The following is a 71,885-nucleotide window of genomic DNA, read 5'->3' as shown; positions in this document are numbered from 1 at the left end:
ATGTCCTGGTTGCCTGAGAGGCACAGGTAGCAGGGTGACCAAGGTATAGCAATAAGCTGCAGAAAGCAAAAATCCCATGTGTGTAAATCTTGGTGGTTGGAGTCTGACCATACACTACAACGTTTAGAGTCAGTGACAGAAGCGGATCTCTGAAAGTGGGATGTTAATAACGTTACTCACAGCTTGTCCATAACAGCAGTCCTTTGGGGAATACACTATGAGCTGAAGGGATGATCCCGTGCTCCACAGGCAGCTCACAGCCACCTCCTTAGTATATCCACTAATGCTGTTGCAGACAGCATGTTGAGCTGTTCTGTCCATATCATGTGATTCAACAGGTGGATAATGAATTCCACACTAGTATGTGGCTGATACATAATGATTAGCGATCTGTTAGGCCCCTTTCACTCAGGCGGACCGTTCAGATCCGCCTGTCAGTTTTTTTGGCGGATCTGAACATTCCCCCTATGCATCTCTATGGGGCATTGGATGTCAGCGGAGGCATGTCTGCTGACATCCGATCCGATCCGTCAAATCTGGACGGATGGAAACCCTATTTTCCATCCGTCCAGCGGATCGGATTGGATGGGATCGGATGAGAACGGACCGACGGTTCGTTCCCATCCGATTCCCCCATTGGGATGTATGGGGCTCTGACAGCTGTGTCTCTGCACACGGTGCGGCGAACAGCTGTCATTCTCCTGCTCAGCGGGGGATTGGCAGACCGATCCCCCGCTGAGAAAAACTGAGTCCGTCCGACGGACATCCAGTGTGAAAGGGCCCTAAGAATGAAGGTATTCTATGGTGCCTTGTCAAACAGCTTCAAGCAGTGCAAAATATCTTGGTAGTCTGAGAGGCACATATTGCAAGGTGATTAAGGTATGGCAGAAAATTGCAAAAAGCAAAAATCACATATGTGTAAATCCTGGTGGTTGAAGTCTGGCCACACTGATACAATCTAACATTTAGAGTCAGTGATAGAAGCGGATCTCTGAAAGTGGGATGTTAACGGTGTTTTTACTCAGTTTGTCCGCAACAGCAGTCCTTTAGGTAATACAGTATGGGTTGAAGGGATGATCCCGTGCTCCACAGGCGGCTCACAGACACTTTGTCTGTCCACTAGCACTGTTTCAGACAGCATACGACCCGATGAGCTGTTCTGTACATATCATCAGAGATCCTCAGTGGTAATCCCTCCCAGTTGAGTTGGGCTTCTGTGATGGAGTTTGTGAACTCAAGGTATGTATCTTGAGCACATAATGGAAGCCAGGAGCAATATGAGTCAGGGCAGTATTTCCTCTTCTCAAAATCAAAGTGAAGACTGATTAACAGAAAAGAAGATGGCAGGAGCCTCCATAGTACAATCTACATGGGAACAACCATGCAGTATAAAGTTCATGTGTTGCTCAACATCCGACACAAAAATAGGTTCCAGGTTAATCAATTAAAGTTGTGATATCCAGCGTTTTGCATCAGATGTTCAAGGGGTCTGAGTGGGGACCGGGGTGTCCACAAGCCGACGCGTTTCGTCCACTTAATAATGTGAACTTCTTCAGGGCAGCAGGTTAAAAACTGCATACGCCTACAACCAGTGGTGGAAAATACGCCAAATCAACCGATACTGCTGTTTTTCTTCTCCCCCCTTGTTACTTTCATCTGGTTTCACTTTGAAGTTAAATTTCTCCAATGGCAACAAAAAGAAAAATTTCCACATACTCACCCTTCCATATATGCACTTCACTTTCGTTATCCGTTTTTAGATGCGCACCCAAAGGCCCTTTTAAAAACACACATATCCTTTGCATTTTTGCAGCATTTGCCAGACATATCCCATCAACCCCAACGACTCCTTTGTCAGCTGTTTTGTCGTCTGAAGCCTTACCGACCATAGTTACCACATATTCCACCAGCCGTTGACCAGAGGAATTCTATGGTCCGGCACCTGCACCAAGAGGGTGAGCTGAGGCCTCAGATGGAACCCTGACTGCCTGACCACTGACACTGGAGGTAGCAGCTTGTGCTGTGGATCACGCAGTTATCAGAGAGGACCTCCCTAAGACCTACTAACAGGGTGTAAAAAAAAAAGGACTGAGGACCCAAAACTGCCCCCCATAACTCCAGCCAACCCTCAGTGCTCCAATCCCTGCTGAGCTGTCAACTAAGCCCCCGGAGCCCTCTTGAACAGAGAGAGAGTAAGAACAAGAAAGAGGACATGAAACAGACGTCTCCCCTGGCTGCCTCTGTCCCTCAGAACATCCAGCCGCAGATCCAGTTCCCCATGCAGCGTGTGGGAGTTCACCATCTTCAGAGCCACTGAGCACCCCTTCAGACCGGCTCTCTTCACCAAGCCGCACCATCGCTCTCCCCTTAGCAGGCTCCGTGGTGCAGTTGCCGGCTCCAGAGCCCGGCGGGTGCTCGCTGATGATGTCAGCAAGCGCCGCCACACCAGAATCTTGGGTGCTCCCTCTCCTACTCCCAACGCTGGGCTCTGGGAGGGATAGAGGAAGCCTCACTAGCTGAAGCCCGGCTCCTTTCATCCGTGGCGCCTGCTCTGCAATGTCAGGACACAGGGGAAAGTTTCTGCCCACGTCTTCTGTCACTGGGGGCCCCGGCCACTCCAGGAACCTGGCCGACACCAGCCGCTCATCCACACCCATGCCGGGCTGCACTACACACAGGCAGGAACCCCTTATAGCCAGCCACACCATCCACACTGCGAGGTGAGAGGGCAAGGGAGTGGGTGGCAGATGAAAGAACTCCCACCTTGGGTTCACTGTATACGGGGATTCCTCCTGACTCGCACACCAGGGGAAGCAGGTGTGCGCTTGGCTGGTGGGGTCGGAGGGTCTCTTAAAGGGTCTCCCAGAATGGCACCGAACCTGAGATGTCACCACAGGACTGAAGCGCTAAAAAGGCCTAGACCTCTTAGCATGTGGGCAGCTAGAAGAGGGCCAAGGAGAGACCTGCCTGCAATATGTGTGACAGTTTGACTTGTAGCCACCCAGGGCCTCTGGCCACGGCCGCAGCTCTAAGCTGGAACAGCATGTTGTCCAAGTCATCCATCTTTTCTTCTTCCTACAGGTGAAGTCCAGGAACGCAGAAGAAAACTGTCTGATGCTGTGATGAGCTCCGACATGATCCCCCCTCCTCTCTACCCACTACAGGATACACCCTCTGCCTTAAACTCTTCAATCTGGTAAATAGCATGCATCATTCTAAATCACCCCACTAATACTCCGCCTCTCCTGCGGGCCCCAGACATGCCGGCCCTCCTCCTGGTTTCACTATATATATATATATATATATATATATACATAGCAAGGTTTCTAGGCCTGTGGCCTGATGTGGGTCTGCCATTAGTACCGGAATCCTCTCCAGCCCATGTGAGCCGAGTCCCCAGGTGTGAAAATTGAAACAGTGACAACTCCGGCATCTTTCTTTGTGGGTTTTATTATAAATTGAGGGGATGGGAGAAGGGAATGAGTGAGATACTCCTCTTGGCTTAAACTAATTACAATTGGGACTTTGATCCTGGAAAAATGCCAGTTGGCGCTTCCTTGACACCAGCCAGCGCCAGCCAACGCTCACTGACTCTGAGAACACTCTATACAACAGATGAAGTGTTGAATCCCCGACCTATAGTTCAGTAGATCCAAGACTGAGAATTGTAGAACTCCTTACACTGCTTCACTGTGTAAGTCTTTGAATACTTTTCCCCCGCCTTTTCCCCGCACAGCTTGAGGTAGTATTTTGTAGTACTCCAAATAGGTAACACTGTAACTGGCACACGCAATACATTTCAGGGCCCAGACTGCAGGTGCCCCCTTTGCTCCTTGAACTCTTCAGGGTCCACGGACTATGTACCCCCTTTACAACTTCAGGGTCCTCAACCTAGGTACCCCCTTTACAGCTAGCTGACCTTGGATCCCCGAACCTCTTCTGGAGTGGTCCCCTCTGACTCTAGGCAGACCCCCAGGGGCAATCCTCAGTACTCACAACCTGTGTAAGCTTTCCTGGGACTGGACCCCTCTCTCTCTCTCCGCAAGCTCGCGGCACACCGGATCCCCTCAGCTCAACTCAGCACTCTCTGGACTCTCAGGCGACACCCCAAGACATCCACCTTCCTCAGACAGGAGGAGAGACAGCTGCACTCTCCTTCCTGGGACTCTGCTCCCGCCATAGACACCGTGCCACGCACTTCCCCCCAAACTTATACCCACTCCCAGAATCCCTTGCAGCACAATCTGCCTTCTGGGGTACTTACAAGCTGGGAAGTGTCCCCTGATTGGGCTTCCCACACTGCCCTATGAGAAGCCTCTAACAGGAGCCAGTGGGGATACTTCTCCCCTCAGCAGGCACATCTGAAAGTCCTGACGCCCTGGCTAGATAAATCTCAGCCCTGCTGTTAACCACTTAAGCCCCGGAAGATTTTACCCCCTTCCTGAGCAGGGCCTATTTTGCGATTCGGCACTGCGTGACTTTAATGGACAATTGCGCGGTCGTGCGACGATGTACCTAAACAAAATTTACGTCCTTTTTTTCCCACAAACAGAGCTTTCTTTTGGTGGTATTTGATCACCTGTGCGATTTTTTGATCATGCGCTATAAACAAAAAAAAAAGCGACAATTTTGCAAAAATAACAATATTTTTCACATTTTTTATATGAAATTCCCCCCCATAAAAAAAGTAAAAATCAAAATTTTTTAACATTTTAGGCCAATTTGTTTTCTGCTACATATGTTTGGTAAAAAAATCGCAAAAGCGTATTTTGATTGGTTTGCGCAAAAGTTATTGCGTTTACTAACTAAGGGAAAGATTTTTGTCATTTTTTTTTTTTTTTTTTTAACGAGTAATGGCGGCGATCTGCGATTTTTTTTGCGGGACTTCGACATTGCGGCGGACAGATCGGACCCTTGACTGACATTTTTGACACTTTTGGGGGTATCAGTGACATTACTACAGTAATCAGTGCTATACATATGCACTGTTACTGTGAAAATGACACTGGGAGGGAACAGGAAGGGGTTAACTTTATTGGAGAGGGAGGGGTTAAGTGTGTCCCTAGGGGCGTGCTTCTAACTGTGATTGGATGTGGCTGTGTGTGTAACAGCAGAGATCAATGGTCCTACATAGCAGGACCGTATGATCTGTGCTTTTACACAGGGGAGAATGACAGCCGGCTTTTTTTACATTAGCCGCCTGCCTTTCTCCCTCTCCACCCGACGATCGCGAGTGACCGACAGACATCGGGTCCGCCGGTCACACGCGCGAGCTGCATAGGGAACGAGCGGGGGCTGAGCGGTACGTCACTTTGCCTGGGAGGGGCTGACTGCCGCCGTATGTAGTCGGGCGGCGGTCTGCAAGTGGTTAAGCAGACAGGGCCCACTAGGGTTTTACCTAGCACCTATCTGTAGGGTGCTACCTATATATTGCAATGAAATCTGTTTATTACATTTGGGATTCCATTCAAATAGCAAGTCTGGAGGGAACTTTAAGGGCTTTTGAACTAAATTAGTGATGAGAATATAGATTCTGATGAATGATTTTTTGGATTTGCGTATGAATGAAAATTGAGCCCGGTATGGCCAGTTTTCGGCTGCATTTATATGGCCACATGGATGTAGATAGTGTGCTGCGTCCAGGGCCAGTCGGAGGCTCCGTTCACTTAACGTCTCAAAACAGCAATTACATGTGAACAGTAGACTTTTCCTGGAGGGTGTGAAGGTTATCCCAGGTCAAGTAAGGCATACAGTATATTGCAACCAGCATATTGACGGTCTGTCCTTGGCCACACATTGCTATGTGAAATCCTATTCACTTACATTATTAATTGTGAAATAGCGTGTTTGTTTTGTTTAGCAGGGCTCCGTCTGCATAGCTACATTTACCCTGTAGTAACACAGACTTGGCTGCAGTCATTGAGATTAAACCGGGTGAGTTCAGCCTAAACTGGATGTTATTAGCCGCTGGAGTACTCTGGTTACCCAAGGGAAGCAAGATGATCCTGAAAAACCTAAGAGACTGCGGCCCGCATGAACAATAGGTTTGGGTGAGAAATAGCCGTTAGCAATAAACACAAAAAATACTGTATATATATATAAATATATATATATATATATATATATATATATATATATATATATACACACATACATTCACCGGCCACTTTATTAGGTACACCTTGCAAATCCTGGGTTGGACCCCCTTTTGCCTTCAGAACTGCCGCAATTCTTCATGGCATAGATTCAACAAGGTGTTGGAAACATTCCTCAGAGATTTTGCTCCAAAGTGACATTATAGCATCACGCAGTTGCTGCAGATTTGTCGACTGCACATCCATGATGCCAATCTCCCATTCCACCAAATCCCAAAGGTGCTCTATTGGATGAGATCTGGTGAGTGTGGAGGCCATTGGAGTACAGTGACCTCATTGTCATGTTGAAGAAAGCAGTGGTGAGATGATTTGAGCTTTGTGACATGGTGCATTATCCTGCTGGAAGGAGCCATCAGAAGATGGGTACACTGTAGTCATAAAGGGATGGACATGGTCAGCAACAATACTCAGGTAGGCCGTGGCGATGCTCAATTGGTACGAAGAGTCCCAAAGTGTGCCAAGAAAATATCCCCCACACCATTATACCACCACCACCACCAGACTGAACCGTTGATATAAGGCAGGATGGATCCATGCTTTCATGTTTACGCCAAATTCTGAACCTACCATCTGAATGAGGCAGCTGAAATCGAGACTCATCAGACTGTCTAACTTTGATGAGCCTGTGCGAATTGTAACTCTGTTCGTAGTCGACAAGAGTGGCATCTGGGGTAGTCTTTTGCTGCTGTAGCCCATCTGCTTCAAGGTTTGATGTGCTGTGCATTAAGAGATGGTATTCTGCATACCTTGGTTGTAACAAATGGTTATTTGAGTTATTGTTGCCTTTCCATCATTTGGAACCAGGCTGCCCATTCTCCTCTGACCTCTGACCACTCACTGGATATTTTTGAAAATTTAGAAAAAATAACAATATTTTTCACATATTTTTATATGAAATTCCCCCCCAAAAAAATGTAAAAATCTAATTTTTTTTACATTTTTGGCCAATCTGCTACCTATGTTTGGTAAAAAAAAAATCACAATAAGCGTATTTTGATTGGTTTGCGCAAAAGTTATAGCGTTTACTGACTAAGGGAAAGATTTCTGTCATTTTTGGTGTTTTTTTAACGAGTAATGGCGGCGATCTGCGATTTTTTTGCAGGACTGCGACATTGCGGCGGACAGATCGGACCCTTGACTGACATTTGTGACACTTTTGGGGGTACCAGTGACATTACTATAGTAATCAGTGCTATACATATGCACTGTTACTGTAAAAATGACACTGGCAGGGAAGGGGTTAATTTTATTGGAGAGGGAGGGGTTAATGTATGCCTGGTGCTTACTAACATGTGTGGGGGGAGGTGACTGAGTGACACAAGGACAGATCGCATGTTCAGCTATGCTAAAGCTTTTTAAATAAGCTTTATTTGCTGATTAATTATCATTGATAGGTTAAATATTTAGCCGCTCGGGCCATTTGTGTGGTTGTCTCCCCCCTGCGGGTGATCTGGTGTGGTGGACTGTTCCCTATAGGTGCGAATTCCTGGCATCCTTTGCGGCCTCTCTGCTGTGTCCTGCATCCAGGTATGGATGGTTCATCAACTGGAGAAATGAAAGCTGCATTAGTGTATCCAAATTTGATTATAATCACGTTTATATGTGTTGTATATATATATATATTCACAAAAATGTTTTTGTATCCGTCTATCTAGTTGGAGAGCTTCATCTGTGCTTATTCTGAGGAAGCCATTTTGGCGAAAACGGTCAATTAAAGCGCGGTTATTCACTGTTTTTATAAATTGATGTTTTTTATTGAATGTTTTTTGCAAGAAATAAAATTTTGGATATTTTATATTACATACAACGTTTTCATTCTTTCAATGTTTTCCATGAAGGTATTGGTATAACTATGCCCCTCAAAAGTCCCTGGTTTCCCAGTTCTGTCCTATAAATCTCATATTTGGGATGTTGGTGCTTTCTTGAAATATAAGGTTCCACCCACCCTATATATAAGTTTTACCTGAGCAATGTAGTTTCAATGTAGTTTCTAGTTTCTCCTCAACAAAGGATTTTGTATGAAGTATTAAATAAATTTCAGTTAGCATGTTCAATACTTTTTCCATGTGTTATTACACAACTTAATTTCTGAACTTATTTGTTTTGGTTTCTTTGTAAGTATGGATTGCACGGGTTGTTACCAACATGTGGTAAACATGTCATGTCAATAGAACCTTTAGAAATATATTTACCTAGAAATATGGTGACCTGTTCAATAATTAATTTATCTGATATATACAGTATCTCACAAAAGTGAGTACACCCCTCACATTTTTGTAAATATTTTATTATATCTTTTCATGTGACAACACTGAAGAAATTACACTTTGCTACAATGTAAAGTAGTGATTGTACAGCTTGTATAACAGTGTAAATTTGCTGTCCCCTCAATATAACTCAGCACACAGCCATTAATGTCTAAACCGCTGGCAACAAAATGAGAATACCCCTAAATTAAAATGTACAAAGTGGGCCAAATTAGCCATTTTCCCTCCCTGGTGTCATGTGACTCGTTAGTGTTACAACATCTCAGGTGTGAATGGGGAGCAGGTGTGTTAAATTTGGTGTTATCGCTCTCATACTGGTCACTGGAAGTTCAACATGGCACCTTATGGCATAGAACTCTCTCAGGATCTGAAAAAAGAATTGTTGCTCTACATAAAGATGGCCTGGGCTATAAGAAGATCGCCAGGACCCTCAAACTGAGCTGCAGCACAGTGGCCAAGACCATACAGAGGTTTAACAGGACAGGTTCCACTCAGAACAGACCTCGCCATGGTCGACCAAAGAAGTTGAATACACATGCTCAGTGTCGTATCGAGGTTGTCTTTGGGAAATAGACAAATTAGTTCTGCTAGCATTGCTGCAGAGGTAGAAGGGGTGGGGGGGGGGGGGGTCAGCCTGTCAGTGCTCAGACCATACGCCACACACTGCATCAAATTGGTCTGCATGGCTGTCATCCCAGAAGGAAGCCTCTTCTAAAGCTGATGCACAAGAAAGCCCACAAACAGTTTGCTGAAGACAAGCAGACTAAGGACATGGATTACTGGAACCATGTCCTGTGGTCTTATGAGACCAAGATAAACTTATTTGGTTCAGATGGTGTCAAGCGTGTGTGGCGGCAACCAGATGAGGAGTACAAAGACAAGTGTGTCTTGCCTACAGTCAAGCATGGTGGTGGGAGTGTCATGGTCTGGGGCTGCATGAGTGTTGCCGGCACTGGGGAGCTACAGTTCATTGAGGGAACCATGAATGCCAATATGTACTGTGACATACTGAGGCAGAGTATGATCCCCTCCCTTCGGAGACTGGGCCGCAGGGCAGTATTCCAACATAATGACCCAAAACACACGTCCAAGACGACCACTGCCTTGCTAAAGAAGCTGAGGGTAAAGGTGATGGACTGGCCAAGCATGTCTCCAGACCTAAACCTTATTGAGAATCTGTGAAGATTCTCAAACAGAAGGTGGAGGAGCGCAAGGTCTCTAACATCCACCAGCTCTGTGATGTCATCATGGAGGAGTGGAAGAGGACTCCAGTGGCAACCTGTGAAGCTCTGGTGAACTCCATGCCCAAGAGGGTTATGCAGTGCTGAAATATAATGGTGGTCACACAAAATATTGATACTTTGGGCCCAATATGGACATTTTAACTTAGGGGTGTACTAAGGGGGGGCAGGAAATGTACACTGTTATACAAGCTGCACATTCACTACTTTACATTTTAGCAAAGTGTAATTTCCTTAGTATTGTCACATGAAAAGATATAATAAAATATTTACAAAAATGTGAGGGGTGTACTCACTTTTGTGAGATACAGTGTGTCTGTGTATATATATATATATATAGATAGATATACATACCTGAAAAGAGGGCAAGCCAGCGGAGGCAGTGGGATGCTTTTGGGCAATGCTCTGCTGGGAAACATTGGGTCCTGCCATTAATGCAGATGTTACGATGTGGATGACATGTACGTGGTCATAAAGGTATGGCTGATTGGTGTATATGCCCTTATTTTTAATGTAGCAGAAAAAAAAACCCCAGTGGTGATCAAATAACACCAAAAGAAAGCTCTATCTCAAAAATGAAAATTTCATTTGGATGGCATGACATTGTAACTGACATTCAAAGTGTGACAGCAATAAATGAAAGCGAAGGTTTGTGATGACTATGTAAGGGTTAACATGTGGCTCCACCTGCTTTTGTATCTCATGTTTTGTATATATGGAAGCCATTTAGGACCTGAGCACAGCAGTGGCATACTAAGGGGCGTGCTAGGGCCGCCTGACATTTCTTCTTTTGTGTTGCACTTTCTGCTCTTAGCACCACAACCTTTCCAATCTACACACTCCTCCACCACTCCAATTGTCTGCAGCAGGTGTAAGCACCAAGTGGAAGTCCATAGCTTTGGAAGCTGGAGGGAAGAATGGAAGTGTGCCACATGCTCCCCATACTTAGAAGTATGCACTTTGCAAATGGCCGGGTGGCAGGGAAAGGAGGAGGGGGACTGAAGATACCCAGAAGGGGGAGTAGGTACCTGTCAAAAACAGGTACCTGCTCCCCCCCCGAAAGATGCCAAATGTGGAGCGGAGGGGGGAGGAACCAAACAAACCGAGCTTCCCCTTTAGGGTGGAGCTTCACTTTAACCACTTAAGCCCCAGAGGATTTGGCTGCTGAAAGACCAGGGCCTATTTTGCGATTCGGCACTGCGTTATTTTAACCGACAATAGCGCGGACGTGCGATGCTGTACCCAAATTATATTGACGTCTTTTTTTCCCCCACAAACAGGGCTTTCTTTTGGTGGTATTTGATCACCTGTGCGATTTTTATTTTTTTGCGCTATAAACAAAAAAAGAGCGTCAATTTTAAAAAAATAATATTTTTCACATTTTTTTATATGAAATTTCCCCCAAAAAAATGTAAAAATCAAAATGTTTTAACATTTTAGGCCAATGTGTTTTCTGCTACATATTTTTGGTAAAAAAAATTGCAATAAGCGTATTTTGATTGGTTTGCGCAAAAGTTATTGCATTTACTAACTAAGGAAAAGATTTATGTCATTTTTATTGTTTTTTTTTTTAACTAGTAATGGCGGCGATCTGCGATTTTTTTTGCAGCGGACAGATCGGACCCCTGACTAACATTTTTGACACTTTTGGGGGTACCAGTGACATTACTACAGTAATCAGTGCTATACATACGCAATGTTACTGTAAAAATGACACTGGCAGGGAAGTTAACTTTATTAGAGATCCAGGGGTTAAGTGTGTCCCTAGGGGCGTGCTTCTAACTGTCAAGAAGGGGCGTGGCTTTTGATGTAACCACAGAGACATACGATCCTACATAGCAGGATCGTATGATCTCTGCAGTTACACCAGGGAGAATGACAGACGGCTTTGTTTACATTAGCCGCCTGCCTTTATCCCTCTCCAGCTGGAGATAGGAGGTGGCCAGCAGACATCGGAGCTGCCGGTCACTCGCGTGGAGATGGCCGTGAAGGGGCGGGGGCGCGCCTCCGGCAGCACTTGCTCGCCCCCTACAGGCTCCTGGGAGAGCGACGTAGTACTACGTCGATTTGCCCAGGAGGGGCTGACTGCCGCAGTAAATGTACTTGCGGGGGTCGGCAAGCGGTTAAATGATTCAGATCAAACAAATTTTAATATTACACAAAGCTAAACCGAGTAAATACAAAATGCAGTTTTTAAATGATGATTTTATTTATTAAGAGAAAATAAAGCTGTCCAAACCTGCCTGCCCCTATGTGAAAAAGTAATTGCCACGTAAATGTAATCAAGTGTTTGCAATAGCTGGCAATGAGGCTTTCACATTGCTGTGGAGGAATTTTGGCCCACTCATTGCAGAATTGTTTTAATTCAACCACAGAGGGTTTGGGTATGAACGGCCTGTTTTAGGTCATGCCACAGCATCTCAATCAGATTTAAATCGGAACTCAGACTAGCCCACTCCAAAACCTTGATCACCAGCCGGTTCCTGATGAACTGGCCAATATTCACTCAGTGATTGGGCCTTACACCACCTTAGTGCACCACACCCTTCAATTAAAAAATGTAGGGAGCTGGATGAAAAATTGTCGACCAAGCAGCAACTGCATCCAAAAAAATGCAGCCAATGCTCAGGTATTCTGACAGCCGCCAGCAGTGGCTGTCAGAATACATTAGGTGCAGGAGGAGATTCATTTATCTGCACATGTATAGCCAGGATGGAGGAATCTGTTTTTTTTTTTGTGCAGCCCAAAAGGTGTATAGTCAGCTTAAAGTTATTTACATTATCCATCTGATTAGCCCCCTGAGCTTTGTGAAAGATAACAATAGCACCTTAGAAAAAAGCAGGAGATGAAGGTAATAAAATAATGGAATTTAATACCAATGGAATAACAATAAATCATGTTTTTTTTTTATTTCATCATCATAAGATTTAAACCCACAGTGCAATAATTGGCCCTAATTTAAGAATCTGTCAGATGTTGGAACTTCTGTTGCTGCCTTGGCTTTATTCCAGATAAATGGTTCTATTATGTGGCTAAAAGCGTGAGGACACCTGACTGACACATCTTTTTAAGCATGTTAAGCAAGGGTACCTCTTTGAGGGAAAAGACCTTTTCTATTTCAGTGTGAATGTGCCACTTCTGCACAAAGCCAGTTCCATAAAAAAATGGGATTTTTGACTTCACATAAAATCCATTTCTCTGATGTTCACTGACGGACACAGCTCCTGGTATTCATAACCATTGACTGCCCCCTACAGGAGTAGGACACTAGGCAAAAAAAAAATTCTGGCTACATCCATGGGCAGTCCCTCTCTCTGATATAGCCACTCAGTTTTTGTAAAAAGCAGTGTCAAGAGAATAACTCCACAGAGGGGTGGGTGCTGTGTCCGTCAATGAACATCAGAGAAATCGATTTTACGGTAAGTCAAAAATTCAATTTTCTCTTTCATTCATTGACGGATACAACTCCTGGTATTCATAACCATTGGGTCGTCCCCCAAAGCATTGTTAAAAACATGAGAGGTGGGAAAAACCAAAAAATCCCCCAAGGCTAAACATTAGCCAACCAGGCAACGGGCTCAACCAAACAACCGGAGCCCACCTGAAAAAAACAATATGCCCTCAAAGAGGATCAGCTCTTCTTAAACAGCAGCCTGCAAAACCTTGCGGCCAAAGGAAGCATCCGCAGATGCCAACACATCCATTTTATAAAACTTTGTAAAAGTGTGCACCGGCGACCAGGTGGCCGCCTTGCAAACCTGCGTCACTGAGCCTGATGACAGAAGGCCCAGGAGGCACTAAGCGCCCTAGTAGAGTGCGCCTTGACAGGGAAAAGAGGAACCTGACGCCTGATGGAATAGGCCTGAACCACCATCTGTCTGATCCATCTGGAAACTCAGATCCAACTGGAAAAGGTCGCAGAAGAAACGGACAACCCTTTTTAAGGTCCATCCGCGAGCACAAAGAGAGCCTGCCAGGTACACTCTAATTGCCCAGATCCCATCCAAGGAATGTAAGGGAGTTTCCTTCGGATGTTTAGACCTGGGACACAGGGAAGGCAACACAATGTCTTCATTCAAACAAAAGTCAGAGACAACCTTTGGAAGAAAGACAGACAGGGGCGAAGAACCACCTTATCCCTGGGAAACACCAGGTAAGGTGAACGACAGAATAACGCTGCCAGTTCCTACACCCCGCACGCAGAAGTGATAACCACTAAAAAGGCCACCTTCTGGGACAATGTAAGCAAGGGAATCTCCTGAATATTTTCAAAAGGAGGCTTCTGCAGAGCTGAAAGCACCAAATAAATAGACCAGGGAAGCAACCGAGCCCGTACTGGTGGAACCAAATGTCGGACACCCTGAAGAAAGGTACGCACCTGGGAGTGCGTGGTCAAAGGTCGCTGGAGAAAAAACCGCCATAGCCGACACAGATCCGAGCCACTGAGAAAGAGCGAGGAGGAACCCCAAGAAACTCACACCATGCAACGTACGTCTTACATGTACGATGGTAGATCTCCCTAGAAGTAGATTTCATAGCATTCAACAGGGTAGGAATCACCAACTCCAATAAACCCCTATTCCTTCAGCACCTGGCGTTCAACAGCCAGGCCTTCAAAGCCAGCGACTGTAAAGCAGGATGGAAGATCGGTCCTTGGGACAGAAGATCATCCCTGGGAGGAAGCTTCCAAGAAACGTTGGCAACTAGCCGCACCAGATCGGTGTACTAAGCCCTTCCCTTCAGCCTCAATCCTGCATAGAAGTCTGGACAGAAGCTTGAGAGGAGGGAAGGTGTAAATCAGCCGATACTGACCCCACGGAGCCACCAGCGTGTCTGAACTGAACTGGAACGAACCGTTCTGCCCACCTTAGAATTCCGGCTACTTCTAGAGCCGCCAAGACACTACTTGTGCCCCCTTGATGATTGACATAAACCACGGCCGTGGCATTGTCCAATTGAATGTGCACTGGACAACTCTGAAGATGATCCATCCAATGATCCAGACAGAGTCTGAGCGCTCAGAGTTCCAAGACATTGATCGGTAGTCTGGATTCTTCCAGCATTCAGATCCCCTGAGAAGAATGCTTGCCGGACAGGCTGACATCCGTGGTGACCACTGTCCAATAGAAGGGGAGGAAGGATTTTCCCAGCCGAAGCGCCAGAGAATGAAGCCACCACATCAAGGACTCCCTCGTTCCCCGACTCAGCCGGGTCTGTTCCAGAGACTGGGGAGTCTTGTCCCATTTGGTCAGAATTTCCCTTTGCAGGGACCTCATATTGAAACTGCGCAAACAGAATGGTCAGGCCCAGCACCCGCATGCAAGTCCGAAGAGTGGACCATCTGTTGAACAGCAGGAGGCGAATTGCAGCTGACAATTTTTGGAGTTTGTCCAGAGGAAGGAGCACTCTGGCTAAGGCCGAGTCCAGAGTCAGGCTCAGATAGTCCAGCTTCGTGGACGGAACCACAGCAGGCTTCTGCCGAGTTCGTATTGTGATCTCCAGGTTGTCCAACAGAGCAGAGGGAGACTCCGCTCGCAGAAGGAGATCGTTCCAGGTAGCCCAGTACCGCGAAACCCCGTTGGCGTAGCAAGGCTAGCAGCAGGGCTAACACTTTTGTGAAGAACCGAGGAGCAGAGGCGCCACAAACTGATAATGCTCCTCTCCCACAGCAAAGCAGAGAAAATCCTGGTGACCGGCACTTATTGGAATGTGAAGGTAGGCATCATTGTTATCGATAGAGGTGAGGAAATCTCGTGATGCAGGGATGCCACCACCTTTCGAATAGACTCCATTCTGAACTTCTGCACCCGCACAAAGCAGTTTAGCGCCTTGGGGTCCAGGATTGGAAGCACTTTGCTCTCCTTCCTGGGGACTGTGAACAGGTTTGAGTAAAAATCCTGAAAACATTCCGAAGTCGGAACCAGGACGATCACCCCTTGAAGGAACAGGTCTAGTACCGCCCCAAACAGGCCCTGTAAGCGGTCTGGGGACAGACGCAAGTTGGAGGGAAAAAAAATCTTGCCGGGGGACAAGAGGGAAACTCGATCTTGTAGCCAGACAGAATGACTTTGTGGACTCACTTGTCTTGCACTAGGGAAGTCCACAGGTCCGGAAACCAGCGAAGATGTTCCCTCACCCCCGATACGGGTGAGGTTGCACCTTCAGGCTGAAGAAGCCTTATCACGGGTCTGGAGAAGCCCGATCTTGGCTTGCAAGACCAGGGTCCTTGCCCTTAGTAGCCTGTGGAAGAAAAGTACTCTTCCCCCCCTGTGAGACCTCTAATGAGGTCATCCAGCGTAGCTTTTTTGAAGTCTGATCCGCAGACCAGCACTTGAGCCAAAAGACACACCGAAGGACCACTGCCAAAACAGAGCGGCGAGCCATCAGAGGAGCTGCATCCAAAGAGGCATCATAGATCAACTGCAGCCCCTGGACCAGCTGGTCCGCCAGCTCGGCAAAGGCAGGGGGGAGCTGTTCCCCCTCCGGGTCATGGCGTAAGAGCTTAGCCCACTCGGTCAGAGTTTGCGACACTAGAGCAATGGTGAATACTGGCCTCATTACCGAACCAGCCAGAGTATACATATGGCGAGCCACAGCCTCCGCCTTCAGGTCAGCCGGATCCTTAAAGACCGGAGACTCTTCAACCGGAATCATGGTTGCCTTGATTAATCAGAAAAAAAACAAAAAAACAGGAGGGTCCACCACCGGCAGCACAGTCCACTTCTTAAGAAGAGACTCCTCATAGGGGTAACGCCTGCTAAAGCACTTAGGCACCCCACTCTTTAGCGACAATTCTGTCAAAATAGGCAAGTAAAGGAAACACCTTTACCACTCTGGATGGCTTGTGAATGCCAAAAGGTACCTGCATCCTCCATCTTCAGGGTCTCACGCACAGATACAATCAGTGCATCCACCAATGCCTTTTTAGGTCCTCAGTCAGTGCATGGATGGATGGTTAGTAGGGACCCGGGGGCCCCACAGCCTCAGAGAGGGGATCAGGTGGGGAAATGTGCTCAAGACTCCACAAGTCACCAGGGGGACCCCACAGAGACAAGACCCTGCAGCCACCAGGATAATCTGCACTACACGTGTGGCGATCCAGGAGTCAGCAGCAGGGGATGAGGAGGGGCTCCCACCGCCGAAATTGCCACCTACAGTGATCCATTGTCATGGCCGCTGCTATTTTCAATGGCAAACCACAGCAAAATGGCCACCGGAGTACACAAACATGAACTTATAGAACACATGGACTAAAACAAAATGGCGGCCCCTCGAGGCATATAGGGACCCAGGATTTGGCGCCCAGGCCTCTAGGACAGATCCAGGCAGGCTGAGGGGCCCTGGCAGGAGCCCCCACCAGGTACAATCCCCCCCCCCACCCCCGTCGATTGTCCGGTCGCTGGAGGCGCACCCCCCCAGCCCCCATCGCCAGCCAGCCCCCCACCCAGACAGCCCCAGCATATGTGGAAGCGGGGGAAGGGGGGGCAGGACGAGGGGCTCGGCAAGGGGGGGTGCCTGCAGGAAGGAGGGGAACCCGGAGATCCGAACGTCCCAAGGCAGGGCCCACGTCCACCCAAAAACTGTCCAGGGGGAGAGGGGGGACAGCTACTCCCCATACCAGGAACCAGGTGGGCACCGCTGCAGACAGAACCCCTCTCCATCGAAATGGGGGGCTGTCCGCCAGAGGGAACGCTGCGATTTGGGTCAAGACTTGGTCGTATGCGACCTCATAAAGCATTTAACTCGCAGTCTGGCCCCCGTACAGTGGGGCTATGTCACGGCCGACCTAGCACGGAGCTGAGGTCTACGCAAACCCGCTGGCCAGACTGGGATGACCATTGGATCTAGTTTTTCAGCCCGTCGCCCAGTCTGGCAGTTGACTATAGATCTCACAGGAAAAATCCAGGCGGAAAAAATTCTTAGTGGCTATACCAGAGAGAGGGAGTATACCCCCTGGGACTGCCCATGGGTGTAGCCAGCTTTTTTCTGACTAGTGTCCTAATCCTGTAGGGGGCAGTATAACCCAATGGTTCTGAACACCAGGAGCTGTGTCTGTCAATGAACGAAAGAGTTAATGGTTTGACAAGTCTGATGTGGAGTAACTTGAATGGCCTCTACGGAGCCCTGTCTTTAACATGTGAGCCAACATCTGTACCTGACCTTACAAATGTTCTTTGGCTAAAATTCCCATAGTCACACTTGAAAATCTTGTGGAAAGAGTGGAGGCTGCTATAGTCACAAAGGGCAAGTGTGAGCTCCAAGTTAAAGTGATATTAAAGGTGAACTGAAAAAAATATATATATTTACCTGCTCTGTGCAATGGTACCTCCCCTTCTCGGGTCCCCGTTGGTGCTCCTGGCTCCTCCTCTACTCCGAGTGCCACTTGCTAAGGGGGGACTTGTATGTGCTTGCTCCTGAGCCCCGAATTGTGTGTCCATAAAAACGCCCCCGCTCCCTCCAAACTGGCTGTGATTCAGGCAGGTACCCAGGAGAGCAGTTGCTCTCTTGCACATCGCTGGAGCGTCACCAGGCTAAGGTAAGTATTAGGAGTGCTGCGGGGGGGAGCTGCATACTAAAGGTTTTTTACCTTCATGCCTAGAATGTGTGAAGGTAAAAAACCTTCTGCCCTTAGAACCACTTTAATTCTCATAGTTTTGAAAAAGGATGTCTAATAAGCTCAAACAGGTGTGATGGTAATGTTTTCACAAAAGTTTGGCCTTATAACGTATATCTAATTCCCATAGATACACTTTATAATCTGGTGGAAAGGCTGTTATAGTCACAAAAGTGGGGTAACTCAAAGTGAATGTCTATTGTATTGGAATAGGATGTCTGATTAGCTCATAAAAGTCTGATGGTCAGGTTTCCACAAACATTTGGCCATAAAGGGAATAACGAAATAGAACTCAAGAACAGGTCACTAAAATGCCCTATTGGATGTCCCAACTTCACCATTATCTGCCTGAAGTTCCAATTCTCCTGCTGTATTCTCTGGAAAAACAAGGAGAATTTAACAGGTGCAGCATCTGGGCTGAGCTGGGAACTTAGGTAAGGAGATCTCACTGCTGGAGCCCAAAAGAGAGAAAAGAATACAGCTGATGATTCAGCCTCTCAGTTTTTATCAATAAATGAACGATCACTCTAAGGCCACATTGTAGAACCTGCAATAGGTGACTCAAGGAGAAGACAAAATGTTTCCTTCGGTGACCTCACATTGTCTATTCCCTGTCCAGTGTTTTTTGATTGCTATGAGGCAGAAGATCTCAGAGCTCTAGTGAGGATGCAGGAATACGTTATTGCTCTAAGACCAAGTCTCTGCCTGGTAGCGGCCACTTTTCTCTAACATGATTAGATACTGTTCAGCCTCTTCGGAGGACATGGTTCCTTCCTTCTGGAAGACCTCTTTCAGGGCATCAGTCACTTGTGTTGGCATTGATTTAGCGTTTCTACAAAAGAAAGAAAAAATGATTAGTATAAAACTACCTTAAACATACTGCTTTCCTCCAGTTGTGAATCAATCTATTTGAATAAGTCAAAATATACTATCTTCAATTATTTCAAGTGGAATTCTAGAACTAGAACTAAGAACCAGAACTAAGCTTAACATTTATACAGTGCCTTGAAAAATTATTCATACCCCTTGAAATTTTTCCACATTTTGTCGTTGCAACCAAAAACCTAAATATATTTTATTGGGATTTTATGTGATAGACCTAAATATATTTTATTGGGATTTTATGTGATAGACCTAAATATATTTTATTGGGATTTTATGTAATAGACCAACACAGAGTATAATGATAAATGGTTTACATACTTAGTTTTACAAATAAATATCTGAAAAGTATGGTGTACTTTTGTATTCAGTCAATACTTTGTAGAACCACCTTTTGCTGCAATTACAGCTGCAAGTCTTTTTGGGGATGTCTCTACCAGCTTTGCATATCTAGAGAGTGCCCATTCTTCTTTGCAAAACAGCTCAAGCTCTGTCAGATTGGATGGAGTGTCTCTAAACAGCAATTTTCAAGTCTTGCCACAGAAGTTCAATTGGATTTAGGTCTGGACTTTGAATGGGCCATTCTAAAACATGAACATGCTTTGATCCAAACCATTCCATTGTAGCTCTTGCTGTCTGTTTAGGGTCGTTGTCCTGCCGGAAGGTGAACCTCTGCCTCAGTCTCAAGTCTTTTGCAGACTCTAACAGGTTTTCTTCTAAGATTGACCTGTATTTGGCTCCATCCATCTTCACATCAACTCTGACCAGTTTCCCTGTCCCTGCTGAAGAAAAGCATCTCCACAACATGATGCTGCCACCATCATGTTTTACGGTGTGGGTGGTGCGTTCAGGGTGATGTGCAGTGTTAGTTTTCTGCCACACATTGCGTTTTGCTTTTAGGCAAATAAGTTCCATTTTGGTCTCATCTGACCAGAGCACCTTCTTCCACATGTTTTCTGTGTTCACCACATGGCTTCTCGCAAATTGCAAACAGGACTTCTTATTGCTTTCTTTCAACAATCGCTTTCTTCTTGCCACTCATAAATCCATAAAGGCCAGATTTGTGGAGTGCACGACTAATACACTGCTCAAAAAAATTAAAGGAACACTTTGAAAACGCATCAGATCTCAATGGGGAAAAATCTCATGCTGGATATCTATACTGAAATGGACCGGGTAATGTGTTAGGAAGGAAAGGATTCCACATTGTTTGATGGAAATGAAAATGATCAACCTACAGAGGAAACCTTCTGGCAATGCCACGTATTGATGTGCCATTCTGGAGGAGTTGGACTGCCTGTGCAACCTCTATAGGGTCCAGGTATCGCCTCATGCTACCAGTAGTGACACTGACCCTAGCCAAATGTACGGTTAACAGCAAACACACACACACATCATAGGTTGAACTGGATGGACTGATGTCTTTTTTCAACCTCACTATGTAACTATGTAACAAAATTAGTGAAAAACAGTCAGAAATGATGAGTAGGGAAAAACCTTGTCAGTGGCCTCCACCTGTAAAACCATTCCTGTTTTGGAGGTTGTCTAATTGTTGCCCATCTAGTGCACCTGTTGTTAATTTCATTAATACCAAAGCAGCTAAAACTGATTAACAACCCCCTCTGTTACTTAACTGACCATATCAATATCCCAGGAGTTGAAACTGACTTGATGCTATACTCTGATTAAAAAGTGTTCCTTTAATTTTTTTGAGCAGTGTAGTTGTCCTGTGGACAGATTCTCCCACCTGAGCTGTGGATCTCTTCAGCTCCTCCAGAGTTACCATGGGCCTCTTGACTGCTTCTCTGAATAATGCTCTCCTTGCCCAGCCTGTCAGTTTAGGTGGACGGCCATGTCTTGGTAGGTTTGCAGTTGTGCCATACTCTTTTTCCATTTTGAACAGTGTCCTGTGAGATGTTCAAAGCTTGGGGTATTTTTTTATAACCTAACCGTGCTTTAAACTTCTCCACAACTTTATCTCTGACCTGTCTGGTGTGTTCTTTGGCCTTATGATGCTGTTTGTTCACTAAGGTTCTCTAACAAACCTCTGAGGGCTTCACAGAACAGCTGTATTTATACTGAGATTAAATTACACACAGGTAGAATCTATTTACTACTTAGGTGACTTCTGAAGGCAATTGGTTCCACTAGATTTTAGTTGAGGGTATCAGAGTGATGGGGGGTGAATACAAATGCAGGCCACACTTCAGATATTTATTTGTAAAAAAGTTTTGAAAACCATTTATCATTTTCCCTCCACTTCACAATTATGGGCCACTGTGAATACTTTCCGGGTGCACTGTACATTTATGAGAGATGGTACAAGGTGTTTTTCTAAACAAAGGTATTCGGTTTAGAGATAATTGTGTGACATGAATAAAATTTATATAAAGTTTTTTCATTATTATCTTTTAATAAGGCACGGTTTATGAACAAGCAGTGGGTTGAAGTCCAAAATTTTTTTTTTTTTTTTACCAGGAAAAATATCACACAAAACATAATACATTTCTAAAACAGGCATTCTGCTCAGAACGAACATTTCAGTTTCAGCTGGATCACTGTCAGATTTGTTACATGTCTCAGGTGATGGGGCCTCAATCTTGGAGCTCAAAGTCCTGCCCATCTCCTGGATTCCCACTTATTTTACATTAGAGAGAATATAGCTGGATCTAAAGTAGTGATCGGCTGATATAGTTTTTGTTATTGCCGATACCGATATTTTGGTCATCGCATATCAGTATCGGCCGATATTTTCGTACATTAATTTATTTTTTTTTTTTTATAACAGGTACCCCAAACCCCTCCTCTCCTCCAAGTTTGACTGTTTTGAATGCTGTTATTTTTGTTGAATTTGGCGCCGAGTACCCGGAAGTGATGTCATGACATCACTTCCGGGTTTTTTTACACGGAGACCCGATCAGAGCCGAATGCGGCTTTCATCGGGTCTTCTCTTCGGCGGTCGTGCAAGCTGGTTACCCGGGTTTCCCGGTGGGACAGGAGACCCGGGCGAGCCACACAAGGCGGCAGGAGGGGGGGACGTCCCCTCCCGCTCCTTGTAATGACAGCCGTGCGGCTTCTTAGCCGCATTGGTTTTTATTACAAGACAGCCGACCATCGGCTATGGACGCCGGTACCGGGGGGATGCCTCTACCTGCAGGCATTACTCCGGTACAAGCACTTTCCCGAAATATCGGTCACCTCAGGGGCCGATTCCGATATATCGGCTTTGCCGATAATCGGTCAATCCCTAATCTAAAGTATATAGCCTTTAAAGAGGTTGTAAACCTCTGAATTTTTTTTTTTTTTTTAAAGTACACCTGAAAGACAAACGCATAATGAGCTAGTATGCATCGCATACTAGCTCATTATGAAATACTTACCTTAGAACGAAGCCCCGAAGCGCCGACCGCTCACCTCTCTCATGGGTGACATGTTCTGTCACCCTTCTTCCGGGTTCGCGACATCCGGCCATCTGATTGGCTGGACCCGGGTGACGTCACTCCCGCGCACGCGCGTGGGAGCCGACGGTCACAGCACGGGGCTTTGAAGCAACAGCACCAGCGGCCGTTCCTTCATAGCGCATGCGCCAGTGATGTCACTGGCTGCATTTAAGGTAAATATCTCCTAAACGGTACATGTATAGGAGATATTTACAGTACCTATAGGTAAGCCTGATCATAGGCTTACCTATAGGTACAGGTTGCAGAGGAGGAACTAGGAACACTGGAGCTGCTAAGATATATAAGAATCCAGTCTTGGGAACACTTTTTTTGCCAAGAAAAGGAATATCTATTATGTGAAAGTTTTTGCAGTAAAAAAAAAAAAAAAAATCTTCAAAATGTTTTAAACATAAGCTTAACCACTTGCCGACCGCCGCACGACTATCTACGTCGGCGGTCAGCCCCTCACAGGCAAACTAACGTAGGGCTACGTTGCTTGCTTGTGAGGGTCTAGGGAGCGAGCGCGCGCCCCCGCTCCCGCGTGGTCACGGACCCCCCCGCGCGTGTGACCAGCGGACCCGATGTCCGCCGGTCACTCGGCGGGGGAGAGGGAGAATGTCAGGCAGCTTGTGTAAACAAACTGCCTGTCATTCTCCTCGCTGCAAAGACACTGATAAAACGGATCTGGTATGTAGATCCGTTGATCAGTGTCCTTACAGCTAGAGCCACAGCCAATCACAGTAGAAACCACGCCCCTAGGGACACACACAGCCCCTCCCTTCCAAATAAAGTTAACCCCTTCACTACCAGTGTATTTTTACAGTAACAGTGCATATGTATAGCACTGATTACTGTAGAAATGTCACTGGTAGCCCCAAAAGTGTCAAAAATGTCAGTCAAGGGTCCGATCTGTCCGCCCCAATGTCGCAGTACCGCAAAAAAAATCGCAGATCGCCGCCATTACGCGTTAAAAAAAAAAACAACAAAAATGACAAAAATCTTTCCCTTTGTTAGTAAACGCGATAACTTTTGCGCAAACCAATCAAAATACGCTTTTTGCGATTTTTTTTACCAAACATAGGTAGCATAAAACAAATTGGCCGAAATTTTTTAAAAATTTTGATTTTTACATTTTTTTTTGGGGGAATTTCATATAAAAAAAATGTGAAAAATATTGCTATTTTTGCAAAATTGACGCTCTTTTTTTGTTTATAGCGCGTGATCAAAAAATCGCACAGGTGATCAAATACCACCAAAAGAAAGCTCTGTTTGTGGGAAAAAAAGGACGTCAAATTCGTTTAGGTACAGCGTCGCACGACCGCGCAATTGTGCGTTAAATTCACGCAGTGCCGAATCGCAAAATACCCCCTGGTCGGAATGGGGGTAAAATCTTCCGGGGCTTAAGTGGTTAAAAGAGACTCTCCAAGTAAAAAAAAATGCAGGCAAAAATCCCAAAAAGAATTATGTTTTTCCCTTTACAAAAATGTTTTATTCGCTTGCAATATACCTTTGAACTTGCTAGAAAAATTGACATCTCCAGGCAGAGTACATTTTCCTAGCACAGCCGCTCCCTTCCTTGCCTGGTATAGCCCTCCCATCTTCGGGGAGGGTCTAATTACTCTCTGTGCTGGCCCAGCTTCCTTACCCCTCACCTCCATACCTAAACTTTTATGTAGCTGTCGAAGGAGGAGCAACAGGAAGTAATATTGAATGATACAGAATGTGACAGCTGTGACTCTTCTGGGGTTGATGACAACACCCCCAAGATGGCGGCATCCATCAATAGCCTCAGAGGTTTTAGATATCTACACAAGGGAGGCTTTGAATGCAAATAAAATGCACATTAATTCTTAAAGTGGAAGTCCACCCTAAAACTAAAATCTCTAAATATACTTGCAGGCACAATCTAAAACTAACCTAACTAACCAGGTAAAGCAAAATTTGCTATATTTAGCTTTTCTGAAGCCGATCCGATCTCCAGCAGCGGGAGCTCTATGCAGGACAATGAATAGGAAGTGAGAGTACCCAAAGAGTTACTATGGGGCTTCCGTTGTCGCTGCCTCTTCTGCATATGCCTCCATAGAGAAGCCGCCGCTGACAGCTTAGCGTGGGATTCGATTGGATTGGCTTCAGAAAAGATATGTTTAGCTTTACAGGGTTAGATTGTGCCTGCAAGGAGATTTACAGATTTTAAGTTTTAGACTGGACTTTCACTTTAAGGGAAGAATTTTGTTGACCTAAATAATCTGGTGCCTGGGTTTCTTTAACCACTTAAGCCCCAGAAGATTTTACCCCCTTCCTGACCAGGGGGTATTTTGTGATTCGGCACTGCGTGACTTTAACGGACAATTGCGCGGTCGTGCGATGCTGTACCTAAACGAATTTGACGTCCTTTTTTTCCCACAAACAGAGCTTTCTTTTGGTGGTATTTGATCACCTGTGCGATTTTTTGATCATGCGCTATAATCAAAAAAAGAGCGACAATTTTGCAAAAATAACAATATTTTTCACATTTTTTTATATGACATTCCCCCCCAAAAAATGTAAAAATCAAATTTTTTTAAAATTTTTGGCCAATTTGTTTTATGCTACATATGTTTGGTATTTTGATTGGTTTGCGCAAAAGTTATTGCGTTTACTAAGGGAAAGATTTTTGTCATTTTTTTTTTTTACGAGTAATGGCGGCGATCTGCGATTTTTTTTGCGGGACTGCGACATTGCGGCGGACGGATCGGACCCTTGACTGACATTTTTGACACTTTTGGGGGTACCAGTGACATTACTACAGTAATCAGTGCTATACATATGCACTGTTACTGTAAAAATGACACTGGCAGGGAAGGGGTTAACTTTATTGAAGAGGGAGGGGTTAAGTGTGTCCCGAGGGGCGTGCTTCTAACTGTGCAGGGATGTGGCTGTGTGTGTAACAGCAGAGATCAACGGTCCTACATAGCAGGACCGTTAGATCTGTGCTTTTACACAGGGGAGAATGACAGGCGGCTTTGTTTACATTAGCCGCCTGCCTTTCTCCCTTCACTGCGGACGATCGCGAGTGACTGGCGGACATCTGGTCCGCCGGTCACACGCACGGAGGTGCGCTATTGGCTCCCAGGCTAGTGACGTACCGGTACGTCACTTTGCCTGGCCGGGGCTGACCGCTGCAGTATATGTACTTGCGGCGGTCGGCAACCGGTTAAAGAAAATAAAGGTGAACAAAAGGTGACTCTATTCTTTTAACAATAACTTCTCACCCAGCGAGGTAGAAATAGGCTTGTTTTGTATTGATCAGGTCCCAAACATACACTGCATTTTCCCTTATTCGATGCTGGACATAGACCTTATCCTCCTGTGTAAATAAATTGGGAAACAAATTAATAAAAATGGAGAACACTGGACAAATCTGCACAAGATATAAGCACATTTTCTCTCCCTCCAGTTGTAGTAATAAATATTGCTGACCAAAGAGGAAGAAACCGTATTGAGCACGAACATCTATTCTTTTCAATGCACCAGCAACACATCATCAAAAGAAGCCATAAAGTGCAGCCAAGCAGAAACAGAGCCTGCATAGGTAATAAGCAAAAATGGCTGCCCTCGGGTACAAAAAGTACAGCCAGCTACCCCTAAAGTGCACCTGTGCCCAGACTATACACATTAAACTATTTACATATTGATAAAACGCAGTAAAAAACACTTGCTGCATGTACTGTGAAGTAATTCCTTCCCAGATCCCAAAAGACTTGCAGAAGTCAGATTTCAGTTAATTGCTAACAGTTTACAGCTCCTGCTATGAATTTACATGAGGGCTTGCAGACAGTCAAGTCCCTTCTGCCAGAGAAGTGAAGGGAGAAGAGTATGGTTTCTGTGAAGATGAATGTTTCCAAAATGCATAGACCCAGTTCACATTGGGCAAGTTGAAATCGTGGCAAAATATGCATTTGGGTGCCATTATTCTTACTGGCACCCCAAATGCGGTGCAATTGTCTAACGACAGATTTTGTTGGGCAACAAATGCGCATATGGCAGGCCACTGAAGTGAATAGGCTTCTCTATTCGGGACACGCTGAATTGCATGAAAATCACGGTCTAAGGGCTCTTTCACACGGGCGTTCCGTTCAGATCCGCCTGTCAGTTTTTTAGGTGGATCTGATCGGATGCCCCATTCAGCCCTATGGAGCAGCAGATGTCAGCGGTGACATGTCCGCTGACACCCGCTGCCATCCGCATCCGATCCTGTCCGTGAAATCCGGACGGATGGAAACCCTATTTTCCATCCGTCCTGGGGATCGGATCGGATGGGATCAGATGAGAGTGGACAGGCGGTCCGCTCTCATCCGATTCCCAATAGAGAGCAGCGGGGCTCTGACACCTCCCTCTTCGTACACAGTGCGGAAACAGAGCTGTCATCCGCCGGCTCAGCGGGGATCGGCGGATCGTTCCCCGCTGAGCAGAGCACGGTCCGCAACGGAATGCGGACCGTGTGAAAGGGGCCTTAAAGCCGTAAGTGGGTGCGCTTGTTCTCTCAGCACGATATCTGAATGGGACACAGTCACATAGCTACACAGGTGAACAATGGCTTGTTTTAAAGATGTAAAAGGAAGGGGGGGTGGGTTTGAAGGAAACACAAGGGGTGCCCATCAAAGAGGCTCCATGTTCCTTAATGGAACCTCTTTGATCGGACCCCCACTTGTGTTCCTCTCCTTTTCCATTAGTTAATGGCTCCAGGAACACCACCCACTGGTCTGGTGTGTCAGTAAATGAATTAGAAATGACCTTGAGACCCCGTTCACACAGGGGCGACGCTACTTGCTGGGGCGACCTGTGAAGTTGCGGTGCACAGCGTGCACCGCGACCTCGGCACGACATGCACGGACTTCATATCATTGAAGTCAATGCAGGTCGCCCCAAAGTAGTACAGGACCCTTTTTCTAAGTCAGAGCGACTTGTGTCGCTCCTATTAGAACGGGTCCTGTGCTAATCAATGGCAGGCGACCCACCGCGACTTGTCAGGCGACCAAGTCGCCTGACAAGTCGCGCTAGTGTGAATGGGGACTTCGTGTACCACTGTTTTTTTATTATTTTTTTGTTTTGAGATTTTTGTTTTCAGGAAGTGTAGACACTAACGTCAATAGGAAAAGTAGAGAAATCTCCGCAATGGGACAGCAAGATAAAAAAAAGGCATTTTCATACCAGTCAAAAGGAATTAAAGTCAGACCACTACAGAACATATAGGAAAATAAAAAACAAATACATAAAATACACTAATCCCCTGTGCTACAGTAGAAAATAAATACTACTAAATGCTGCTACTTCAGTATTAAATATACAAATGAAAGGGGAAATCCAACATGCAACACTCAGTCCATGCAATAGAATTCAGTAGCACAATGAGACATACCACTCCCTGAATTAATTGCATAAATCACACAATCTATACAAAAATATAAGTGAGCAATAGTCCATCAATGATGGACTGAGTATTGCATGTTGGATTTCCCCTTTTATCTGTAAAAATAAAAAAAACAAATTCCCAGCGGATAAGAATTTTTGCAGACAATTGGAGAGAGTGAATTAACTGTAATGGTGTAATATTAGTAGTCTTGTTATTTACTATAAAAAATGTACATTTATTACAGACACATTAACACTTGATAAAATTTGTGTTGGAACTACACTGACCTGGTCACGACTGAATGCTGTAAATAGTGTCAGGATCCCTCCCTTCTCCAGCTCTGCCCACTCTTCATGAAAATAGAAATCCTTGTTCTTCCCTCTGCAGCCAAAGAACAGACAGCTGCCTGCAAGAGACCCAAATGATAAACTTATTTTCTCCAGCAGGGGGTGCTGGTGTACCTCTCTTCGGATTGAACAGTCACAGACCTGTCTTATTAAGAGCTGCCCTTTCTTCGATGGCGGCGTGGAAGGGGGCTACTCCGGTTCCAGGTCCCACCATTATCAATGGGGTGTCTGGGTCGCTGGGGAACTTCAAACTACCTTTTTTAACCCAAAGGGGGATCTTTACTCCTGAGCAAGAGAAACAGAACTATGCATAAGAGAACTAAAAATAATTTGCCGATTCAGTCATAACAAATCATAACATAAAACTCAGACATAAAACAAATAAACTGGAGTACTTTGCAGTGAGGAGAGAAGTAATCACAGAAGACCCTTACCCCGCAGGAGCTTACAACCTATTGTCCCTATCACAGTCAAGCAGGGAATAAGCATATTGGGTGAAAGCAGATTAATCACCAGATTATTTTATGGAAGGAAACTCATGCTAACAATGATTAGCATACAGAATGCTATGCATATTGTCCCCACTAGGAACTAAACCATGGATCTCAGTGCTGCAAGGCCACAGAACTAATTGTTAAGCCAAAATATAGTAAAGCATAGAAGGTCTGATCCATAAAAGTTGATCTCCCCCATGGCTTCTATCCCTGCACTAGACGCTGCCAAGGTCTCTATACTTTTAAATAAAGTAGACTTATTACTGGGTTCAGCTATTGTTGCATTTCCTCAAAACTAAGCGGATCCCAGAAACAAAAAAATAATATAAATCCTGGTTTATTATGCCTAAATATGTTACTAAACCCACAACAGTAAAATCAGTGTGTATTGGGGGCACCAGCAAGACAGGAGGAGCCAGGAGCACTGGTGGTGGACCCAAGAAGATGAGGATTGAGGCTGCTCTGTGCAATTCTATTGCACAGAGCAGATAAGTAGAGACATGTTTGTTATTATTATTATTATTTTTTTTTTTTTAATTTTCCTTTACAACCACTTTTTTCATTTTTGGTGTCAAAACTATTCAGTAGAAAGCAAACTACTGTACCAACAGATGATGACTGCAAAGTTTTTGACACCAAAAATGTCATCCAGTTCATCAAACAGGGACACTTTTTGTAGTATCAAGGTGATCATATAGTGTCTTCTGAAGAGTGAATATACACAATGTAAATATGGTAATCTTTTTCTATAACTAAGCTCCTTGTTCACCTTTCCTTGCACTCAGTTAAAGGATGTCATTTTTGTAAAACAGTACCCAAACTTGAACTCCACATTACAGAATTCAGGAAGTGAACTTACCGTCGCTGGGACTGATAGAAGACAACCATGTTGAGCACAGGCCTCGGCGAGGTTCATGTAATTTCGTTTTATACTGGACTACAGCCATCAGGATCTGCAATCTGTCTGGATGGGCCTTAACAAAGCAGATCAATACAACATATTACAAGCATGTAAAATTGCTGAAAAGCATCAGAACACAAGGAGAACATAGCACACAACATGCAGAGAGTCTATCACATGTTTGGATACCATACAACATTGCAATCAGGATCAACAGAAGAGGTTTCCAATAAAGATCCAAAATATTTTTTAACTTTTATTTTGTTACCAACCAGTCCTTTGGCAAAAAAAAATGCCAATAATTTACACCACTTGCCTGGTTCACATTAGTGGGATTTCACCGAATCGTATGATAATGGAAAACACATTGATTTTAATGGCGCCTGTTCACATCAATGCAACTCAACTGCAATGCGACTTTAGGGAAGGTACAGGTGCTACTTTGGTGCAATGCAGTGTGATTTTATGCCCCATAGACTTCAATGGAAACGCACCAAAAACGAATGTAAAAGCATGTACATGCATTTTTGGCAGAGTTTTGTCTAGTCTCCTTCTCCAAAAAAATGCATCTGCATAAAAAACACACTACAAAAATCGCACTGAAAATCAGATAAGGTCGCAGCTGCACTGTGTGAGCCTAGCCTAAACCCGTTGTAGCACACGTTTTCAAAGGGAGAGAAGTAGGACATGGAATTTTCCCTGAGGTACAGTGATAATATTTTTTATACATTACACTACCTTCTTTTCTGTTCTTTTGCCTGCCTGTTTTTTTCCACTGCAATATGAAATTTCAACTTCCTGTTACTTATAAGGTTGCAATGTACAGTACACAACTGTCTCATAAAAAAATAGCCACTAGAGGGAGAACTGTAAATCTTTGTATAAAATACATTGATGATTTTATGAAATAAGACAAAAAAAAGTGTAAAATCGCATAATAAATTATTGTTATACAAATTATAACTCAAAATGTGTACTGAAATAAAAAAGACACCACACTCATCTCTATAACAAACCTAAGCTTTGCCTATTCAGGAAAAAATTGGACAGATTTGTTTCAACAGCGACCATTCTCAGCACCATACACTTACCCTTTCTTGGTTCCCTGTTGCTCTGCTCCGGCCACTGGAAGCAAAAGGGATACCCAGTATTTCTGAGTACAGAGGAATATGTGACAATGCTGGGCCAATGATAACTTTACCATATGAGTCCATAGCCATGTGTAAGCTACAATTCCAGTACTGCAGTTTACACAGGGCTTTCCTTTCAATTTCAAGGTAGCTAAAGGACGGGAAGTATATGCGCCTGTAGGGTCCACTCAAATCTGCTGATTAATGAATAGCTGTGTTCAGTGGCTGAAAAGCAGCCGATCGCAGTCATTCACTAAAAATCTGAGCGATGGCCATCTCAGATTGGAAACGAGATTGGGTAATATGTCTGTCATATTTTCAGATTCTTCCTTTTCCTGACTGGACACCAAAGTTCTAAGTATTGAGCACTCTGTTGTTTATTCATAACTAACAAATAGTAATAAATGGCATGTTTACTATCTCTTCAGTTTATGAATGAACACCAAAGTGCTCTGCACTGAGCATTTCCATGTTGTGTTAGTGAGTGCAGGGTTGCAGAGAAGCATTTTAGGTCTTCAATCTCTTTCTCCCTCTCAAAAGATCTCAACTTATCCATCAACATCAATGCACACCATGTGATGCATGAGGCTCTCACCTGCAAAGAGGAAGCTATGGAGAAAGCTCTGGGACGGATGCGAGGAATGAGGTCCAGGAGGTAGTCAACTGGGATGTTACAGGTAGTGTGTGGGAAATCCGCCAGGACCTGGTAGATCACAGAAGGATTAAGTTTAGACCTGCTATCAATAGTGACACTCATTTATTTCAATCACTTTGTCACTGGTTTGAATAAATCAGAAAAAAAAAATCAGGGCAAACAACTAAATCTACAGCTGCTAGTAATTCTGTCCTATCCAGTTTTGTGATGTACACACATTGTTCCCACTGCACAACCAGACAGGCCCCATACATAGGCAATACATGTTCCTGGTTCAGCAATCCAGTGTCACCTTGTGGATGGGCACAGAGCTGGAGTTCCAGTTTAAGGATTACTTCACAGCTGTCTGAGACAGGAGTTATTAGTAACCAACCTATCAAAAACACCACCCCTGACTATGATGCCTGCAGAATTTCAATTGCTCAAATAGGCCAGCTAACTGATCCACACTACAGCCCATATCCCAGTAGGGTAGAATTTAAGGAGCTCAGCAAAAAACAATGTTGCTGTTCCCATGCTAAGCGTACTTCCAGGGTGGTGCGCCGGGGCCGGTTGCAATAGGTATACAATTCATCTTGCCCAGCTGCAGAGCTGAATTCCTGCAGCTTTTCTCTCTCTTGTTCATCGAGCGAGAAGTAGGAAAGCAGCTGAAAGAAGGAGCGGCGAGGTACACAACGGATATCCAGATACCATTCCAACAGATGGCGCACTGTGCACGGCTGAGGCAACTGTGGGGGAAGTGGGGTGTCTGCAAGACATCAGAAGAACAGAATGCAATAAATATACAAGCCAATTCTTACTTTATTTACAAAAAACATTGCTCAAGACCACAGGAGAGCAGGGCAAGATCGACTTCATTGTAAAAACAATTAGAATTTCACATTTTAATGCAAGGCATGCAAGTGAAACCCTTATTTAAATTTTTAAGGTTCTCTTTGCTAGCTAGAAGGATGGAAAAAGTTGCTGGGGAAATTTTGTACTGGTTATTTACAGCCAGTTTACCAAAGTGTGTATACCTTTCCTTCACCAGTTACAGGTTAAGAGCTGTCCTTTTGTTTTTTCTCTATATAAGCGAGGCAGGTGTCAGCGATATGAAGGAGGTTTCTCTATAGAATTGCTGGGTTTGTGCTTCATGATAGTTGTGGTCCGATAACTAACATCTTAAAATAGAGCTGGCACTCCTCCAAATTCCTAAGCCAGCCATACATGGAATCTAAATTATGCCCGTTAGCATGTATAAGCAGAATGGTTGTACAGAAGTTGGTCTACCGATTGACTCGTGTACAACCAGCCTGTTTGGTTTTTCCTGATGGATCAGTGCCGCAGGCTATGGCTGGCAGCACTGATCAGTGTACTCTGACAGCAGTGAAGTCTCTCCACTGTCAGAATACAATAGCTCAGTGGGAAGGATTCCCCCATACACATCAAGTGTGTGGATGGGGAATCAGGTCATTCATTTTTTTGTTCAACCCACTGGTTAGACAAAAAAATTATTATTTTATCGCCTGCCTTAGGCTTCAATTTGTGCATGCACACACAGTATTTGTATTTAAAGCAAAGCTTATACATGTGCCCCTACTCCCATAGGCTCCCAATGAAGCCATCGCCGGCACATCTATCTACGAGGTGGACCCAAAATGCACTGGTGGAGAAGTGTCTGCTGACTGCAAAACTGTTTTTTTTCTCCCAGACAGTCCAGCTTCAACCACAGAAGTGAATTTTTGATGCTCACCTGAATCTTGGGGCTCCAGAAAAAACGCTCTTTTTGGATCAAGCTGAAGAAGTGTACAGAATTTTTCCACATCCTGCAGGGAATTCTGCGGCTGGATCATTACCACATCCCCAGGAGAAAACCTGCAGACAGCAAGATCATTATGTACCAACTAGACACATTTAATTTGTAGTCGAATGTGCGTCAAGTGCTCTTCATCAGCATGTCAAAATCAAACATCCCATATGACACTAAACCCATGCTGCCATCTAGCACAATGCAACAGGGGTGAGGGGGGTAAACCCTGTTTGCTAAACATCTTTAGCAAAGGTGGTAAGTATTATTTTACAGTAGTTAGTTGAATTAGCAGCTCCCCAGCTATAGACATGAAATGACAGTTACACATCATGATTGGTCAATCTAGCATAACTTACTGGATGCCAGACCCGCTGATGTCAAACTCAATTAGCCTCACATCCTGGAAGTGGTCGGTTGCTGTTACTCGCTGGTTGGACACCAGTGGAGCTTGGAATGGGTGTAATTCTGTTGGAATCTCATGAGCATCAACTTTCTTTACAATACCGTCCTCTGTTGCCACTTCTTGGTCCAAGAAACGGAGAACAAACTTTGGAGGTAACCTGCAAAAGCAAGAATACTTTATACTCTTGGCTTAAAGAGGTTGTAAACCCCAAATTTTTTTTTCAATCTGAAAGAGAAACACATAATAAGCTAGTATGCATCGCATACTAGCATCGCATACTAGCTCATTATGAAATACTTACCTTAGAACGAGCCCCGCGGTGCCGCCCACTTACCTCTATGACGGGCGACATGTTCAGTCACCCGTCTTCCAGGATCGCAGCACGCGCGCGGGAGCCGACGGTCACGGCACGGGGCTCTGAAGGAACGGCACCAGCGGCTGTTCCTTCAGAGCGCATGCGCCAGTGATGTCACTGGCTGCATGTAAGGTAAATATCTCCTAAACGGTACATGTTTAGGAGATATTTACAGTACCTATAGGTAAGCCTTATCCTAGGCTTACCTATAGGTAAAAGTTGCAGAGGGTTTACTTCCTCTTTAAAATTGCAGGAGTCTAATACTTTATATGCAGCTCGCGACATTACAGGTGTTTTTTTTTTTTTACTGTATTCCCCGGCTAGAAAAAAAAGGTGGCACAATACAAAAATCAACATTCTCCTGGAATTCAGCTACAATAGCTAACAAAACTATTGAACTTATTTTTCTGTCACAGTTCAATTGGAAATTAACTGGCTACCCTATTTTTTTTTTTTTTTATCTCTGGATTAAATAAAAAGATGTTTAAGAAAAAAAAAAAAAAAACATTTTCTATGCTTGCCCTTGAATACATATGTCTCGCTAAAAAAATATGAAATTTGAACTCTACACAATGCCGCAACCCACCACAAGATCCCCCAGGAAAACTCTTGATACTTCCAGGTATCTGTGAACACATGACACCCCCCACCATCACTCTACAATTTGGTGCCTAAGTGGCTGATAACTAGGGCCTAAGTGCTGCCATTTTGGTTTGTAGTTTGGCTTCTGTTACAATCTCCCTTCAGATTTTTTGTTGGCTGTATAAGGATTTCCAAGGGGAAAGAAGCACAAGTATCTTCTGGTCTTAGCTCAGAAGAGATTTATTCAACATAGACATACTATTTGTGATTTACTATGCGATTAGGTACGGTTTTTGATCTTAATGCAATTGCTGATATCTGCACAGGACTTTTTTAGGGTTAACACAAAAAAAAAAAATCCAAACAGCGTTACAACACTATCCTCAGTATTTTACTCTTTTAGGAACATTGGGCTTATTTATGCAGGAGGAGGCAAAAGTCATAATAAAGGCAGAACAACAAAAATCTGCCCCTGAATTCAACAAAATCCAATGAAAAATACCCAGCAGATCCGATTCATATCCCACAACAGAAATTCTCCTTCCTGATGGAACTGACCTGATATCTTCACTGATTAGGCTGAGATCAGGAGGTAAGGGATACAGAGAGAGGATCTTATTCCACAGATTTTTCAGCCATGGATCCACCGCAGCATCTGGACTAACGAAAAAAGCCGACACAAAATATCAAGTCATAATATTCACACTGATGTGGACATCAAGTGTCAGGATGCCATTGTTCTGGGACCCCACATGTCAGTGTGTCCTAGTTCTGGGACCCCCATGTGTCAGTATGTAAATGTTTTGGAACTGCAAGTGTTGGTGTGTCAGTGTTCTGGGATCCCAAATGTCAATATGTCTTGGCCCTCAATTGCAAGTGTAATCATAGGGCTGAAACCCCCAAGTGTCCTTTTTTCTGGGACCCTCAAAGGCCGGGGAGTCATTGTTCTAGGACACCCAAGGGTAAGACTGCCATTATTCTTGGACCCCAAGCGTCATTGTTTCATTGTGCTGCGCTCAAGTGTCAGTGTGTCATCTTTCTGCAACCATAAAGTATCTTAGGCCCCAAGCGTGTCATCCTTCTGGTATTTCAACTATAATCGTATTATTAGCTCTGATTCATCAAACTCTAAGGCCTCATGTACACAGGACATTTGAAAACCTCTTCTGAACGCTGGAACTTGATAGCTAGAAAAACAAAGTTAAAAAACGTCTGTTTGACCACTTTTGCATGCCACATTTACCAGCGTTCATGAGCGTTTTCATTTGGAAGTGTTTTTAAGATCTCTCTCTCTCTCTGAAAGTCTATTTTTCCTTATTGCAAATGGTCAGCAATGTTTCCCTATTACAAACGCCTATAAACTAAAATGCTTATAAACATTTCTAACGCCTTTGCAAGCTGTTGGTGTTTCAAATGCCTATAAATTTCCGCCCTGAATGCATTTTTTATAAAAATGCCTCTAAACGACTATAAAAAAAAAACTCAGTGTACATGGATAGATAAGATAACAGGAGAGTGAAGGGGATGCTGAAAAAAACACCCAACTGCTCCTAAACGTTTGTTTATCAGCAGCAGTGTACATGAGGCCTAATAGTATTTAGGATATCCTAAAGTAGTAGTTTGCACACAATAAGGGCTGTTCAGGAACTCCAAAGTAAGTATGCCATTGTTCTATCCCCAATGGACAGATCACACAATATACAACCCAGTGTCTAATAATTACCCCAGATCATGCTGGTCATCTCCTAATGCAGGTGACAGAATTGGGTTAGCACCCAGCTGGAGAAGCCGCTTGTGTAGTTTCTTTGCGATAAAGTTGAACCTGGTGAAATATGAATTAGTAGAAATATTAGATTTTCAAGAAGGTACAAGTAATGCCAACATCGGATCATCTTCTGCAGGGTTTCTCAACCAGGGTTCCTCCAGAGGTTGCTGGGGGTTCCTTGAGCAATGAGAAATTTCTGCCTCTCAGATAAGTTACCACTGACACCATTCATCGTTTTAGTTATCTGTAGGGGAAAATTCTTCCCAATAATCACAAGTGTAAGGAGCATTCTTCCCACTGACCATCACACTAATGTATCATGAGTTGCAGATATAGCATTTTTAGTAGGGGTTCCCTAAAACCAGAAATGTATTTCATGGGTTCCTCTGTGTTGAAAAGGTTGAGAAAGATTGCTCTACTGGTTTCTACAGGACCTCAGTGGAACTTGTGTGTATTTTTAACTCTTTATTTCAAGAAAAATAAACCTAAACTCTGTACCAGTAATCAGCCATAATGTTGCTAACCCATTCTTTGACATTAATTTGTTTAAGATGTTTACATTCTAAAAAAAAAAGAAAACCTCTATACATACCAGCAATTGATTGCAAGCACTGCGGGAATTCAAAAAAGCTGCTGTGCCACTTTTCTGGCATTAACTGCTTTTGTTAATCTGTTGCGCCTAATTCAAAAGACATCTGCAACAGTTGTGGTTCTAAAAGGGATTCATGCGTCAAGTTCAGGTAGCTCTAATTTGCTGCACTTCTACATTGTGGCGCAACAGCTGCTCCAAATCCAAAATAAAATACTGACAGTTCATAGCTTATGAAGTGGAGCTAATTAAGGACAACTTTCTTTTGGGGTACAGAGAAAGATTTTGCAAAAGTGTCTTGCATGCGTTCAAAAAGTGGCACAGTATAAACCCAATTTAAGTATAAATTCTTGACAGGTACATGAATATGGCGCACACTGTACCACATTTAGTATGTATGCAAGACACTTTTGCAAAATCTGTCTGTGCCAGTCTTTATGAATTCATGGCACTGACTTGTGGCACAGCACTGATCTATCTTTTCCTTTCAAACAGCACAGCTGTAAGAGGAGACAAAGATGACAGATATAGGGGACTGTCTAGTGATGTAAAGATGATGAAGCGATGTGGGTGGTGAGAAAGAGTTGATGGGACAGCAGAAAATGCTCCTAACACTGCTTTTTATTGCTGCTGCGTGGAGAGCTCAGCAGCTTGGTTTAGATGTCAATCACTGAGCAGGGGCATGATAGGGCAAAAATAAACTCACCACACAGTTCTGAATGTCATACCACTGTCTATCTTTTATCACACACAAGGTCCTGATCTGTTCTGGTCCTAAAATGGGTCAGTACAGAGATCGGTATTACAAATGTAAGGAAGCTAAAAAGAAACAGAAGTCTCTGGGGTACCTACATAAATAGACTCTAGAAAAGGGGTTGGTACCTCATGCCAAGTTAAGTGGGATTTTTGAGGCAAGTAAGTTGTATACAATATATAAAATAAAAGTATATTATATTTAATAGAAAAATTGTTGCATCAAACATACACAATGTTTATCATAATCATTTGTGGTGGGTTATAGACCCAAGTGAAGATGTGCTAAAGATAAGAAGTAGTGTGACATGTGTCATATGGTGACATTTATTGTAGGAAAAAATGTCTCTGCCCCTCCATGCCTAGCTTGGAAGTTTGCTCAGAGATGTTTCCTGTTTGTCCTACGCGTTTCGGCTAAGAAGCTTCTCGCTGTTTAACAAAGGGTGAACAGAATCACACATGGAACAAAAAAATCTATGTATGTGTATTTTTACTTGATTAAATACCACATGAGTAAATCAGTGGTATATATTAAACGAATAACATGCTTGTATACTATTGTTATATAAATGGTGACAATATTCCTTGAAAAAGGCTTATCTCTAGCCGAAACGCGTAGGATAAACAGGAATCATCTCTAAGCAAACTTCCAAGCCAGGCATGGAGGGGCAGAGACATTTTTTCCTACAATAAATGTCACCATATGACACATGTCACACTACTTCTTATCTTTAGCACATCTTCACTTGGGTCTATAACCCACCACAAATGATTATGATAAACATCGTGTATGTTTGATGCAACAATTTTTCTATTAAATATAATATACTTTTGTTTTATATATTGTATACAACTTACTTGCCTCAAAAATCCCACTTAACTTGGCATGAGGTACCAACCCCTTTTCTAGAATTTACCTAGGGATGAAGGCAGACACCAACACTTATAAGCTTTATAGAGGTCAAATCTAACCCTACATAAATAGACTAAAAGAGTTTAACTGAATCTTAAAAAGACTACTTTATAAAGATACAGCATTGTAAAAACCTTCACAATATATTTCATCTATGATGGCCTTTCCACTTCATAGCTACGCTGCCTTTTTGTACCAGGATGGAGTTCAGCTTTAAAGTGATTGTAACGGCAGAAAATGATTTACCCTACTGCATTCTATTCAGTAAGGTAAAAAGCCTTATGCATGCAGCTCCCCCTGGCAGCACCCCCCTAAATACATACATGAGCCCGATCTTGATTCAGCGATGTGCATGAGAGCAGCGGCTCTCTCAGCGTTCTCCCTCCTCATTGGCTCCCGCTGCTGTCAAATGCAACCAGTGAAAAGGGAGCAGGAGGTAGGGCTGATTATGGCACACATAACCGGGCTTGGGAGCGAGCACGCACGAGTGCCCCCATAGCAAGTGGCTTGTTATGGGGGCACTCGGCAAAGGGGTGGAACCAAGAGCACTGGTGGGGGCCCCAAAAGAGGAGGATCAGTGGTGCCCTGTGCAAAACCATTGCACAGAACAGGTGAGTGTACCATATTTGTTATTTAGAAAAAAAAAATTATCTTTACAATAACTTTAACTATTAGCACTTCTAAAACTGCAATCTTACTTTGGATAGGAAGAATCTCCAAGTCCCAGAACAGCATAATCCATCCGACATAGGGAATTCTGAGGAAGGTTTCTGCGGAAAATAAACCTCCAGAAGTTCTGAAATTTGATGGATGAAGATAGGCAAAGATTGGCACCAACAGGTTTTATAGCAAGGTAATAGACTTCAAAATTATTCCAGATGTGTTTTATTTTCAAATCAAACATCTATTAAACACTATCTGCATCAAAAATAGTTCCATTATACCAACCAAGGAATACCCTCCACTTGAAAGGACTTTTTATCAGCACAACAGACAATAGAGACTCAAAAAACAATATGTATAAAAATGTTAAATTATTACATATCAAAAAGGGGTAAAAGTCATAAAAAGCTAGCAGCTTGAAGATAGTACATCTTCAAGCAGAGCCACTGGGGTCACCGCATCCAAGCTAAAGGGAACCTCAGTTTGATCTTAGAAAATAAAAAGGGTGCTCAGAGTTGATGTAGTTGCAGCTGCCTGGTGTAGTTCTAACAAGGAATGCTGAACTTGGATGTAGAACAGACCGCCAGGACTCAGCCAGAGAGTATGGACAACAATAAACTGCAAATCCAACCAGCGGTTATGCAGCCGAGCTGCCAGGGAGACTTGTGCCACTATGGGTAGTGAGTGTACAGCTTGTATAACAGTGTAAATTTGCTGTCTCCTCAAAATAACACACAGCTATCAATATCCAAACCACTGGCAACAAAAGTGAGTACACCCCTAAGTGGAAATGTACAAATTGGGCACAATTAGCCATTTTCCATCCCCGGTGTCATGTGACTCGTTAGTGTTACAAGGTCTCAGGTGTGAATGGGGAGCAGGTGTGTTAAATTTGGTGGTATCGCTCTCACTCTCTCATACTGGTCACTGGAATTTCAACATGGCACCTCATTGCTATGAACTCTCTGAGGATCTAAAAAAAAGAATTGTTGCTCTACATAAAGATGGCCTAGGCTATAAGAAGATTGCCAAGACCCTGAAACTAACCTGCAGTGTGGTGGCCAAGACCATACAGCGGTTTAACAGGACAGGTCCCACTCAGAGAAGGCCTCGCCATGGTCGACCAAGGAAGTTGAGTGCATGTGCTGTGTCATATCCAGAGGTTGTCTTTGGGAAATAGAGGTATGAGTGCTGCCAGCATTGCTGCAGAGGTTGAAGGAGTGGGGGGGTCAGCCTGTCAGTGCTCAAACCATACGCCGCACACTGCATCAAATTGGTCTGCATGGCTGTCGTCCAAGAAGGAAGCCTCTTCTAAAGATGATGCACAAGAAAGCCCGCAATCAGTTTACTGAAGACAAGCAGACTAAGGACACAGATTACTGGAACCATGTCCTGTGGTCTGATGAGACCAAGATAAACTTATTTGGTTCAGATGGTGTCAAGCGTGTGTGGCGGCAACCAGGTGAGGAGTACAAAGACAAGTGTGTCTTGCCTACAGTCAAGCATGGTGGTGGGAGTGTCATGGTCTGTTGCTGCATTAGTGCTGCCGGCACTGGGGAGCTACAGTTCATTGAGGGAACCATGAATGCCAACATGTACTGTGACATATTGAAGCAGAGCATGATCCCCTCCCTTCGGAGACTGGGCCACAGGGCAGTATTCCAACATGATAACGACCCCATAAAACACCTCCAAGGCGACCACTGCCTTGGAGGCAGTTGGAGAAGCACAAGGTCTCTAACATCCACCAGCTCCATTATGTCGCCATGGAGGAGTGGAAGAGGACTCCAGTAGCAACCTGTGAAGCTCTGGTGAACGCCATGCCCAAGAGGGTTAAGGCCGTGCTGGAAAATAATGGTGGCCACACAAAATATTGACACTTTGGGCCCAATTTGGACATTTTCACTTAGGGGTGTACTCACTTTTGTTGCTAGTGGTTTAAATATCAATGGCTGTGTGTTGAGTTATTTTGAGGGGACAGCAAATTTACACTGTTATACAAGCTTTACACTCACTACTTTACATTGTAGCAATATGTCATTTCTTCAGTGTTGTCACATGAAAAGATATAATAAAATATTTACAAAAATGTGAGGGGTGTACTCACTTTTGTGAGATACTGTATTTAGTACCAACTAAGTGGGGTTATTTTACTAAAGGGATAAAAATTCTTTACTTAGCAAAGTGAATATTCACAAACCATAGTGAATATGACAAATACATGTGGAAAAAAAAAAATATATATATATATATATATTTTTTTATATTTTATTCTCCCAAGATTGGGCATTCAAAGGAAAGACATTTTGACAGTATTTACTAGGATAGGGGAAGATTTACTTTGCTAATTGAACAGTTTCCTCTCCTTTCATACATTGTCACCATTGCAAATTTGTGAAGAATATTTTTTCGAAAAGCAAAGCCATGTCAATTTTAGGTTGTTCTATGGCATTAACATGTTTAAAATATGCCTGGACAAAACACTAGGGATGCACCAATCCGACTTTTTTGGTCCCGATCCTGATCTTTTGCTTTGTGAAATCGCTGATCCCGATCCGGAAGTACTGTTTTGTGAGCTTATAACAAAATAATACTTCTGGATCGGATCGGTATCGGCAGATACCTTATAACAATTGTGCATTCAAAATCTAAAATGTCATGAGTTTAGTCTTTAGCCCCGGTTCACACTTCTGCGTGTGCGGGGTTCGCATGTAATGTCGGAGCGCACTGCTCCGACATTACATGCGATCAGCTGTGCGGTGCGAGTTTAGCCATACAGTTTGTATGGCTAAATTCGCATCGCACCCGCAGCAAACACGCACAGGAGGCATTTTTGCTGCCGCATCAGGATCGGATCGCACTGCGGTTCACACTTGTGCGATCCGATCCTGTGCGAACTGCACGATCGCACTGCGATATGCGATCAAACTGGGGGTGTCGTTAAGATTACATTGACACCCCCAGCGTATCGCATATGGCAGTGTGAACTGCTGGGGGTGCGTGTGCGATGCGGGAACAGGCTGCGAATTCGCAGCCTTCCAGCATCGCATAAATGTGAACCGAGCCTTAAGAGGTTAATCTTCCCTTCTCTGGCAGAACGAAAAGATACATTGTAATCATTGTGTTTACTTAACTGGGAGAGTTGAAAGGCATTTGCAGGAGGCTCTCTTTTTTTTTTTTTTTTTCTTTGACAGCTGTTCTCTGCTCCCTCACAAGCTATGTAAAGAGCAAAACCGGATCGGCCCGTGGATCGGTTAATTTTACCGATCCCCCGACCTAGCTATTTTGCCCGTATCAGGGCCGATATCCGATCCGAATATTGGATCGGTGCATCCCTACAAAACACACCACGACCCAGTGTTCAAACGTTCAGATCTGTAGCGGAGGAGACAGGTGTGTGGTCACAGACACATAGTGGGAGATTTACTAAACCTGGAGGGTACAAATCTGGACGGTTCAGCATAGAAAGTATTTAGCTTCTAACTTCAGCTTGTTCAATTAGGCTTTGGCAATAAAACCTGGAAGCTGATTGGTTTCTATGCACCATGCACAACTTCACAAGGTTTTGCACTCTCCACTTTTAGTAAATAACCCCCATAGAGGCTGATTTATTAAAGGAAAAGAGGCTATTTAAAGGGAACAAACTTTTTGTATTCAAAGCAAATATTCAATCATGCTTGAGGGGAATTAAATTAATAGAGTTTTTCTTAGAACATGATTGATTAATTGCAGCGAACACAGCTTCGCCATATTTAGCTCAGTTAACACTTATTTTGCTGAGTGAACAACCTTTATTGCTTTAGTAACCTTGTATTAACCACTTGCCGACCGCCGCAAGTAGATATACTGCGGCGGTCAGCCCCTCACAGGCAGAGTGACGTAGGGGTACGTCACTAGCCTGTGAGGCTCTGGGGAGCGAGCGCGCGCCGCCGCCGGCGCGCTCCCGCGTGGTCGGTTACTGTAGAAATGTCACTGGTAACCCCAAAAGTGTCAAAAATGTCAGTCAAGGGTCCTATCTGTCCGCCGCAATGTCGCAGTACTGCAAAAAAAAAAAAAAAAAAAAAAATCGCAGATCGCCGCCATTACGAGTTAAAAAAAAAAAAAAAATGACAAAAGTCTTTCCCTTTGTTATTAAACGCGATAACTTTTGCGCAAACCAATCAAAATACACTTTTTGCGATTTTTTTTACCAAACATATGTAGCATAAAACAAATTGGCCGAAAATGTTAAAAAATTTTGATTTTCACATTTTTTTGGGGGGGAATTTCATATAAAAAAATGTGAAAAATATTGTTATTTTTGCAAAATTGACGCTCTTTTTTTGTTTATAGCGCAAAAAGTAAAAGTCGCACAGGTGATCAAATACCACCAAAAGAAAGCTCTGTTTGTGGGAAAAAAAGGACGTCAAATTCGTTTAGGTACAGCGTCGCATGACCGCGCAATTGTCCATTAAAGTCATGCAGTGCCGAATCGCAAAATACCCCCTCGTCTTTAAGCAGCCAAATCCTCCGGGGCTTAAGTTGTTAAAGGCAGTAGGTACTGGAAAGCAAATTTTATTGCACAATCTCAGGGAACCGCTATACATAATGCATATATGGGACTATTTATTTCAGAATATTTGTAATTCAGTTCTGTCAGTCCTGAGATCCAGGCACTCCTACCAGGCAATAAAGCCCTGTCCTGGACCACCCTGTACACTTCAATAAAATTAAGCAAAACAACCTGATCCAAAACAAGCACCAGTCTGTCAGTGGAGAAGGAGCAGAAGAAGAGCACTGATGGGGCTAACTTTCTGCTCTACCCTCCTGTGATTGTGTTCTTAGCGTTAGTCCCACTGTGCAAAGCCACGGAGCCTTATGCAGGGAATTGCAGGAGTTAACTATTAAGAAATATTCAGGTGCTAATTTTGCTTCAAAATAAATATGTTTTATTGAAAGTGAAACTGGACCAAATTGTGTTTTGTTATGTCAGCTTAAAAAGGTTTTCAATAAATTCTAATTTAAAAATATTATTCTTTTTAGGATATACCAACAAAACACTTACCCTCATATTATCTGGTGGGTCACCTTGTCCTGTTGTTGCACAGACAAAGATGACAAGTGTTTCATGAATAAGATTCACCTGTAGAAAAATGATAATTACATCATTGTGAGAAAAAAAGAAAATATTGGGGATAAGTAAGATATATTGCAGCATGAAAAAAGCAACAGGAGAAAGGAAATACACACACACCAATCAGTCATACCTTTATAATCACTGACAGGTTAAGTGAATAACATTGATTATGTCATTACAATGTCATCTGAATAATGGTGGGATATATTAAGCGCAAGTTAACACGTTGCCCCTGAAGTTGTGTTAAAAGCAGAAAAAATTGCCATCACAATTTGTTGTGTGTGAGGCTGTGTAGTCACAGACCCGTCAGAGTGCCCATGTGGTCAAATGTCCAACCTACTAACCTAGTACACCGCTTCATGGAAACCGTATTCCCTGATGGCAGTGGCCTCTTTCAGCAGGATAATGCACCCTGCAAAAATGGTTCAAGAATGATTTCAGGAATACAATGAGTTTGAAGGTTTTGACACGGCCTTCCATTTCTCCAGATCTCAATTCAATTGAGCATCTGTGGGATGTGCGGGAAAAGCAAGCTACTCCACACAAATTACAGGACCCAAAGGATCTGCTATTGACAGCTTGGTGCTAGATACCACAGTATACCTTCAAGGGTCTAGTGGTGTCCATACCGAGAGAGAGAAATGTTTCTAAGTGCCCTTGTGTGTAATTATAATGATTTACCATATATATATATATATATATATATATATATATATATATATATATGTATATATATATATATATATATATATATATATATAATTGCTTTTTTTTTTAAAGGTTTACCAATACTACTGCATTAAAAGTAATATAATGGCACAGAGAACTAATTGATAGTCCAGGATGTTTCAGCCAGCCATAGCCAGTCACAAGACTGAATGATCTACACTATATTACCAAAAGTATTGTGACACCTGCCTTTAATGAACTTTAATGGCATCCCAGTCTTAGTCCGTAGGGTTCAATATAGTTTGCAGCTATAACAGCTTCAACTCTCCTGGGAAGACTGTCCACAATGTTTAGGAGTGTGTCTATGGGAATGTTTGACCATTCTTCCAGAAGCGCATTTTTGAGGTCAGGCACTGATGTTGGACATGAAGGCCTGGCTCGCAGTCTACGCTCTAATTTATCCCAAGGGTGTTCTATTGGGTTGAGGTCAGGACTCTGTGCAGGCCATTTAAGTTCCTCCACCCCAAACTCACTCATTCATGTCTTTATGGACCTTGTTTTGTGCATTAGTCCAAATCATTTGGTGGAGAGGGGATTATGGTCTGGGGTTGTTTTTCATGGCTTGGGCTTGGCCCCTAAGTTCCAGTGAAGGGAACTCTTAAGGCGTCAGCATACCAAGACATTTTGGACAATTTCATGCTCCTATCTTTGTGGGAACAGTTTGAGTATGGTCCCTTCCTGTTCCAACATTACTGCGCGCACCAGTGCACAAAGCAAGGTCCATAAAGACAAGGAAGAGCAATTTTGGGGTGGGGAAACCTAGCTGGCCTGCACAGAGTCCTGACCCCCACCCAGATAGAAAACCTTTGGGATGAATTAGAGCAGAGACTGCGAGCCAGGCCTTCTTGTCTAACATCCGCGCCTGACCTCACAAATGCGCTTCTGGAAGAATGGTTAAACATTCCCATAGACACACTCCTAAACATTGTGGACAGCCTTCCCAGAAGAGTTGAAGCTGTTATAGCTGCAAAGGGTGGGCCAACTCAATATTGAACCCTACGGACTAAGACTGGGATGCCATTAAAGTTAATGCGCGTGTAAAGGCAGGCGCCCCAATACTTTTGGTAATAAAGTGTATGTGATAGAGGAAACCCTGAAAACCAGAGAAACCCTTCACAGACTAACTACCATATCATCTGTATGACAGAATTCCCTGTTGAACAGTTTTGTAATAAGTAACCGGAGTACCTCCTAAATCCTCCACCAGGTGTCAGTCACAGTGCACAGTAAAAGCACTGATCTATAGAATTTTATGTTGAATGTCTTTATTTGGACTCCCTTGGTAAGTGATGTCAGGGCTGAGATATGGAATATCATTCTAAGGGACGTGTTCTTGGAAACATTCAGATTTCAGTCTTCCTGGCCATGTTTGTGTTACATGTCTGCTCCACCAAAGATTATCTTAGTACATTCCATTGTAAGAAGGAGGTTGCTGCCTTCCTCTCCCCAGTATGATATCAGTATTGATCACTAACCACACTGTAGCTATCTAAAGCTTCCACTCTGCAGGCAAAGTGTCTGCGCCGGGCTTCTCTACCAATCCTGTCCGCCATATCCTCCGCCGTCCCCGTCTGACTTCCAAACAGGACCAGGATCTTCCTCTCCGCCATCTGAGATGCCAGGAAATAAGACATACAATTACAGAGAAGAGTTATTTATGGCGGTGGGGGGTTCTACTTTAACAGAAAAATGGATGTCTGCTTTAAATTATTTTCATGCGCCCACAAAGCTGTAACCCCCCCTCCCCCGTTTTCCTTCTCCCCCCCAACATCTTGTCCTGTTATCAAATCTCCCTCATCCCGCCTCATTCTCCTCTTGTTCCCCCCTCCCCATATCATTCTCCTCTTGTCCCCCCCTCCCCATCTCATTCTCCTCTTGTTCCCCCCCCTCCCCATCTCATTCTCCTCTTGTTCCCCCCTCCCCATATCATTCTCCTCTTGTCCCCCCCTCCCCATCTCATTCTCCTCTTGTTCCCCCCCCTCCCCATCTCATTCTCCTCTTGTCCCCCTCCTCCCCATCTCATTCTCCTCTTGTTCCCCCCTCCCCGCCTCATTCTCCTCTTGTTCCCCCCTCCCCATCTCATTCTCCTCTTGTCCCCCTCCTCCCCATCTCATTCTCCTCTTGTTCCCCCCCTCCCCGCCTCATTCTCCTCTTGTCCCCCTCCTCCCCATCTCATTCTCCTCTTGTTCCCCCCTCCCCGCCTCATTCTCCTCTTGTTCCCCCCTCCCCATCTCATTCTCCTCTTGTCCCCCCCTCCCCATCTCATTCTCCTCTTGTTCCCCCCTCCCCGTCTCATTCTCCTCTTGTTCCCCCCTCCCCGTCTCATTCTCCTCTTGTTCCCCCCTCCCCGTCTCATTCTCCTCTTGTCCCCCCCCCTCCCCATCTCATTCTCCTCTTGTTCCCCCCTCCCCGTCTCATTCTCCTCTTGTTCCCCCCTCCCCGTCTCATTCTCCTCTTGTCCCCCCCCCCTCCCCGTCTCATTCTCCTCTTGTTCCCCCCTCCCCGTCTCATTCTCCTCCTGCTCCCCCCTCCCCGTCTCATTCTCCTCCTGCTCCCCCCCTCCCCGTCTCATTCTCCTCCTGCTCCCCCCTCCCCATATTGCATTCTCCTCTTGCTCTCCACCTTTATCTCATTCACCTTTTGCCCCCCCCCCCCCATCTCATTCTTCTCTAGTGCCCCCTTTACTCTATTCCATTCACCCTTCTTCGTCCTTTGTCCCATTCTTCTCTTGTCCCCCTTCTCCTCCTGTTCCATGCACCTTGTGTCACCCTTCCTCCATCTCATTCTTCTCTCCCACCCCCTTCCACTCCTCATCTGTCCTTTCCCCAAATGTATTCTCCTCCTCCCTCCTTTGTTATACAGCTCCCTCTGCCCTTCTATATCTAACTCTTCTTGCCCCCCTTCCCCTTGTCCCTCACCTGTCCCCCTGAACCCTTCATGCCGCGGCAAACACTCAGCAGACAGGATGACACTGGACTCTCCCCCTGCACAGCCACTGACCTCACCGACCGGCGCACAGAGATGACGTAGTTAGCCGATGATGGCGGAAGAGAGAGGACTGAGAAACTGGGAGGCTCTGGATATCGGTGAGAAGGAACATTGCAATGTGTGTAGAGCCCTGTACCCGAATACATCCTGTGTTTCTGCATTTACAATAGCGTATAGGGGTGTGCAGCCGTCTGTACAGGCAGTGTGGGGCCCCCCTGTGTCCCCTCTGTACAGGCAGTGTGGTGGCCCCCCTGTGTCCCCTCTTTACAGGCAGTGTGGGGGCCCCCTGTGTCCCCTCTGTACAGGCAGTGTGGGGGCCCCCTGTGTCCCCTCTGTACAGGCAGTGTGGGGGCCCCCTGTGTCCCCTCTGTGAAGGCAGTGTGGGGGCCCCCTGTGTCCCCTCTGTACAGGCAGTGTGGGGGCCCCCCTGTGTCCCCTCTGTACAGGCAGTGTAGAGATCCCCTGTGTCCCCTCTGTACAGGCAGTGTGGGGGCCCCCTGTGTCCCCTCTGTACAGGCAGTGTGGTGGCCCCCTGTGTCCCCTCTGTACAGGCAGTGTGGGGCCCCCCCTGTGTCCCCTCTGTACAGGCAGTGTGGTGGCCCCCCTGTGTCCCCTCTGTACAGGCAGTGTGGTGGCCCCCCTGTGTCCCCTCTGTACAGGCAGTGTGGTGGCCCCCCTGTGTCCCCTCTGTACAGGCAGTGTGGTGGCCCCCCTGTGTCCCCTCTGTACAGGCAGTGTGGGGCCCCTCTGTACAGGCAGTGTGGTGGCCCCCCTGTGTCCCCTCTGTACAGGCAGTGTGGGGGCCCCCCTGTGTCCCCTCTGTACAGGCAGTGTGGGGGCCCCCTGTGTCCCCTCTGTACAGGCAGTGTGGTGGCCCCCTGTGTCCCCTCTTTACAGGCAGTGTGGTGGCCCCCTGTGTCCCCTCTGTACAGGCAGTGTAGAGATCCCCTGTGTCCCCTCTGTACAGGCAGTGTGGGGGCCCCCTGTGTCCCCTCTGTACAGGCAGTGTGGTGGCCCCCTGTGTCCCCTCTGTACAGGCAGTGTAGAGATCCCCTGTGTCCCCTCTGTACAGGCAGTGTGGTGGCCCCCTGTGTCCCCTCTGTACAGGCAGTGTAGAGATCCCCTGTGTCCCCTCTGTACAGGCAGTGTGGTGGCCCCCCTGTGTCCCCTCTGTACAGGGAGTGTAGAGATCCCCTGTGTCCCCTCTGTACAGGCAGTGTGGTGGCCCCCTGTGTCCCCTCTGTACAGGCAGTGTAGAGATCCCCTGTGTCCCCTCTGTACAGGCAGTGTAGAGATCCCCTGTGTCCCCTCTGTACAGGCAGTGTGGTGGCCCCCTGTGTCCCCTCTGTACAGGCAGCATGGAGGGGGGGAACCCCCTGTGTCCCCTCTGTGGAGGGGGGAACCCCCTGTGTCCCCTCTGCGCAGGGAGGGGGGAACCCCCTGTGTCCCCTCTGTACAGGCAGCATGGAGGGAGGGAACCCCCTGTGTCCCCTCTGTACAGGCAGCGTGGAGGGGGGGGGGAACCCCCTGTGTCCCCTCTGTACAGGCAGCGTGGAGGGGGGGGGAACCCCCTGTGTCCCCTCTGTACAGGCAGTGTGGGGGCCCCCTGTGTCCCCTCTGTACAGGCAGTGTGGTGCCCCCCCTGTGTCCCCTCTTTACAGGCAGTGTGGGGGCCCCCTGTGTCCCCTCTGTACAGGCAGTGTGGGGGCCCCCTGTGTCCCCTCTGTACAGGCAGTGTGGGGGCCCCCTGTGTCCCCTCTGTACAGGCAGTGTGGTGGCCCCCCTGTGTCCCCTCTGTACAGGCAGTGTGGTGGCCCCCCTGTGTCCCCTCTGTACAGGCAGTGTGGTGGCCCCCCTGTGTCCCCTCTGTACAGGCAGTGTGGTGGCCCCCCTGTGTCCCCTCTGTACAGGCAGTGTGGTGGCCCCCTGTGTCCCCTCTGTACAGGCAGTGTGGGGCCCCCCCTGTGTCCCCTCTGTACAGGCAGTGTGGTGGCCCCCCTGTGTCCCCTCTTTACAGGCAGTGTGGTGGCCCCCCTGTGTCCCCTCTGTACAGGCAGTGTGGTGGCCCCCCTGTGTCCCCTCTGTACAGGCAGTGTGGGGCCCCCCTGTACAGGCAGTGTGGTGGCCCCCCTGTGTCCCCTCTGTACAGGCAGTGTGGGGGCCCCCCTGTGTCCCCTCTGTACAGGCAGTGTGGGGGCCCCCTGTGTCCCCTCTGTACAGGCAGTGTAGAGATCCCCTGTGTCCCCTCTGTACAGGCAGTGTGGGGGCCCCCTGTGTCCCCTGTGTCCCCTCTGTACAGGCAGTGTAGAGATCCCCTGTGTCCCCTCTGTACAGGCAGTGTGGTGGCCCCCCTGTGTCCCCTCTGTACAGGAAGTGTAGAGATCCCCTGTGTCCCCTCTGTACAGGCAGTGTGGTGGCCCCCTGTGTCCCCTCTGTACAGGCAGTGTAGAGATCCCCTGTGTCCCCTCTGTACAGGCAGTGTAGAGATCCCCTGTGTCCCCTCTGTACAGGCAGTGTGGTGGCCCCCTGTGTCCCCTCTGTACAGGCAGCATGGAGGGGGGGAACCCCCTGTGTCCCCTCTGCGCAGGGAGGGGGGGAACCCCCTGTGTCCCCTCTGTACAGGCAGCGTGGAGGGGGGGGAACCCCCTGTGTCCCCTCTGTACAGGCAGCGTGGAGGGGGGGGAACCCCCTGTGTCCCCTCTGTACAGGCAGCGTGGAGGGAGGGAACCCCCTGTGTCCCCTCTGTACAGGCAGCGTGGAGGGGGGGGGGACCCCCTGTGTCCCCTCTGTACAGGCAGTGTGTGCTTTATTTTAGGGTTTTTCCAGAGCTCCCCCTAACCAGTGTAGGTTCCTCCCCCAGCACATATGGGGGGAGATTAACTTAAACTGGAGAGTGCAAAATCTGGTGCAGGTCTGCATAGAAACCAATCAGCTTCCAGGTTTTTTTTAATTGAACAAGCTGAAGTTAGAAGATGATTGGCTACCGTGCACAGCTGAACCAGATTTTGCACTCTCCAGTTTTAGTAAATCTCCATCCACACTTGTGTGACTTGTCATGCGACTCTGGAAACATAAAAGCACAAAATGTCACCAGCACACCAAGGATCTCCAGAGTGGGTTCCAGCCATTGGTCGCTAAGACACCAACCTAAATGAACAGCCATCTCTACAGGACCGTGTGCGTTGGGATTAGTGTTTTGGACACATAAAGTCATAGTCCATTGTTTTCAATGGCACCTGTTCAGATCGACTTTGAAAAAGTGCCTGCACTACTTTGATGCAACTTTTGATGCCACTTAGTGCCAAAGAGTTTAAGTTAGGATCAAAGTTGCACTGGAAATCTGCGACTTTGGAGTCGCACAAGTGTGAATGGCGCCAAAATCTCCCCCACTGACTCCTTCCAGGGATGGTTGCTGGAATGGAAAGGCATTGTACCTGTGCTCATTCCTGCAGCTGCCCATACACTACTAGACTTTCAGCGAATGCTTGTATGAACATTCTCCGTACATTGGAGAGCTTGATGAATGTCCTGAATGTACTTGAAAATTTAATTTGCTTTTAACATTCTATTCGATAACATTTGATTAACGTTTGATTTTTGAACAGATGGACTCTACCGAATGAAAACCACATTCACACAGGCGTACTACAGCATACTCCCATAGACGGCCATGTTTGCTTGTACAGGGTGCACAGGTGTTTCCTGCATCCGCATGCAGGCAATCCCATTCATGTCAGTTGGGACGCATCAGCTGCACAGACATAGCCACTGATCCCAGTCGGACAGCCACGCTGGGGGGGGGGTTAGTGTCCTCAAACACACACTGTATGTGTTCAGGAGCACACACCTGCACAGATGTCAGATTGGGACCAGCGGCTGTGTCCAGGCAGGTGACGCTCTACTGTCATGGTTTATCTGCAGCTTGCTTTGTCACCTCTACCTACCTGTTTATTAGACAATTTTAATTACCTGTGCCCATCTAACAGGAAGCAATAAAGCTGAATCGGGTACTGATTATTTTTCAGGTACAATTATTTTTTTGGCTGTGCAGTGTGGCAGAGGTGTATGACCATAAGACCAGCTGTGCAGAATTCTAATCCTTTGGCAGGGAAAATAGTGAACGTATTCAAACAAAGTGAAAAACTGAGAATTGCCTTGCTAAAATGATAAAGAAATAAAGTCCCATAAATATTACAGTCTGTATAGAAGTGATATAGTCCAATCATGAAACACCTTGATAGTGAATATCGTATAAAAAGGTGAAACACCCAAGTGCGCCTCCACCATATAATATGAGATGGTCGCTCACCAGAGGAAATGGACTCTAGATTATAAGAGTCATGAGCGCAGTATGACTTAAAGTGGTTGTAAACTCTCATTGGTTAATTGTACCTATATGTTAGCCTATGATAAGACTTGCCTATAGGTACTGTAAATATCTCCTAAAAGTGTACTGTTTAGGAGATATTTACTGTATATGCAGCAGATTACGTCATCCACGCATGCGCTGTGAAGGAACGGCCACCCATGCCGTTCTTTCAGAGCCCTGTGCCATGACCGGTGGCTCCCGTGCTCATGCATGGGATTGATGTCACGTGGCTCCGGCCAGTCACACAGCTGGAGTCCGCGGATCCGGAACGAAGACGGGAGAAGATGGATGCGTCCTCCAGCGCTGACAACGCATCGATGGAGGGCTTGGTTTGCAGGTAAGTTTCACATAATGTGCTAGTTTGCGATGCATACTAGCACATTATGCCTTTACTTTGCAGGTTAGGAAAAAAAAAAACAGTATACTTCCGCTTTAACCACTTAACCCCCGGAGGATTTGGCTGCTGAAAGACCAGGGGGTATTTTGCAATTCGGCACTGCGTGATTTTAACAGACAATTGCGCGGTCGTGCAACGCTGTACCTAAACGAATTTGACGTCCTTTTTTTCCCACAAACAGAGCTTTCTTTTGGTGGTATTTGATCACCTGTGCGATTTTTTTTTTTTTTTTTTTTTTTTTTTTTGATCATGCGCTATAAACAAAAAAAGAGAACAATATTTTCACATTTTTTTATATGAAATTCCCCCAAAAAAATGTAAAAATCCAAATTTTTTAACATTTTCGGCCAATTTGTTTTATGTTACATATGTTTGGTAAAAAAAATCGCAAAAAGAGTATTTTGATTGGTTTGTGCGTTACTAACAAAGGGAAAGATTTTTGTCATTTTTGTTGTTTTTTTTTTTAACGCGTAATGGCGGCGATCTGCGATTTTTTTTTTTTTTTTTTTTTTTTTTTTTTTTTTTTTTTTTGCGGTACTGCGACATTGCGGTGGACAGATCGGACCCTTGACTGACATTTTTGACACTTTTGGGGGTACCAGTGACATTTCTACAGTAATCAGTGCTATACATATGCACTGTTACTGTAAAATTACACTGGCAGTGAAGGGGTTAACTTTATTTGAGAGGGAGGGGCTGTGTGTGTCCCTAGGGGCGTGATTCTAACTGTGATTGGCTGTGGCTTGAGCTGTAGGAACAATGATCAACGGTCCTTCATACATTACAGTTTCTACACAGGGGAGATGACAGGCGGCTTGTTTACACTAGCCGCCTGCCTTTCTCCCTCTCCCGTGACCACGCGGGAGTGCGCCGCCGGCGGCGCGCGCTCTCTCCCCAGAGCCTCACAGGCAGAGTGACGTATGGTCATCAACCCTTCTTCCTTTGCAGAGAAACAGGAGACCTCTGTGGCTTTTCTTTGGTGTCCGATGGGAACACTCACATATGGAATAATCAATGGTTCACCAGCAAATCATGTATGTAAGATGAATCAAAGAAACTCCCCTAGTGTGAAACCATATAAAATGTAATAAAGATAAAATACCAACTACTTACATAGAAGCGATTCAAAATGAGCATAAATGCAATGTATTTCTGTCCCGGGATTCAAGCGGACAGCCTCATGGGGTCGGCGGGCGTAGTAACGTCCGGAGCATGGACTCCACCCAATGCTTTTCGTTAAAGATCACATCATCGGGGGCATATTGTTATGTTTGTGTTTTTCCCTGAAATCTCCAGAGTTGCACCACTTGTGTATTTGTATGTTATAATAGCGGAGATGCTCATATTTGGTTATTGTCTTCTTAGGATCACCACTGACCTGAACATCAGACTGGCGCTGTATTCCAATGCTGAAGTCAAAGAGGCCGTTTTCCTGATCCAGCACCATGCTGTTCTCCTTGCGGGAGCTGGTCCAATGGCTGGGGTTCGCCCAGTTTGAGCTCTTCATCCACATCTTGGCCTTGCTGATATTCACCGTCCTGCTGGCCATCAAAGTGGATGGGCTGGTCCCCAGCCTGGGGTGGTGGAACGTCTTTATCCCTTTTTTCGCCGCCGATGGACTGAGCACCTATTTCACTGCCATTGTCACTGTGCGGCTGTTCCAGGAAGGAGAGAAGCGCCAGGCTGTGCTGCGCCTCTTCTGGATCCTCACCATTCTCAGCCTTAAGTTTGTCTTTGAAATGCTGCTATGCCAGAAGCTGGTGGAGCAGGCCAAGGAACTGTGGTTTGGACTCATTATGTCTCCCATCTTTATTCTTCTCCAGCTACTCATGATCCGAGCTTGTAGGGTCAATTAAATGGGAGAAACACGGTTGTATTATATTGTTACTCTCCTCTAGTATCTTTTCCTGTATGTTTATTTATTAAAATGTTAACCATAGAATTACACTAAATGTGCTTTTTTTTTCTGCATGTTCACTTGTATTAAATGTGAAAAAGAGTTCCCCCCCCCCCCCCCCATAGGATTGAATAAAGATTATGATGCAAAGGAGGAAAGAAGAGGCTGTATATTACGGGGGGGGGGGTGCACAAAGGAGGGGTGGGCACCTCAATAAGTGTTAAAAAACAGTGCAAAAATAAAAGATAAAATAAATAAGAAAAAAAAATGAAAGCGCCCCAACCCATTAGCTTGCATGTAGAGGCGAACGCATACCCAAGTTGCACCTACATATGTAAACGGTGTTCAAACCACACGTGAGGTATCGCCGCGATTGTTAGAGCTTCCTCTGTCGCCATTCCACGAGCGTGTGCAATTTTGAAGCATGACATGTTGGGTATCTACAGTCAGGTCCATAAATATTGGGACATCAACACAATTCTAATCTTTTTGGCTCTATACACCACCACAATGGATTTGAAATGAAACAAACAAGATGTTCTTTAACTGCAAACTTTCAGCTTTAATTTGAGGGTATTTACATTCATATCAGGTGAAAGGTGTAGGAATTACAAAAGTTTGTATATGTGCCTCCCACTTTTTAAGGGACCAAAAGTAATGGGACAATTGGCTGCTCAGCTGTTCCATGGCCAGGTGTATGTTATTCCCTCATTATCCCATTTACAAGGAGCAGATACAAGGTCCAGAGTTAATTTCAAGTGTGCTATTTGCATTTGGAATCTGTTGCTGTCAACTCTCAATATGAGATCCAAAGAGCTGTCACTATCAGTGAAGCAAGCCATCATTAGGCTGAAAAAACAAAACAAACCCATCAGAGAGATAGCAAAAACATTAAGTGTGGCCAAATCAACTGTTTGGAACATGCTTAAAAAGAAAGAATGCATCGGTGAGCTCAGCAACACCAAAAGACACGGAAGACCACGGGAAACAACTGTGATGGATGACCGAAGAATTCTTTCCCTGGTGAAGAAAACACCCTTCACAACAGTTGGTCAGATCAAGAACACTCTCCAGGAGGTAGGTGTATGTGTGTCAAAGTCAACAATCAAGAGAAGACTTCACCAGAGTGAATACAGAGGGTTCACCACAAGATGTAAACCATTGGTGAGCCTCAAAAACAGGAAGGCCAGATTAGAGTTTGCCAAACAACATCTAAAAAAGCCTTCACAGTTCTGGAACAACATCCTATGGACAGATGAGACCAAGATCAACTTGTACCAGAGTGATGGCAAGAGAAGAGTATGGAGAAGGAAAGGAACTGCTCATGATCCAAAGCATACCACCTGTACCTCGAGCCACACCAGAGAGGCAGCGGGAGATTAGGGAAGTTAACGAGTGGCTGAGGAGCTGGTGTAGTAAGGAGGGTTTCGGGTTCCTGGAGAACTGGGCCGACTTCTCAGTCGGTCACCGGCTCTTTGGTAGGGACGGATTGCACCTAAATGGGGTGGGTGCAGCCGTACTGGGTGCGAGGATGGCCAAAAAGTTAGAGGGGCTTTTAAACTAGGGAATGGGGGGGAGGGTACAGATGTAGAATTAGCCAGTGGAAAGCAAGATTCAGAGGGCAGAAATGGGGGCATTAGCGGTAGGGTGTTCGGAGCTCCTAAACCCAGGGTGGGTACGGGGAAAAATCAAGAGAGCAGCCTAAAAACATCAAATGAGGATAAATGTAACCGATCTAAATTACGAGGCTTGTATACCAATGCCAGAAGCCTGGCCAACAAGATGGGAGAGCTGGAGCTGCTGATGTTTGAGGAGGACTTAGATTTTGTGGGGATAACTGAGACTTGGTTCGACAGCTCTCATGATTGGATGGCGACCATTCAGGGGTATTCCCTTTATCGCAGGGATAGAGAGGGTAAAAAAGGGGGAGGGGTATGTCTGTATATTAAGAACAGTATACAGGTAAATATGAGGGATGATATTAATAATGGAGCTATGGACGAGGCAGAATCCCTATGGGTAGAGCTTCAAAGGAAAGGCACGGTGGGGAAGGTAATATTGGGCGTATGCTATAGGCCCCCCAACCAGAGTGAGGAGGGGGAGGCGGACCTCATGTTACAGATAGGATTGGCAGCAAGGATGGGAAATGTCATTATAATGGGGGACTTTAATTATCCGGATATAGACTGGGCAGAAGGAACCGCGCACTCAGCCAAGGCTAGGCAGTTCCTAAATATTTTGCAGGACAATTTCATGGGTCAGATGGTGAATGCACCGACAAGAAACAATGCGGTACTTGACCTACTGATTACCAACAATGCAGACCTGCTCATGGATATAGAAATACGGGAAAACTTAGGGAGCAGTGACCATAGGTCAATTGGTTTCAGTATTAATTACAGTAATAGGAAACACAAGGGTAATATTAAGACGCTGAATTTCAAAAGAGCCAATTTCCCTAAACTGCGCTCACTGCTAGAAAATATAAAATGGGATAGAACCCTGGGAACAAAGAACACGGAGGAAAAATGGGAGTGCTTCAAGAGCATACTTAACAAGGGGGTGGGCCAGTGCATTCCACTGGGAAATAAATTTAAAAGAGCAAAACTAAACCCTGGGTGGCTAAACTCCAGCATAAAAATGTATATTAGAGCTAAAGAAAAGGCCTTCAAAAAATACAAGACTGAGGGGTCAGTGGCAGCATTTAAGCATTATAAAGAGTGTAATAAGAAATGTAAAGATGAAATCAGGGCGGCTAAAATAGAACACGAGAGACATATAGCGGAGGAGAGTAAAAAGAACCCCAAGAAGTTCTTTAAGTATATAAACAGTAAGAAAGCGAGGCCAGAACACATTGGCCCCATAAAAGATGATAAAGGAAAAATGGCCACTGAGGACAGAGAAAAGGCAGAAGTGTTAAATAATTTCTTTTCTTCAGTCTTCACAAAGGAATCGGGGGTCTACACGAACCCAGCTTGTAAGGCCGAACTAAATAATACACCTCAGGAAGTGCCGCCATGGCTAACAGAAGATAGACTTAGAGCTAAACTAGAGAAGCTTAACATAAATAAATCCCCGGGACCGGATGGCTTGCACCCGAGGGTTCTTAAAGAGCTCAGCCAGGTGATTGCCAGACCATTATTCTTGATCTTTAAGGATAGTTTACAGACGGGTATGGTGCCAGCTGATTGGAAAAAAGCCAACGTGGTACCAATATTTAAAAAGGGGCCGAGATATATCCCGGGTAACTATAGGCCGATCACCCTAACATCTGTAGTCTGCAAAATATTGGAGGGGATGTTAAGGGACCACATACAAGACTTTAGTAATGAAAACGGTATTATAAGTATTAATCAGCACGGATTCATGAAAAATCGTTCGTGCCAAACCAATCTATTAACCTTCTATGATGAAGTGAGCTGCCACCTAGATAAAGGTAAGCCTGTGGATGTGGTGTATCTGGACTTTGCAAAGGCCTTCGACACCGTTCCCCACAAACGCTTACTGTACAAACTAAGGAAGGTAGGTATGGACCATAAGGTGAGTACCTGGATAGAGAACTGGCTCCAGGGGAGAGTACAGAGGGTGGTGATTAATGGGGAGTACTCAGATTGGGCGGGTGTGGAAAGTGGGGTCCCCCAGGGTTCTGTCCTGGGACCAATCCTGTTTAATTTATTCATAAATGATCTAGAGGAGGGGATATCTAGTACAATCTCAGTATTTGCGGATGATACTAAATTAGGCATGCCAATATCTTCTATGCAGGATGTGGAAACCTTGCAAGCGGACCTGAACAAAATAACGGAGTGGGCAACTACATGGCAGATGAGATTTAATGTTGAAAAATGTAAAGTAATGCACTTGGGGGCCAGAAACCAGAAAGCAAGCTACTCGCTAGGGGGGGAACCTCTGGGTGAGTCTAGGATGGAAAAGGACTTAGGGGTACTGGTAGACAACAGGCTTGGCAGTGGCATGCAATGCCAGGCCGCCGCAAGCAAAGCCAACAGAATACTGGGATGTATAAAAAAGGGGATTCACTCCAGAAATAAAGAGATTATTCTCCCGCTCTACAAGACTCTGGTCCGGCCACATCTGGAGTATGCTGTCCAGTTCTGGGCACCGGTCCTCAGGAAGGATGTGCTGGAACTGGAGAAAGTCCAGAGAAGGGCAACAAAAATAATTAGGGGGATGGAGGACATCAGCTATGAAGAAAGACTACAAGCCCTGAACTTATTCTCTCTGGAGAAGAGACGATTGAGGGGGGATATGATATCAATGTACAAATACTGTACTGGTGAGGACCCTAGCATAAGGAACAAACTATTCAGAGAAAAGAGATACAATAAGACACGTGGCCACTCACTAAAATTAGAGGAAAGGCGGTTTAACCTTAAAGTGCGTAAGGGGTTCTTCACTGTAAGAGCGGTAAGGATGTGGAATTCTCTTCCACAAGCAGTCGTATCAGCAGGGAGCATTGATAGTTTCAAAAAACTGTTAGATGGACACCTTAAAGACCACAACATACAGGGGTATACAATGTACGGTTAAAAGCAAACACACACACACATCATAGGTTGAACTGGATGGACTGATGTCTTTTTTCAACCTCACTAACTATGTAACTATGTAACCTCATCAGTGAAGCATGGTGGTGGTAGTGTCATGGCATGGGCATGTATGGCTGCCAATGGAACTGGTTCTCTTCTATTTTATTGATGATGTGACAGCTGACAAAAGCAGCAGGATGAATTCTGAAGTGTTTCGGGCAATATTATCTGCTCATATTCAGCCAAATGCTTCAGAACTCATTGGTCGGCGCTTCACAGTGCAGATGGGACAATGACCCGAAGCATACTGCGGAAGCTACCAAAGAGTTTTTTAAGGGATAGAAGTGGAATGTTATGCAATGGCCAAGTCATTCACCTGACCTGAATCCGATTGAGCATGCATTTCACTTGCAGAAGACAAAACTGAAGGGAAAATGCACCAAGAACAAGCAGGAACTGAAGACGGTTTCAGTAGAGGCCTGGCAGAGCATCACCAGGGATGAAACCCAGCGTCTGGTGATGTCTATGCGTTCCAGACTTCAGGCTGTAATTTACTGCTAAGGATTTGCAACCAAGTATTAAAAAGTGAAAGTTTGATTTATGATTGTTAATCTGTCCCATTACTTTTGGTCCCTTAAAAAGTGGAGGCACATTTACAAACTGTTGTAATTTCTACACAGTTCCCCTGATTTGGATGTATATACCCTCAAATTAAAGCTGAGAATCTGCAGTTAAAGCACATCTTGTTTGTTTCATTTCAAATCCATTGTGGTGGTGTATAGAGCCAAAAAGATTAGAATTGTGGTGATGTCCCAATATTTATGGACCTGACTGTATTTTACATTATAGAAAAAAAAGTGGGCAAACTTTTTACTGTGTTCTTATTTTTTTTATTCAAAAAAAAGTGAATTTTCCCCAAAAAATTCCGTTTGTAAGAGCGCTGCGCAAATACGGTGTGATACAAAATATTGCAACGATGTCCGTTTTATTCTCTAGGGTCTCTGCTAAAAAAAAAATATATAATGTTTGGGGGTTCTATGTAATTTTCTAGCAAAAAAAAAAACTGATTTTATCTTGTGAACAAGAAAGGCCCGGTCCAGAAGTGGTTAACCACTTCCTGACTGCCCTATAGCAGTTTACTGCTACAGGGCGCAGGGTGGATTTGATTTTAATCAAGTCGATTTAAACCATAATTCTTAAAGAGCAACTGTCATCTCTGTCCCGCAGCGGCTCCTCCTCTGACCCCCTGTTGACTCACCGACAGTCCCATTCACTAAAATGGAACAGTTGGTGATGTAGCAGTGACACAACAAGGTGAGGGACGTGGCGGTAGCAGGTGAGTGGATGGCCGCTAACAGGCGCTGCCATGATGGATCTGAAATGACAGGTGCTCTTTAAATGTAAGGACTTATTCTTGCTGGTAGTTAATATGAATTTGTATGAATGCATCAATGCAGTGCATGTTATCTCAGCTTGCAGAGCTTGGATTCATTGAATGAGTTTACCAAAAATGTAAATATTACAGAATATACAGCCTCATGCTCCATAACTAAGCTCCATTTCATGCTGAATAAACTAAATTATTAAGGTATTTTAAAGAATGCCTGTTCAGGGACAAGCCACAGGGTCTCTTTAAACCCTCACCCAGACCCATCTACAGTCCCCTTGACAGTGCTTCCTTCATTGCTGCTGCAAAATACTATATTGCTTCTGGGTGTGGGGAGCATGTGACCCGTTACAATGCCCAGGCATAGCGATTAGCCATCCCATGATTGAGGAGTGACCTAATCACCCCTGTGTATGCTCCAAAGCAGAGTTTACACAGGGCATTTTACAGCAGGAGCTCTGTATAGGTGGGTTGGAAGATGGAAGATACCTTGTCAGCTGACTAGGCCTGGTAGAAGGGCTTCTCAAATGCAATTGCTGAGCACTTTCAAGTGTTTGTTTTGCTTTGTAACGTATTCTAATGGGTTAAGATGCTGGTGCTGCATTGTACAGGCATATAGAGATATCTGAACAGCAGCACATCTACTGTTTTCGCTAAGTCAGTATTTGGCAGTACATTGCAGAACTTCACCTGGACAGTAGGGGGAGACAAATCCTCCTCTAATCCAGATCATTTGTGGAATATGAATGTTGCTCTGTGATTTGGCTGACTATTGACTTTCATTCTTTTTCAGTTTTCTAAAGCGTGGGCTGAGTATTTCTAAGTGGCAGTATTATTGCCATCAATGGCCATTTAGTTTTTATTGTCATTAAAGGGGAGAAAGCCTGTAACATAAGCAGGGAGGGGCAAGACAAAGTACAAGGAAAGAGACCATATGAAACCTCATTGTTCTGAGAGCACACCAGGAAAGAAAACTTTTCACCTTAGTATCACATTCCGGAGGTGTTATTAGCTTGTGAATGGAGATTAAATAAAAACTTTGGTTTAACTGAAAAATTATCCAACATGTTTTATTCTTTTAAATAAGTACAGGGAAATATCTGCTGATCTGAGAGAAATCTGTTGAGCTCCTGTCTGTTTAGGCTGACTGTCTTTCTGCAATGAAATCCCAAGCAGTATTTTCAGCTCTTCCTGCATATCTACATAATTCATAGATTTCTCTTCCAGCAACACAAAGCTTCTTCTTTGACCCCCTAGACTCGAGTCTATCCACACAAGGAAAAGGGCTCTTGGGAGAAGTAGATCTGGGGAGCATGCCCGCCTCAATAGGACCAGAGATACACTAACAAAAGGTGAAATCCTTCCTTTAGAGATGAGCATTCTTTTGGGATTAGTCACATCAGGTGATGGAGAAGTATGGCCAAAGCTTTTTTTGTCCATACTTCTATGGATCACAAGAGTGCAGCTCTTTCTACACTCCTGTGACCCATTTTCAGCCGACAGGGGACTGGCGACTGACGTCACTCAGCCGGTTCAAGCTGAGGAAAAAGTCCCTACTGTACAGTCGGCATCCACCCACAAGCCTGGTTTGGCAGCTGGCTCAGCATTTCAACTGCGACAGCTGCTCCCGCCCCCTCCATAGCCTTGCACTCCAGTGAGCACTGAAGGGGCAGAGCATAGAGCCGGTGGCTGACAGCGGAGTGAATAGCGAAAACTGAGCGATCAGTGGTGTTTGATCGCTCAGTTCTCACTGCAAAAGGGGGGGGGGTTCGTATGGGTTCGATGCTGCATCCGCCTAGGTGAGTATAAGCTTTGTTTTTTTTAAAAAAAAACCCTTACTGCACTTTTAAGGCTGTATGAGTGGACACCCTCTCCTCACCTTCCAAATGTTCTCTGGGGGACTAGAACTGCAGTGTCTTGCTGCTTTTCATCGTCACATGAACATGAAGCTGGTGACAGAAGTATGTGTGAACATCCCAGCTGTATTCTGCCCCGTGTATGGCTGCATTTTCTGCTGAACAAATCTAACCCAGCAGCATATTTTATAAATCGGTGAATCTGACATTCACAAACATTCAATGCAGGAGAACCTTCCTGATGCATGTGTTTTAAATGACTGTGAACATTTCCCCGCCAGTGAATGTTTGGTAAAAGTCACAACGACTGCTTTATAAATATAGGTTGCATTAATAATTCTTTATTTCCCAAAAAGCAAAGTGCAGCGCTAAAAAAAGCGAAATGAATATACATGTAAGTGATCAAAGTCCATAGAAACACCATACACAATTGACAGTACAAATGTGAATTCAAAAAATAGGTGGACAAAGTCCAAATAAGTGCGAAAGAAAAAGGAAAATGGTGCTATTCCCAGAAAAACTCCAAAAGATCCAGCGGAACATGCAGGCAAAACGATCCCCAGATCATCCAGTGGGGATGGCAGTAAAGATGGCAGCTTACCAGAGGATGTTGACTTTCCAATGAATGAAAAGCCAAAAGATGCCTCCCAAACACATCCACATAGGTAATGGCGGCCTTGGTCACCCTTGGTTCCTTACTTCTGCTCGCGGTATTGGAGGGCTTGTAAATGTAAACAACTCAGTGTAATATGTAATGATAACATTTTATTTAAAACTATAAAATGCACTCACATGATGTAAAATGAAAACATGCGTTTCAATAGACATTTGGCTGCAGCAAATCCAAATACTCAGCGATACAATATCTCTGGCTGGCAGCCACTAAGCGTGGTGACATCACGTCTGGTACCACCCAACACGTTTTGTCAAATGTGTGATGACATCAGGGGCGTGGCTCCTCCCCCCCTCCTTCACGAAATGCCACTTTTTTTAGGGGGGGGTGTAGATACCTGGTTCTGACAGGTGATCCGAGCTGAAGTTCTCTCCCCCTCCCTCCCTGCAGTCTTCTGGGACATGTCACATGTTCCAGAAGACTGCGGGACCATTCACAATGCGCAGTGGGCATCCGGCTGTGAAGCCGCAAGCTGTCACAGCTGGATGTCTACATGCCAGTGCTGAGGACAGAAGACCAAGGGAAGGAATGGCTTGGGTGAGCACATCGCTGGATCCCTGGACATGTGAGTGTCTGTTTATTAAAAGTCAGCAGCTACAGTTTTTATAGCTGCTGACTTAATAAACACAAAAATGACTGGAGTTTCTCTTTAAAGTGGATTTACTGTAAAGCCTCAGATAACTCCTCTCCAGAGGCCTGACATCACTGAGGTCCCTCGCTGGCTTATTCTCTCTGGCTTCTTCCAGGTGACAGTCTTCAGTTTTTGATTGGTTGACACTGGGTGACATAAGTCCCTGGCACTCCCATGACACAGGCTCTGTGCCGGAAATGTAAACTGAGCTGCACATGCGCAGCTCAGTATTCATTGTAGGGAGCACTGTGACCAGATGCGTAGGTTTATTTTTTTGCAGAAGAGACATAGCATGTCTCCTCTGCAGTAGATAGCCTGCCCATTTGTAATATTTTCTAAGTTGACTTTAGTTCCACCTTAAGAAGGGTGACCAGACATCCCCGGACTGAGGACACTGTCCCCAGTCCAAGTATGTCCCTGGTTTTGTCCCCGGATTAACGTAGACAGGGCATCCCATTCTGGCTGAAAAACAACCTGGTATCTCGGATGCTGACGCCCCCTGCTGGAAGATCTCACTGCCCTTCCTGCTGCTATTCAGTGGAGGAGGGGCAGAGCCAAAAATTTACTGTCTAGAGCAGTGTTTCTAGAGCTGTCTAGAGCAGTGTTTCTCAACTCCGGTCCTCAGGGCACACTCACAGGCCAGGTTTGCAAGAAAACTGAAATACATCACAGGTGATATTATTTGCTGCTCAGTGATTGCATAGTTGCCAACATTTTAAAAACATTTCCAGGGACACTTTGCAGCACAGCTATCAATGAATTACCACACCCACTCCCCTGAAGCTCCGCCCACTCAACATAATTAATCTCCGCCTACTTATCAGATTATAGGGTCTACTTAATAAAGAGAGAATTACAGGAAATTGAAAAGGGAATTTCAAACTTAAAGCGGAGTTCCAGCCTCACACACTCACCTGTCCAGCGATGCGGCCGCCCGAAGCCTCGCTCTTCTCCCTCTCTGCTCTGCGGCGCCGGCATCACTGGTGTGGGCACCCGGCTGTGACAGTTTGCGGCTTCACAGCCGGGTACGTACTGCGCATGGCGAGTTGCGCTATGCGTCGTGATTGGCCGGCAATCTTCTGGGACCTCTGACGTGTCCCAGAAGATTGCAGGGAGGGAGGGGGAGAGGAGAACTTCCGCTCAGGGCGCCGCGGCGCTCCGAGCGGAAGTGGGAGCGGGTACCTGTCAAAACTAGGTACCCGCCCCCCCCCCCCCCCCAAAAAAAATGACATGCCAAATGTGGCATGTCAGGGGGTTAGAACTACCTAAAGCGGAAGTTCCACTTTTGGGTGGAACTCCGCTTTAAGGCCAAAGTAGCAGAGTTGGAATAATTCTCCCATTCAGCTGCACTACTTCTGCCCTAAAGTTTAAAATTCTCATCACAATTCCCTGCAATTCTAAAGTGTGAAATGTGCTCAGGTGTGACCATAGAAAACATGGAATATGGAAATATAAATAAAGTGCAAGGTGTAAATAAGCACCTAGCAAATTACTAGGTCTGACTTATCTCTCCAAGTACTGTACCATAAAAATTATTTCCTCCTATTTGCCCCCGTTTCTTCATTTTTTTTCCTACCTACCTTCATGTCTGTGAATGTGTCTTCACTCTTGGTCTCCAGGGGTCCTTCTCTGCAGTGTGGCAGGGGGCGCCGGTGAGGCGCAGCCGAGAACGAGTGCCTTTGCTTTAAAAACCTCCACCCAGGATAACAGCGCTCCCACCCAGCCTATCGCAAAATGACTTTATAAAATAGCTTCATAAAAAAGCAGTTGAATTCGAACGAAAGAGCCTCATTCAGCATTGACTATTTTTAATTCCTCTGCTGCTACCATTATTAAATAGATAGGAAGGTGTATTATATTTATTTTAAACCTTTTTTTTTTTCAACATTTCTTCAGTTATTTCCTGGTTTCTGGCATAGGCCAAAATTATGTCAAACATGCCAGGAGTGTTCAGGAGGCTTTCTCAGCCCCTCCTATATAGCACAAACTGTTGACACAATATAAATCCTGTATTATAATCTAATAAGCACACTCTCCTGCCTGCGTGCCTGAGCCAAGGGCAGATGGATTCCAGTAAGTAAATGCTACAGGAATCATCTGCCCTTACTCAAGATGGCTGTGGCCAGAAATGCTAGGGAGGTGGTTTTCAAAGTGATTTTTCAGGAAAATTAGGCATGGAGACATGGATGGATGAGAGAGTTTGCTTTGAATATTAAAAATGAATGAAATAGCGTTTTTGGTGCTCAGATGCAGCATATTTCTTCTGTAAATTTTACTGAGCATTTTTTTTCATGGAGTTGGGGCTACAAGATAAGCTGACCTCTCATTTTTGTGCAAAAAAAAAAAAAAAAAACAGGAAAAAAAAAAACGAATCCACTTTGAATTGACCTATTATACATTTGTAGTGCAGAATACAGAACAATGTGTTTCTCGTTAACAAAATTATAAATTGATTAATATTCATTTTTAAATGAAGAGAGAAAGACTTGGCCATCTTTTGGAAACTTTGATTTCATTACAAAGGTTTTTTTATTTTTATGATTTAAACATTGAGTAGACTTTGATAAACCCGCATGCCTGCCAAATAAACAGGAAATCACAGCAATTTATGCAAATGTCCTGTCCTGATTCTCAGATCCCTCCTTCCAATAAAAAATGTTTTCCTCTACCTGTCAGAAGTAGCATTGAGGCATCAGATTTCCACTCTTCCATCCCTACACACAGGGCCGGTGCTAGACTATTCTGCACACTAGGCAAGACCAGCTAATTGCGCCTCCCCCCCCATAAATAAATAAAAAAAACGTCAAAATGTCCCTATTTTCCTATATTCGCAGCACACTGCATTCTCCATACTCCCCCCTATACTTGCATCACTCATAGTGTCAGGGAGGGGGGGAGAGAGCAGAGTGTCAGGGAGCGGAGAGGGGAGAGGGCAGTGTGTCAGGGTGGGGAGAGAGGAGAGAGCAATGTGTCAGGGTGGGGAGAGAGGAGAGCAGTGTGTCAGGGAGCGGAGAGGGGAGAGAGCAGTGTATCAGGGTGGGGAGAGAGGAGAGAGCAGTGTGTCAGGGTGGGGGGAGAGGAGAGAGCAGTGTGTCAGGGTGGGGAGAGAGAGGAGAGCAGTGTGTCAGGGCTGGGAGAGAGGAGAGAGCAGTGTGTCAGGGCGGGGGGGGGGGGAGCAGTGTGTCAGGGTGAGGAGAGAGCAGTGTGTCGGGGTGTGGAGAGAGCAGTGTGTCAGGGTGTGGAGAGAGGAGAGAGCAGTGTGTCAGGGTGGGGAGAGAGGAGAGAGCAGTGTGCCAGGGTGGGGAGAGAGGAGAGAGCAGTGTGCCAGGGTGGGGAGAGAGAGGAGAGAGCAGTGTGTCTGGGTGGGGAGAGAGAGGAGAGAGCAGTGTGTCTGGGTGGGGAGAGAGAGGAGAGCGCAGTGTGTCAGAGTGGAGAGAGAGAGGAGAGAGCAGTGTGCCAGGGTGGGGAGAGAGGAGAGAGCAGTGTGCCAGGGTGGGGAGAGAGATGAGAGAGCAGTGTGTAAGGGTGGGGAGAGAGAGGAGAGAGCAGTGTGTAAGGGTGGGGAGAGAGAGGAGAGAGCAGTGTGTAAGGGTGGGGAGAGAGAGGAGAGAGCAGTGTGTCTGGGTGGGGAGAGAGAGGAGAGAGCAGTGTGTCTGGGTGGGGAGAGAGAGGAGAGCGCAGTGTGTCAGGGTGGAGAGAGAGAGGAGAGAGCAGTGTGCCAGGGTGGGGAGAGAGGAGAGAGCAGTGTGCCAGGGTGGGGAGAGAGAGGAGAGAGCAGTGTGCCAGGGTGGGGAGAGAGAGGAGAGAGCAGTGTGTCAGGGTGGGGAGAAAGGAGAGATCAGTGTGTCAGGGTGGGGAGAGAGAGGAGAGAGCAGTGTGTAAGGGTGGGGAGAGAGAGGAGAGAGCAGTGTGTAAGGGTGGGGAGAGAGAGGAGAGAGCAGTGTGTCAGGGTGAGGAGAGAGCAGTGTGTCAGGGTGAGGAGAGAGCAGTGTGTCAGGGTGGGGAGAGAGGAGAGAGCAGTGTGTCAGGGTGGGGAGAGGGGAGAGAGCAGTGTGTCAGGGTGGGGAGAGAGAGGAGAGAGCAGTGTTTTAGGGTGGGGAGAGAGGAGAGAGCAGTGTGTCAGGGTGGGGAGAGAGGAGAGAGCAGGGTGTCAGGTGAAGGGGGGGAGTAGCAGGGTGTCAGGTGAGGGGGGGGAGTAGCAGGGTATCAGGTAACGGGGGGGTGTCAGGTGAGGGGGGTAGCAGGGTGTCAGGTGAGGGGGGGTAGCAGGGTGTCAGATGCGGGGGGTAGCGGGGTTTCAGGTAACATATAAGGCACAGCAGCACACACAGGTCTCCATGCACTAATCTTACCTCCCCCCCGTCCCCCCCAGCAGCCACAGCACCGCCTCCTCACGGCTCAGCATCCTGTTATCTGGTCTCCGGGGCAGCCAGATCTCGCCGCCAGCACTTCCCTCCCTGCCGCCTACTGCTCCATGTGAGGAAAACCCAAAGTAGCGGTGGGCGGAGCTACACATCACAGGCTGCTGAGTGCTGATGTCTGACAGACTGCGAGGCGGGGCTTAGGCGGGCCATCGGAAGATGCAAGTGTGATACAGTTAGGAAACATATTAAAGGTCAGATCCCCCCCCCCCCCCACGCTACGCCACTGGCCGGGAGAGAAAATTACCCGGGACAGGGTCCTATTTGCCGGGATTGTCCCGGCAAAAACGGGACAGTTGGCAGCTATGTGATTGCAGTATTCTAGTCTGTATCTCCCCAAGGTAATACTGGAAATATGGCCTATTAGTGTGCCCTGAGGACTGGAGTTGAGAAACACTGGTCTAGAGGGCTGAGACTGGGAAGAAAGGGTCAGAGCTGATGCAGCTGCATGGAGAGATTGAGAGTTTAGCTGTTGTGGGGGAAGGGCTAAGGGGTGGCTTCAGAGGTAATCTGTGAGAGAAGGGTGCAGAGGTGAGCTATGGATGTGTGGGCAGAAGTGTCCTCTGAACCCTGCACTCTATACCTAACACCCTCCTGTATATTATGTAGTCCTGTGCCCAGTGCTCTGTGTATTATGTAGTTCTGTGCCCAGTGCTCTGTGTATTATGCAGTCCTGTTCCCAGCGCTCTGTGTATTATGCAGTCCTGTGCCCAGTGCTCTGTGTATAATGCAGTCCTGTACCCAGCACTCTGTGTTAATATACAGTCCTGTGCACAGCGCTGTGTGTATTATGCAGTCCTGTGCCCAGCACTCTGTGTATTATGCAGTCCTGTGCCCAGCGCTTTGTGTATAATGCAGTCCTGTACCCAGCACTCTGTGTATTATGCAGTCCTGTGCCATTTGCCAATAAAAAAAAAAAAATATGTCCCAGATTTAATTTTAAAAATCTGGTCACCTTAACCTTAAGGTAATTTTTAAATGATAAAATGTGTGTATAAAATAGACTAAATATGTTATTTTCCTAATTTATTCAAACATTGGTATTATGGAGTTTTGTGATGTGGCTTTTTCAGATGCAGATGGGACCTGGATGCAGTGGGAGGACTGAGACTCTGTCAGAGGGGTCAGAGCCAGGATCTAGTCATTTCCACACATAGGAGCTGCCAGGTGATTGTGCACTCCATCTAGCTGCAATGATGATGTATGTTTATTCTCTGTGAGGCTGGCCATACATTATACAATTTTCCTTTAGATTTACCGAAACCGTATAATATGAGGTCAAACCTAAAAACCTTCAATTTGTATGCAGGCAGGCCCTTGCACTACATGGTTGAAGGTAAATCTAAAGGAAATTGAAGAATAATAATAATCGTTTAACCACTTGCCGACCGCCGCACGACGTCGCTAGCCTGTAAGGGTTTTGGGAGCGAGTGCGCGCCGCCGGAGGCGCGCTCCCGCGCGGTCACAGACCCCCCCCCCGCGCGTGTGCCCGGCGGACCCGATGTCCGCCGGGCACTCGCGATCTTCCGTTACACCGGAAGAAAGGTAGGCGGCTGTTGTAAACAAGCCGCCTGTCATTCTCCCATGTGTAAGAATGGTGATTAAACGGTTCTACTATGTAGGACCGTTGATCACTGTTCTTACACATGTAGCCACAGCCAATCACAGTTAGAAACACGCCCCTAGGGACACACTTAACCCCTCCCTCTCCAATAAAGTTAACCCCGCACTGCCAGTGTCATTTTTACAGTAACAGTGCATATGTATAGCACTGATTACTGTAGTAATGTCACTGGTAACCCCAAAAGTGTCAAAATGTCAGTCAAGGGTCCGATCTGTCCGCCGCAATGTCACAGTACCGCAAAAAAAATCGCAGATCGCTGCCATTACGCGTTAAAAAAAAAAACAACAAAAATCTTTCCCTTTGTTAGTAAACGCAATAACTTTTGCACAAACCAATCAAAATATGCTTTTTGCAATTTTTTTACCAAACATGGTAGAAAAAAAAAATTGGCCTAAAATGTTAAAAAATTTTGATTTTTACATTTTTTGGGGGGAATTTCATATAAAAAAATGTGAAAAATATTGTTATTTTTGCAAAATTGTCGCTCTTTTTTTGTTTATAGCGCATGATCAAAAAAACGCACAGGTGATCAAATACCACCAAAAGAAAGCTCTGTTTGTGGGAAAAAAAGGACGTCAAATTAGTTTAGGTACAGCGTCGCACGACCGCGCAATTGTCCGTTAAAGTCATGCAGTGCCGAATCGTAAAATACCCCCTGGTCAGGAAGGGGGTAAAATCTTCCGGGGCTTACGTGGTTAATGTATGGCCAGTTTAAGACTCCTCTGAAATCTGTGTGAAATAATCCTATGTTGTTCACAGCAGCCAGTCAACTCCTCTGTAAGTATCTGCTCTAGGACAGACACACCAGGGATTTGATTGGTTGTTACGAACAACACATAGTTTCCTTACTGAAATTTATGATGGATGAGTCACTGTCACCTGAGAATCACGCACATCGCTCATTCCTCCTGGTGACCCATAGAAATTTCTGAACAGAATGACAAGAGCAAGGTCACATTCTATACCTGATCTGCTGTGACAACCTTCTGGATTTTTATCAGATAGATAATGCTGCAATGAGTTGTTTTTATAGTGTATGTGTATGCCAGGGACAAAAATCCAGTACATGCAGGTACAAGGGGGTATAAAAGGACCTGTGCATTCTAGGTCAGCACCCCCCAACCTAAAGATTCTATGTGTTGGTGCCGCCTGCCTTTCATTCTTTTCCAAGGCTTCAGTACTTACTTAATCACTAATAGGGCCGAGGTTCAGTTCAACCCAAATCTGATCTGTTCAGAGTTTACCTAACAAGCAATGGCCAAATTCTACCTACCCAAATCTCTGGCTGCCCTACCCACAAGTCATTACCACAGCCACTGAATAAAGGCTTTCTGCCCACCAGGTTGCTTCACATTCTAAACAAGCGGGCAGGGAAGGCAAGTGGCATCAGTGATCGTATATGGGCAATGACATAAGCCACCCCTCTTGGTAAACTACCCTCCCAATGATGAGGACATACAAAAATAATCCACAGACACACACCCCCTTATAGTTATAGGTGCCACATACCGAGAAGCAATTGCCAAAAAGAAAAAGGATCCCCTAAGGGTTTGGGACTTAACCGGCACTCAAAAAGATGCAAAAGGTATGTAAAAAATAAATGTTTATTACAACTGTCATACAAAATACATCATAGTAGGTAGTACTGTTTTGCCCACTTACTGTACCTACTATGATGTATTTTGTATGACATTTGTAATAAACATTTATTTTTTATGTACCTTTTGCATCTTTTTGAGTGCCGATAAAGTCCCAAACCCTTAGGGGATCCTTTTTCTTTTTGGCAATAATGAGCACATGTGTCCCGTTATGGTTGGGGGGGCGGGGGCACTAGCTCGCTGCCCTCCCTTTCCTGGCCAGTCAAGCTGCATGCTCAGGTAAGGATCTAGTATGGTTCTGTTGTGTTTTTTTCCTTTTTGC

General features: G+C 45.4%; 3 protein-coding genes across 3 annotated transcripts in view; 1 reads left to right on the top strand and 2 right to left on the bottom strand.

The window, feature by feature from the left end:
* The window catches only part of LOC309559835 (ring finger protein-like), a gene marked incomplete at its 5' end in the record, with an annotated part of 23,565 nt that extends 20,908 nt beyond the window's left edge, over positions 1 to 2,657 (bottom strand). The window contains one exon of the mRNA XM_082263268.1: positions 2,300 to 2,657. Within this exon, the coding sequence (XP_082119394.1) occupies positions 2,300 to 2,657 (358 nt within the window). The remainder of the gene's footprint in view (positions 1 to 2,299) is intronic.
* Positions 2,658 to 18,675: 16,018 nt separating this feature from the next.
* Positions 18,676 to 46,839, bottom strand: NDOR1 (NADPH dependent diflavin oxidoreductase 1). The gene is made up of 14 exons (XM_082263913.1): positions 46,651 to 46,839; positions 44,375 to 44,452; positions 39,366 to 39,463; positions 36,371 to 36,469; positions 35,206 to 35,307; positions 33,664 to 33,867; positions 33,251 to 33,372; positions 32,046 to 32,266; positions 31,459 to 31,566; positions 29,692 to 29,806; positions 28,480 to 28,623; positions 28,279 to 28,397; positions 25,851 to 25,945; positions 18,676 to 19,109 (listed from the first exon to the last, which is right to left on the bottom strand). The coding sequence occupies exons 1-14, from the start codon at positions 46,807 to 46,809 to the stop codon at positions 18,965 to 18,967; spliced, it is 1,809 nt and encodes a 602-aa protein (XP_082120039.1). The 5' UTR covers positions 46,810 to 46,839; the 3' UTR covers positions 18,676 to 18,964.
* A 7,460-nt stretch (positions 46,840 to 54,299) lies between these two features.
* Positions 54,300 to 54,881, top strand: TMEM203 (transmembrane protein 203). The gene has a single exon (XM_082264649.1). It carries the CDS (start codon positions 54,375 to 54,377, stop codon positions 54,783 to 54,785), a length of 411 nt encoding a protein of 136 aa, XP_082120775.1. The 5' UTR covers positions 54,300 to 54,374; the 3' UTR covers positions 54,786 to 54,881.
* Positions 54,882 to 71,885: the final 17,004 nt, after the last annotated feature.

Source organism: Pelophylax lessonae (assembly GCF_965119305.1).
Source record: "Pelophylax lessonae genome assembly, chromosome: 7".
Classification (NCBI taxonomy): Eukaryota; Metazoa; Chordata; class Amphibia; order Anura; family Ranidae; genus Pelophylax; species Pelophylax lessonae.
Note: the sequence above shows the minus strand (reverse complement) of the source record. Positions and strands in the feature narration are given on the sequence as shown.

What these genes read in the sequence shown, in the direction of transcription:
- NDOR1 (XM_082263913.1), bottom strand. Translation starts at nt 46,809, where the DNA reads ATGTCTTATTTCCTGGCATCTCAGATGGCGGAGAGGAAGATCCTGGTC. An exon ending in TCTGGAGCCCCAAGATTCAG is followed by an intron (nt 32,267 to 33,250) that starts GTGAGCATCAAA and finishes GATGTCTTGCAG; the next exon opens with ACACCCCACTTCCCCCACAG. An exon ending in GCCTATTTCTACCTCGCTGG is followed by an intron (nt 19,110 to 25,850) that starts GTGAGAAGTTAT and finishes TTTCTTTTGTAG; the next exon opens with AAACGCTAAATCAATGCCAA.
- TMEM203 (XM_082264649.1), top strand. Translation starts at nt 54,375, where the DNA reads ATGCTGTTCTCCTTGCGGGAGCTGGTCCAATGGCTGGGGTTCGCCCAG.